At 37.1% G+C, this 72,089-nt stretch overlaps 2 protein-coding genes and 1 long non-coding RNA gene across 4 annotated transcripts; 1 reads left to right on the top strand and 2 right to left on the bottom strand.

Moving 5' to 3' along the window:
- Nucleotides 1–4,502: 4,502 nt before the first annotated feature.
- Nucleotides 4,503–7,930, top strand: LOC107808355 (uncharacterized). Its single transcript, XR_012697438.1, has 3 exons — nucleotides 4,503–4,893; nucleotides 6,853–6,965; nucleotides 7,262–7,930. It is a non-coding gene; the product is annotated as an uncharacterized LOC107808355 (long non-coding RNA).
- Nucleotides 7,931–19,745: 11,815 nt separating this feature from the next.
- LOC107795674 (putative late blight resistance protein homolog R1A-10) lies at nucleotides 19,746–29,428 on the bottom strand. Of its 2 annotated transcripts, XM_016618349.2 has the most exons (4): nucleotides 28,857–28,997; nucleotides 28,709–28,748; nucleotides 20,612–22,788; nucleotides 19,746–20,035 (listed from the first exon to the last, which is right to left on the bottom strand). In XM_016618349.2, exons 2-3 carry the CDS (start codon nucleotides 28,712–28,714, stop codon nucleotides 20,713–20,715), a joined length of 2,082 nt encoding a protein of 693 aa, XP_016473835.1. In that variant the 5' UTR covers nucleotides 28,715–28,748; nucleotides 28,857–28,997; the 3' UTR covers nucleotides 19,746–20,035; nucleotides 20,612–20,712. The 2 variants fall into 2 exon arrangements, with proteins under 2 accessions (XP_016473835.1, XP_016473834.1); XM_016618348.2 differs by lacking the exon at nucleotides 28,709–28,748 and having other exon boundaries at nucleotides 28,857–29,428.
- Nucleotides 29,429–33,813: 4,385 nt separating this feature from the next.
- On the bottom strand, nucleotides 33,814–34,537 carry LOC142167315 (uncharacterized). The gene is made up of 2 exons (XM_075227480.1): nucleotides 34,279–34,537; nucleotides 33,814–34,208 (listed from the first exon to the last, which is right to left on the bottom strand). The coding sequence occupies exons 1-2, from the start codon at nucleotides 34,535–34,537 to the stop codon at nucleotides 33,814–33,816; spliced, it is 654 nt and encodes a 217-aa protein (XP_075083581.1).
- Between the last annotated feature and the right edge of the window lie 37,552 nt (nucleotides 34,538–72,089).

The following is a 72,089-nucleotide window of genomic DNA, read 5'->3' as shown; positions in this document are numbered from 1 at the left end:
CAAGAGCATATTATCCAAGACTGTCAATGCAAACTGGACTGATTGGTCAAGGAAACTTGACGATGCTTTATGGGCCTATCGTACATCTTACAAGACTCCAATTGTTATGTCTCCGTATCGGTTGGCATTTGAGAAAGCATGCCATCTTCCAGTTTAATTAGAGCACAAGGCCATGTGGGCGTTGAAGAAGTTAAACCTTGAATGGGATGTATCTACCAATCTCCGGGTAGAGCAACTAAATGAACTTGATGAGTTTCGGTTCCATGCTTATTCTAGCTCGTCCTTGTATAAGGACAAGATGAAGTACTTACATGACAAATATATCCGGAATAAAGAATTCAAGAAGGGTGACTTGGTTCTTCTATTCATCTCTCGGTTACGGATGTTTCCGGGAAAACTCAAGTCAAAGTGGAGTGGCCCTTTTGAAGTGGTGCATGTAACTCCGTTTGGTGCTCTCGATTTGAAAAACAAAAATGGTGAAATCTTTAGAGTCAATGGGCACCGAGTGAAGCATTACCTTGGCAAGATTTATGATAGCCACGTAATGTCCTTGATCTATTTCAAATGATGATGGTAACATGCGTCATGCCACGATGTTAAATCAGGCATTTCTTGGGAGGCAACCCATGTATTTTTTTTTCTTTTGATTTTATTGTTAGTTTGTTTTGGATTAACTGGTTGTGAAGTGTATGTAGGAACTGGTTGTGCAGTGCAGGATTTTGACAGGAAAAATTTAGCTGTGTTGGAAGTTCGCGGACCGCTCCCAAAATTTCGCGGTCCGCGTGAGCATTTCAAGGCAGTACATTTTTGTCCGCGGACGCGTACTTGAAAAAGGCAAAATGCCAACTCTCTGAAGTTGGACTATCAAAAATCCTTCAGAGATCGCGGCCGCGTTCCAATTTTTGCGGACCGCATTGAATTTCACGGGCGCAGCCAATATTCCGCGGACCGCGCCCATGTGCTTGAAGCTGTTCTACATAAGGTAACATAGCGCGGACCGCGATAGAATTTTGAGGCCGCGCTCGGGTAAGGCGGTGGGTTCCACAATTGATTAGTATAAATAAGGTTTCTTTAAACATTTTACAATTTTTGAACCCTAACGTTTCACCGCACAAAAAGCATTGTTCATCTCATCATGCTCTCAATTTTCATCTCATTCACATTAAGAGTTCATTTCCTACTACAATTTTACAACTAGTATGTTCAATTCCATGATGTGATTTTATCTTTTTCTTTTCTTTTCTCTTTGTTTTAATTTTTCTTTGTTAGTTAGGGTTAGATGCATGCCATTGATCTCAAATTAATGCTTAATTGATACTTAAATATATGTGGGTAGTGTTTATATGCCAAATGAGGGCTGGGGTTAGTAACTTTGCATGGTTAATTGAACTAATTTTTGCACACTTAGTGAAAAACCTAGTTATCAGTGTTCTTAGTACCGATCGTTTTTGAATTTCGCGGCCGCGATCCATTTTATGCAGCCCGCGATAGGGTAGGCGGCCGCATTAATTTTTTCGCGGTCCGCGCTACCCCAACTTTTAGTTACTGAGTGATTGCTAAGAGTTCATGGATGTGGTTACTTTTACGCAGTCCGCGATTGGTTCTTCGCGGCTACGTTCAAGTTTTCGCGGTCCGCGCTTGTGAACTTCAAAAAGTCTGTTAATTGCTTTCGTGGCCGCGTTCATTTTTTTGCGGTCCGCGATTGGTCATTCGTGGCCGCATCTAATTTTTTGCGGTCCGCGTGTGTCCAAGATCAGAGAGTCAGTAGTCTGAACCTTACCTCTTCGAAGCCGCATTCACTTTTTTGCGGTCTGCGATGGGAATTCCATGACCGCGAATACTTTTTCGTGGTCTGTGATGCCCTGTTTTGAGAAGCATTGTTGTTCATTTCATCTGTACTACTTTAAGGCATGATTGAACCCTAATTCTAATTATCTTTCACTAATTGTGTGTTGTAGAAAATTATGCGATATTGTGGAGGAGCAGACAAATCAAAAGGGAGGGCAGAATCCTCTCAAGGCCTGGGCAAAGGAAAGCAGGCTTTGCCCTTAGTAACTCAAAGAATCATAAGCAAAAAGAAAACCCTCACTAGACCTCCTGCCGAATCATCAGACCCAAATGAATATCTCCCATCCCGAAAGATTTCTTAGGGGGAATCTACACAACTTCGATAAGAGGACCAATCACAACCCTTTCGCCTAATCAATGAAGCTACCTCCTCTTCTGGGTCGTTTGATGGATCAGAGGGAGGTAGTGAGGCATCAGAGACATCTCCCCACTTGCTGCAACTCTGGCCTCAACAGCTGCTCCTATCAATGTAGATGAGGATGATGAGGTCCCGGATGATGAGAGAGGGGGTGATACCAATGTGAGTGGTCTTGCTAGATCAAGGAAGCCCGAGGTATGGGCGGATAGATTCGTGAGCGAGAAAGCATACCTCAAATTTCGGGAATGGTGGCCCCAAAGGTTGCTCACCCTTGAGCGACAGTTTATAGACAGAGATCTCCTTCCCCACAACCCAAATGTCAATAGACAATTTGAGGAGAGAAAAGGGTGGAAGTACTTCACCAGCAAGGTTCCGGATGCAAATGAGTACCCTATCAAGGAGTTCTACGCAAATGTTGCCCACATAAAAAAGGGCACCACTTTGACAAAGGTACGGAACTTGAAGATACGGTTTGATGGCGATACCTTGAACAAATATGCCAGTTTTGAGGATGTGGAAGCTGTACAGTATTTGGAGAAGATGGCCCTAGATGAAGCAGCCTGGCCTTGGCTAGCGGAAGTAATAGCCATCGCAGGAAAAACACCGGCCTGGCTCGCATCTGGAGTCCCAATCGCCAGAAATATCCTCAGCTTTGAAGCCAAAGGGTGATGCACATTTGTATGCAGCCGGCTTGCTCCCACTCTCCCGAGCGATTCTAATAGCTTCCATCATGGCGGGATATCCAAGCAATATGGGGAACCTCATGTCCCACCACATCTCCAAAGTAACCCGAAAAGGAGAAAGTTCCTACCCCTACCCCAACTTCATCACTATGTATCTCGAGGACCAAAGGGTAGAGGGGAGGCACTATGACACGAAGGTGAAACCGAAGAAACCTTTCTCCTGGTATAGCCTCAAAGGACCATAAAACCCTAAAGCAAAGGGTAAAACCACTACCTCCACTGGCCAATCTGAAGAGCCAAGGGTAGTGGCCACCGGGTCAGAGCCTTCCACAGCAGAGGGACCTTCAGCTGCCTTGCCTTCTCCTTCATCCGGCCTACTCCTTCATCCGGGCCATCCATCACCGTGCCACTATCTGTGCCCTCATCTTCTACTTACCCCAGACTGCACTACAGATTTCTCATACCTTATCCAGCATCAACAACTGGATGCAGGCAGCTACATCAAAGATGTCTGTCTTATCCAGTGCATTAGCAGCACAGTCAGCCCCAGCACAGCTTCAGGTACTTCCATCAGTGGAGGATTCATTGAAGGAGCTTCTGGACAACCAGAAGAAGCTCCTGGACAACCAAAAGAAAATCCTGGAGACTTTGAAAAACTTGAGTTGGGAGCTCGGATTTGGACGGGTTTTCGAGGGAGTTTCAAAGATATCAATTGGGTAATGATTCTACATTCTAATTTTTGTTATATTTCACTAATCTATCATTAATTTCCTCTTTAATTTTGGATTTTGGGGTTGAAATTGGAAAAAAATTGGAAGAACTTCTTTAACAAAGATTTCTAGTTTTGAAAGAGGATTTGTAGTCGGATTTGAGTAATTTTTATATGGTTGGACTTGTGAGTGAATGTGCGTTCATATTTCATAACTTTCGCCGGATTCCGAGATATTGGCCCCTCGGACGATTTTGAGTTAGTTTCAGATTTATTGAAAAATGTAATCACAGAACTTTTCAATTCCGAAACAAAAGTTATGACTGCATCCATCGAACCCTTGAGATTGTCAACTTCCTTACGCAGCTCTTGCATACGAGTATTGTGATCACCCATTTCCACAGATCCAAGGAGCAAAAAGCTCTGATACCAATGTTGCAACTTCAATCGATGTTAAGTAAAAAAAAGAAAGAAAAGTGAGCTCGGCTAAATAACAAATGAAAGAATTGTCCTTGAACAGCTTGCTCGATGTAGTTCTGGAAACAGAGATGGAGTGAGAGAGAATGAGAGATAAGAGAGAGATTCTTTTATTCTAAAATCTTCTAATGCCTTACAAAATGAGGAAAATGTCAACTATATAGAGGAAGGTGGGAAAGTTAGTTATAACTAACTTTTGAACTCCACTCCCCAGTTATTCACGCGCCTGTGCTAGTCAGGCGAGGCTAACTAACCTAACAAGCTATTACAACTAAATTGAAACCGGTTCTTTCAGAATTGGAAAGTGCACTTATTAGAATCGTATCAAAGAGAGGAAGAAGCACTATATGGCAACAGAGTAGTAAAAGAGTTCGGAACTTGGGGTTGGGAGGGTAATAAACAACAGTTGAGAGGATTTAAAAGAGAAAGAAAAAACTGATTTGGCTTCAAGGGAATCTTTCTATAAAAGAAGACACTCACCTCACACAATGGATTCGGACTGACTCACCTTCACACACGAAAGTTCATTCCCTGTCAAAAAAGCAAAGGCAAAAACAAATTTCTGAATTCAAATTTGAATTTCAGATCTGAAATACAAAAACCTCAAAAACAAAAACGAAAAAAAAAGAAAGATAGAAAGGAGATCTCTGGAATGGTTCAAGTTGCGGCTGTTTGCTATCAATTTCTGGGTTTCTAAACTTTGTTTTGATTAAAAGCACTGCTGATTCTGCTGCTGATTTTGTTGTTCCTGCTGCTGATCTTCATCTTACTGTTTTCTTAGCCTTTATTTGACATTTTAAATTGTCTCTGAACACAAGGTACACTTTCCATGCCTTGTATTTTCTCTTGAATACTGAAATTCTGAATCCTATATTGTGACTTTTGTTTGACTCAGTTTCTGATTTTAATTGTTGTTTAAATGTTTAACACGCTTGAATTGCTTGATATAATTGTTAAACGAGTAGTTAAAGCATGTTGTGCGCACAACAACAATAGAATAATTCTGAACTATAGTTTATGATTTGGAATCTGGTTTATTAAGTTTAAAAGTGTGATTGTTATGTTATTAATGTCAAGGTTAATTGCTAAATTTTAATTCTCATTTCTGCTCGCCTGATTAATGTGCGCGAGATCTGGGATGAAAATTCTTAGTCCGCATGAAGAAATGCAAGGCCACATGGATTGGAGATAGTTATTACAGGAAAGATAATATAGCTGAGTCATATAATTGGACCAAGATTAGCAGAATGTATAATTAAATTGTAGATTTCTTCAATTGTGTATTTAGTTGGATTAATGACGAGACAGTATAGTTTACATTGTTGGCAGCCCATATTTAATTCCAACGGGCCTGTCCCAGAAGCCCATATCTTTGAGGTTAATGAAGTTGGACTTAATTCGTAGTGAGTCCGTTTGGGCCTGGTGTGGTTACTTGTCGATCATGCCCATGCACATTGTTCTATGATCTACCTTAAAAGACTTATCATTGGGCTTTCTTCCCTTAGACCCTAAAAACCCGTTAGTGTGCACCTTTGGACCAGCCCCTTTAGTTTGAACTAAAGGCAAGATCAGTTCCCTAGCTAAATAAAAAATCAAAGTCGTTTCTCTTGAACAATATCAAATCCCATTGTGTTCTGTTGGTTCAATCACGTGGATTCGAGAGTGTTGATTCCTAATTCAAGAAAGCTGAAGCATTTCGTAAATTAATTTACTAAGTTACCTAGATACATGTTCTTCTTCAAATTAATCCATAAAACTTTGGATTTCCACACATAATCTCAAACGTAAAAAATAATTACACTTTTGAACATCGTAGCTGCTTTAGGCGCGATTAATGATAAATTATTGTGACTATGGGTACAGTTCCCGTGCCATAGTCATTATACGTAACTTCAAATTCAAGTGCGTCCATGTGCCTTGACCGATAACTTCAAATAATTAAAATAAACATGTTATGAATCACGGGTACGTTTTACGTGGTGTGATTCGCAATGTGTATGAAAACAACAAGTGTACGACATCGTGGCTTGTTCAAATAAGTTCCATAAATACTAAAAATGGTTTAGATATACAATTAAATGCGGTAAAGAGGTAAAATGCACGTAAGTTTAAAACACATAATAATCAGATTATTAAGCCGAGTTTAAAGTAGCGACCGTGCTAAAACTACGAAATCCGGGGGTGCCTCACACCTTATTCCGGGTTAACAGAGTTTCTTACCCGGTCTTCTGTGTTTCGCAGACTTAATCAGAGTCAATTTTTTTGATTTGGGATTCAAAATAAATTGTGACTTGGGACATCGTAATAAATAATCCAAGTGGCGTCTCTATAAAAATGAAATGATTAATCTCATTTCAATAATGTCACTTAAACTGGAAAAACTCCTTTCCCCCGAAAAAGGAGGTGTGACATGTGTAACGGCGAGATGATTTTTGAAGCAAAGTTTTAACGGAGGGTATGGATTTCGCAAAGTTCAGGTGCGCAAATTTGGACCTTTTCCCATTTAAGAATGTTCTTTGAGGATTTATGGAGCACTTTCACCTTAGGATATGCTGATATTTGAGGTACATGCAACAATTCCACCTTAAGCATTGGGTAAATTGATATATTATAGTGAAATTGTATGATTTGAACTTCCTTATGCCTGAATCATGAATTGAACTTTTAAGAAAGTTCCATTGGCGAAAATTAAAAAGAAGTGTGCTATTTAGAGCTGTATGGTTCTATTGATTCAGTGTTTTGATTTTCAATTAGTTTCTCTTTGCTAATGTTGACAGGTTCTGTTTGAAGATGCATTTCCAGCGTCTGATCCTGGTACCCTGGAGCAATTAAAAGAGTGGAGGCTATTGCCAAGGAAATGTCTGGGGGATTGACTTCTCGATGTGAACAGGTAGTCGTCTTGTTTCATGTGCTATCAAGAACCCATAATAAATGTTGTTTCAATAAGACCCTTTTCGTCCTAGTCATGGTAAAGTCTCGTATAATACATTGCTTCTAACATGATAAAGTCTATGTAATACCTGCTTACTAACGTAGTAAAACAGTGATAATAACATTCTGTGTCACTAGTTAACTGGACAAATGGGTTGGAAGGGCTTAAATATGCACCGGCAGATATTTAAGCTTGTAAAGAAATGAATAGCACATGAAAGTTTCTCATTTTCATTTTTGTTTCAAGCTATGCAGAATATACAGAAGGTGGAACAGTATTTGCCAATTTTGGGAAATCTGATACACCATATAAATCTAGTCGGTGACAACCCCAAGATTCGATGGATTTCTGACCTAAAGATTAGGTGGAGCAGTGCTCTCACTTCATCATCCTTTTTTCAACTTAACGGTCCAAAGTTTTATCCGATGGATAGTTTGCATTCTGAACTTGGATTGACACTTTTTGTTCTCGGTGCATTGCTTCAAGATCGAGCTCTGGAAGTTCTGTCAACAGGTATGTGTGAAATATCTGTCCAGTTCCTTCATCTCATCGCCCATATATCACGGAAGCTGCCTCCTTTCTCAAAAAAGCTGCAGGAGTTTACCAACATGAAGAGAAAATTGTTTGATATAACTTTTAGAGGAGATTTAGGCATTTAGCTGTTTACACTTCACAGAAAGGCCACCAGAAGCCACAAGCAGTGTTGCTGCTACAGTCACCCTTATTTGCTTAGCTGAGGCACAGCTTGGTCTTAATCTTTATCATTTTTTCTTTTTTCTGCTCAAGCTTTTCGTACAATGATGACATCTATATTTCGTTAACTTAAAATTTGAGCATCCACACGATCTGTTTTCCGTTATGTCTCTTCTGTTTGACAAGTAATTATGGTTCTCTTACCTATCAAAAGAAAGTAATTGGGGTTCTCTTTTTTGCTTGCCTGATGTTGGACAATCCTAAAATGTGAGGTAGCCAGAGCAAAAAATGAATACTAGAGGATTACGATTATAATTTTCTTTTCGGCATTTTCCGTAGTTTTAATATTCAACTCAAACAGACGGAATTCTGATGCTCTCCAGCACTTTTTCCCTTCAAAAAGTATATACAGATGCTCACTTTTTCTTACTTTCTACAAAACCCATCCCAACTTGTGGTTTCGATCTTTTCGTAGGAGTAGCTGAGCACCCATAGGTTACATTAGGTTTAAAGGAACCTTTCTCTTCACTATTCGTACAACTTATGCACCTGACTTATTCAAACTGATAAAAACTTAATAAACAAATCCGCAAAATGAAATAAATCAGGAAACTGAATGTGGATTATGATAGGAGCAAATCTGTTGTCGACAAAACAAAAGAAAGAAAAGTCAAAGAGAGAAGAAAAATGATTGGCAGAAGAATTCATCTTGAAGTCTTTTCTTATGACGTAAGTGCTTACATCGTCATGCAGGTTGAATTTTCTTATGATGTAAGTGCTTACGTCGGCAGGGCATTCAAATGCATATAAAAAGGGTCTGCATTTTTATTTGCTGATCATTCATCAATTTCTTCTTTCTCTTCAATTAATAAAGAGCTATTCTTGATGTGTCGTGGAGTAGACAAAAAAAATTGACGAACCTCGTAAATCTTGTCTTGTCTTGTGCAATTTATTGCTCTTCTCTTTTAAATATTTTTTCCGTTTTATTAGTCTGACACGCTTCGCAACAACTGATATCAGAGCACAAACAATATAATTCTGGTAGAAAAGTACGATATTGGTGCAGGTACTATTCATAAGAATAGTGCGACACTATTGATCATCATTATTATTCACAGGCACTATTCACATAAAATTATTTTGTGAAAAATGGCATTGAAAAAAGGCAAGGTTAAGATTAACAAGTTCAATGGCAAATATTTTAGATTCTGAAAAATGCAAATAGAGGATTATTTGTACCAGAAAAAATTACACTTACCTCTGACCGAGGTAAAACCAGAGAATATGGTGAAAGCGGATTGTAATCTATTAGATCGCCAAGCTCTTGGTGTGATTCGTTTGACGCTAACACGAAATGTGACGTTTAACATCATTAACGAGAAGACCACTGCAGTCCTGATGAAGGCGTTATCAAATATGTACGAGAAGCCATCTGCTTCAAATAAAGTCTATTTGATACGTCGATTGGTCAACTTAAAGATGACAGAAGGTGGATCGGTCACGGATACATATTGATGAGTTTAATATAATATTAACTCAGTTGAGTTCTGTTAATATAACATATGATGACGAAGTCAGGGCATTGATTATACTATCATCTATACCGTAGAGTTGGTTTGCAATGGTAACTGCAGTTAGCAGTTCATCGGGAAGTACCAAACTCAAATTGAATGATATTAGAGACTTGGTTCTAAGCGAAGATATTCGCTGAAGAGAATCAAGTGATTCCCTAGGATCTGCTTTTAATACCGAAAGCAGGGGAGAAGCAACCAAAGAGGACAAAGTCATGGTCGTGGCAGATCAAAGTCAAAGAGAAGAGGGCAATCCAAAAATAGCAAGTACATTACTTGTTGGAATTATAGTAGTCAATGTAGAGAACCAAAGAAGAAGAAGGAAGAAAATCCAGCAAATGTAATTGCTGAACAAGTCGGTGATGCACTAATTTGTTGTGCAGACAGTCCAGCCGAATCTTGGATTCTGGACTCAGGCGCATCCTTTCACTCTACATCATGCAAAGAATTAATGCATAATTATATTGTTGGAAAATTCAGGAAAGTTTATTTAGCAGATGGCGAATCTCTGGACATTGTCAGGAAAGGTGAAGTTCATATAAAGACTTCACAAGGCATGCTATGGAAATTACAAAATGTCCGACATGTTCATGGCCTCAAGAAAAATCTGATGTCTATGGGTCAAATTGGCAGTAAAGAATATACAACAACATTCAGTAACAGATCGTGAAAGATAACCAAAGAAAATTTGGTTGTGGCATGAGGCTTCAAGAAGGGAACACTGTATGCAACTACAATACAGAGAAATATTATAGCAACAGTTGATCATGTTCGTGATACAACATTGTGGCACAGGAGGCTCGAGCTTATAACTGAGAAGGGAATGAAATTATTGGTATCCAAAGAAAAATTGTCAAACCTAAAACATGTTGAATTAGGTTTGTGTGAAGATTGCATTTACGGGAAACAAAAGAGAGTTAGTTTCTCAAAGGCGGGAAGGACGCTAAAGAAAGAGAAGCTGGAACTAGTGCATACAGATGTGTAGGGACCAACCCCTGTAACTTCTTTAGGAGGCTCACGCTATTATGTCACATTCATTAATGATTCCACAAGAAAGGTATGGGTTTATTTTCTGAAAAATAAATCTGACGTATTTATTACCTTTTCCAGAAGATGGAGGTAGCAGATATAGGGATGTTGAAATGGATGTGCGGGCACACCAGATTAGATAGAATTAAAAATAAGGTTATTCGCGACAAGGTGGGTGTGGCCCCTATTGAGGACAAGATGCGGGAAGCGCGGCTTAGGTGGTTTGGTCATGTGAGGAGGAGGAGCACAAACGCCCCAGTGAGGAAGTGTGAGAGGTTTACATTGGAGAGTCTACGAAGAGGTAGAGGTAGGCCTAAGAAGAGGTGGAGAGAGGTGATTAGGCAAGACATGGCGCAACTTCAGCTGACCGAGGACATGACCCTTGATAGGAAGGTATGGAGGTCGAGGATTAGGGTAGTAGAGTAGGTAGTTTAGAGTGGTCATAACAGTAGTTTTGACGCATTTATGACTAACCGTTATTTTCTTTCATTGTTGATCACCTTATTGTCTTGTTGTTTTTATTATGCTTTTATATGACTTTTTGGTACTGTCCCTTCTTGTCTGTATTTTCATTATTGTGGTGCTTATGCTTTCCTGAGTCGAGGGTCTATTGGAAACAACCTTTCTATCCTCACAAAGTAGGGGTAAGGTCTGCATACACACTACCCTCCCCAGACCTCACAGTATGGGATAATACTGGTATGTTGTTGTTGTTGTTGTTGTTGTTCTATTTGTTACCTTTAAAAGATGGAAAGCTGAAGTTGAAAATCAGGCAAGTCTAAATTTAAAATGTCTGAAGTCTGACAATGGAGGAGAGTATGATAATCAAGAGTCTAAAGCATTCTGCTCTAAAAATGGGATCAGAATGATCAAGAGAGTACCTGGAATACCGGAATAAAATGGCATTGCTGAGAGGAAGAACAGAACCCTGAATGAACGAGCCAGAAGTATGAGAATACATTCTGGATTGTCGAAGTATTTTTGGCCCGAGGTTGTTAACACGGCAGCTTACCTCATTAACAGGGGACCCTCTGTGCCACTGATTTTTGAAATTTCTAAGGAGGTATGGACAGGAAAGGAGGTAACTCTCTCACATCTGAAATTTTTTTGGTTGTGTTGTTTATGTGCATGTAAACTCTAATGATAGAGATAAGCTTGATCCTAAAGTCAAGAAATATTTCTTTATTGGCTATGGTGATGATAATTTTGGTTATCGATTTTGGGATGACCAGAATAGAAAGATCCTAAGACACAAGAATGTCACATTTAATGAAAATATGATGTACAAGGACAAGCTTGAAGTAGAACCAACTAGCACTAACAAATAAACATCTGAAATAGTTGAGTTAGAAGAAATCTTAGAAAATGAAGTGGCTAGAGGGATTACAACTGATTCTGAAATTGAAGATGAAGAAACAGAAGACGAATCTAGATCAGAACCAGAACCGGAACCAGAGATAGAACCAAACGCAGCACCAAATCTGGAGTTAGGACCTAAATCAAATTTGGGATCATTTACTGTTGAACCTACATTAAGGAGATCTAAAAGAGTCACGAATGCTCCAGATAGATTAACTCTCTCTTCACTATTTACTTCTGACTGGTGCTGGAGAACCAGAGCATTTTATTGAAGCAATGCAGATAATAGACTTTGATAAGTGGAAGCTAGCCATGAAAGAAGAGATGAATGCTCTTCAAAAGAATAAAACATGGATACATACAGAGTTACCAAAAGAAAAGAAGGCATTGCAGAACAAGTAGGTGTACAGAGTCAAAGAAGAGTATGATGGTAAGAAGAGATACAAAGCACGGTTAGTAGTAAAAGGCTTTCAACAGAAGGAAGGAATTGACTATACCGAGATCTTCTCTCCTATAGTCACTACTACCAAGTTGGTGCTAAGTATCGTAATTGCAGAAAATTTGCATTTGGGGCAGCTAGATATTAAAATTGCTTTCTTGCATGGTGACCTTGAAGAAGACATCTACATAAAGCAGCCTGAAGGTTTTCAAGTTTTTGGTAAAGAAAACTTTATGTGTAAGTTGAAGAAGAGTTTGTATGGTTTGAAACAAGCTCCCTGACAATGATACAAGAAATTTGATTGATTCATGCATAACAATGGTTTCACACAATATGAGATGGACTATTGCTGTTATATCAAAAATCATGATGAATCCTATATTATTTTACTGTTGTACATTGATGATATGCTAATTGCAGGATCTAGCATAAATGAGATCGGCATGGTTAAGCAACAACTGGCGGAGGAGTTTGAAATGAAAGACTTAGGACAAACTAAGCAAATGCTTGGGATGAGGATTAGCAGAAACAGGTCTGAAGGAACCTTAAAATTGTTTCAATAAAAGTACATACAAAATGTACTAAGCAAGTTCAGTCTTCATGATGCAAAGACCAGAAACACTCCACTCGGAAGCCATCTTAATCTGTCGAAGAACCAATCACCTAAGATAGATGAATAAAGGAAGTACATGTCCAAAGTTCCATATGCTTCAACAGTAGAAAATTTGTTGTATGTTATGGTTTGCACTAGACCTAACATAGCCCATGCAGTTGGAGTTGTCAGTAGATACATGTCAGATCCAGGAAAGGAGCATTGGGAAAGTGTACAATGGATATTGCGATATCTCAAAGGTACCTCAGGTATGACACTTTGTTTTAAAAAGAACACTATTATCTTACAAGGTTTTGCTGATGCAAATTTAGGCGGCGATATGGATAGTCGAAAAAGTACCACAGGCTACGTGTTCACCTTGGGTGGTACTGCTGTTAGCTGGATGTCCAGACTTCAGAAAAGTGTTGCTCTATCTACCACTGAAGCAAAGTACATGGCAATCTCATAAGTTGAAAAAAAGATGATTTGGCTCAAGAATTTTCTTAAAGAGATAGGTAAATAGCAGGGCAATTGTGAGCTTTTCAGCGATAGCCAGAGTGCAATTCATCTTGCCAAGAATCCAGTGTTTCATGCAAGATCGAAGCACATCCATTTGAGGTATCATTATATCCGAGAGTTGATAAGTGAAGGAACTCTTTCCCTACAGAAGATACCAGAATCAAAGAACCCATTAGATATGTTGACCAAAGTTGTCGGTGTTGACAAACTGAGGCTCTGCACTGCCTCAGTTAGCCTTCAAGACTGATAGCATGAAGGTGCAACCAGAGAATAGCAATTTTTTTTTAATTTCTTTCTTGATATAATATAGGCTTGAGGGGGAGATTGATAGGAACAAACTTGTTGTTGTATGTAAAAGAAAGAAAAGTAGACAAAACAAAAGAAAGAAAAGTCAAAGAGAGAAGAAAAATGATAGGCGGAAGAATTCATCTTGAATTCTTTTGACGTAAGCGCTTACGTCGGCAGGTTGATTCTTTTCTTATGACGTAAGTGCTTACATCGTCATGCAGGTTGAATTTTCTTATGATGTAAGTGCTTACGTCGGCAGGGCATTCAAATGCATATAAAAAGGGTCTGCATTTTCATTTGCTGATCATTCCTTAACTTTTTCTTTCTCTTCAATTAATAAAGAGCTATTCTTGATGTGTCGTGGAGTAGACAAAACAAATTGCTGAACCACGTAAATCTTGTCTTGTCTTGTGCAATTTATTGCTCTTCTCTTTTAAATATTTTTTCCGTTTTATTAGTCTGACACGCTTCGCAACAACTGATATCAGAGCACAAACAATATAATTCTGGTAGAAAAGTACGATATTGGTGCAAGTACTATTCATAAGAATAGTGCGACACTATTGATCATCATTATTATTCACAAGCACTATTCACATAAAATTATTTTGTGAAAAATGGCATTGAAAAAAGGGAAGGTTAAGATTAACAAGTTCAATGGCAAATATTTTAGATTCTAAAAAATGCAAATAGAGGATTATTTGTACCAGAAAAAATTACACTTACCTCTGACCGAGGTAAAACCAGAGAATATGGCGAAAGCGGATTGTAATCTATTAGATCGCCAAGCTCTTAGTGTGATTCATTTGACGCTAACACGAAATGTGACGTTTAACATCATTAACGAGAAGACCACTGCAGTCCTGATGAAGGCGTTATCAAATATGTACGAGAAGCCATTTGCTTCAAATAAAGTCTATTTGATACGTCGATTGGTCAACTTAAAGATGACAGAAGGTGGATCGGTCACGGATACATATTGATGAGTTTAATATAATATTAACTCAGTTGAGTTCTGTTAATATAACATATGACGACGAAGGTCAGGGCATTGATTATACTATCATCTATACCGTAGAGTTGGTTTGCAATGGTAACTGCAGTTAGCAGTTCATCGGGAAGTACCAAACTCAAATTGAATGATATTAGAGACTTGGTTCTAAGCGAAGATATTCGCTGAAGAGAATCAAGTGATTCCGCAGGATCTGCTTTTAATACCGAAAGCAGGGGGAGAAGCAACCAAAGAGGACAAAGTCATGGTCGTGGCAGATCAAAGTCAAAGAGAAGAGGGCAATCCAAAAATAGCAAGTACATTACTTGTTGGAATTATAGTAGTCAATGTAGAGAACCAAAGAAGAAGAAGGAAGAAAATCCAGCAAATGTAATTGCTGAACAAGTCGGTGATGCACTAATTTGTTGTGCAGACAGTCCAGCCGAATCTTGGATTCTGGACTCAAGCGCATCCTTTCACTCTACATCATGCAAAGAATTAATGCATAATTATATTGTTGGAAAATTCAGGAAAGTTTATTTAGCAGACGGCGAATCTCTGAACATTGTCAGGAAAGGTGAAGTTCATATAAAGACTTCACAAGGCATGCTATGGAAATTACAAAATGTCCGACATGTTCATGGCCTCAAGAAAAATCTGATGTCTATGGGTCAAATTGGCAGTAAAGAATATACAACAACATTCAGTAACAGATCGTGGAAGATAACCAAAGAAAATTTGGTTGTGGCATGAGGCTTCAAGAAGGGAACACTGTATGCAACTACAATACAGAGAAATATTATAGCAACAGTTGATCATGTTCGTGATACAACATTATGGCACAGGAGGCTCGAGCTTATAAGTGAGAAGGGAATGAAATTATTGGTATCCAAAGAAAAATTGTCAAACCTAAAATATGTTGAATTAGGTTTGTGCGAAGATTGCATTTACGGAAAACAAAAGAGAGTTAGTTTCTCAAAGGTGGGAAGGACGCTAAAGAAAGAGAAGATGGAACTAGTGCATACAGATGTGTAGGGACCAACCCCTGTAACTTCTCTAGGAGGCTCATGCTATTATGTCACATTCATTAATGATTCCACAAGAAAGGTATGAGTTTTATTTCTGAAAAATAAAGTCAAAATCGCTCATGTCCAGAAGATGAAGGTAGCAGAGATGAGGATGTTGAGATGGATGTGCGGGCACACCAGGTTAGATAGGATCAGAAATGAGGTTATTCGCGACAAGGTGGGTGTGGCCCCTATTGAGGACAAGATGCGGGAAGCGCGGCTTAGGTGGTTTGGTCATGTGAGGAGGAGGAGCATAAACTCCCCAGTGAGGAAGTGTGAGAGGTTTACATTGGAGAGTCTACGAAGAGGTAGAGGTAGGCCTAAGAAGAGGTGGAAAGAGGTGATTAGGCAAGACATGGCGCAACTTCAGCTGACCGAGGACATGACCCTTGATAGGAAGGTATGGAGGTCGAGGATTAGGGTAGTAGAGTAGATAGTCTAGAGTGGTCATAACAGTAGTTTTGACGCATTTATGACTAACCGTTATTTTCTTTCATTGTTGATCACCTTATTGTCTTGTTGTTTTTATTATGCTTTTATATGACTTTTTGGTACTGTCCCTTCTTGTCTGTATTTTCATTATTGTGGTGCTTATGCTTTCCTGAGTCGAGGGTCTATTGGAAACAACCTTTCTATCCTCACAAAGTAGGGGTAAGGTCTGCATACACACTACCCTCCCCAGACCTCACGGTATGGGATAATACTGGTATGTTGTTGTTGTTGTTGTTGTTGTTCTATTTGTTACCTTTAAAAGATGGAAAGCTGAAGTTGAAAATCAGGCAAGTCTAAAGTTAAAATGTCTGAAGTCTGACAATGGAGGAGAGTATGATAATCAAGAGTCTAAAGCATTCTGCTCTAAAAATGGGATCAGAATGATCAAGAGAGTACCTGGAATACCGGAATAAAATGGCATTGCTGAGAGGAAGAACAGAACCCTGAATGAACGAGCCAGAAGTATGAGAATACATTCTGGATTGTCGAAGTATTTTTGGCCCGAGGTTGTTAACACGGCAGCTAACCTCATTAACAGGGGACCCTCTGTGCCACCGAATTTTGAAATTTCTAAGGAGGTATGGACAGGAAAGGAGGTAACTCTCTCACATCTGAAATTTTTTTGGTTGTATTGTTTATGTGCATGTAAACTCTAATGATAGAGATAAGCTTGATCCTAAAGTCAAGAAATATTTCTTTATTGGCTATGGTGATGATAATTTTGGTTATCGATTTAGGGATGACCAGAATAGAAAGATCATAAGACACAGGAATGTCACATTTAATGAAAATGTGATATACAAGGACAAGCTTGAAGTTGAACCAACCAACACCAACAAACAAACATCTGAAATAGTTGAGTTAGAAGAAATCTCAGAAAATGAAGTGGCTAGAGGGATTACAACTGATTTTGAAATTGAAGATGAAGAAACAGAAGACGAATCTGGATCAGAACCAGAACCGGAACCAGAGATAGAACCAAACGCAGCACCAAATCTGGAGTTAGGACCTAAATCAAATTTGGGATCATTTACTGTTGAACCTACATTAAGGAGATCTAAAAGAGTCACGAATGCTCCAGATAGATTAACTCTCTCTTCACTATTTACTTCTGACTGGTGCTGGAGAACCAGAGCATTTTGTTGAAGCAATGCAGATGATAGACTCTGATATGTGGAAGCTAGCCATGAAATAAGAGATGAATTCTCTTCAAAAGAATAAAACATGGATACATACAGAGTTACCAAAAGAAAAGAAGGCATTGCAGAACAAGTAGGTGTATAGAGTCAAGGAAGAGTATGATGATAAGAAGAGATACAAAGCACGGTTAGTAGTAAAAGGCTTTCAACAGAAGGAAGGAATTGTCTACACCGAGATCTTCTCTCCTGTAGTCAAATTAACTACTACCAGGTTGGTGCTATATATCGTAATTGCAGAAAATTTGCATTTGGAGCAGCTAGATGTTAAAATTGCTTTCTTGCATGGTGACCTTGAAGAAGACATCTACATGAAGCAGCCTGAAGGTTTTCAAGATTCTGGTAAAGAAAACTTTATGTGTAAGTTGAAGAAGAGTTTGCATGGTTTGGAACAAGCTCCCTGACAATGATACAAGAAATTTGATGGATTCATGCATAACAATGGTTTCACACAATGTGAGATGGACTATTGCTGTTATATCAAAAATCTTGATGAATCCTATATCATTTTACTGTTGTACATTGATGATATGTTAATTGCAGGATCTAGCATAAATGAGATCGACATGGTTAAGCAACAACTGGCGGAGGAGTTTAAAATGAAAGACTTAGGACAAACTAAGCAAATGCTTGGGATGAGGATTAGCAGAAACAGGTCTGAAGGAACCTTAAAATTGTTTCAAGAAAAGCACATGCAGAAGGTACTAAGCAGGTTCAGTCTTCATGATGCAAAGACCAGAAGCACTCCACTCGGAAGCCATCTTAATCTATCGAAGAACCAATCACCTAAGATAGATGAATAAAGGAAGTACATGTCCAAAGTTCCATATGCTTCAATAGTAGAAAATTTGATGTATGCTATGGTTTGCACTAGACCTGACATAGCCCATGCAGTTAGAGTTGTCAGTAGATATATGTCAGATCCATGAAAGGAGCATTGGTAAAGTGTACAATGGATATTGCGATATCTCAAAGGCACCTCAGATATGACACTTTGTTTAAAAAGAACAATATTATCTTACAAGGTTTTACTGATATAAATTTAGGTAGCGATATGGATAGTCGAAAAAGTACCATAGGCTACGTGTTCACTTTGGGTGGTACTGCTATTAGCTGGATGTCCAGACTTCAGAAAAGTGTTGCTCTATCTACTACTGAAGTAGAGTACTGGCAATCTCAGAAGCTAGAAATAAGATGATTTGGCTCAAGAATTTTCTTAAAGAGCTAGGTAAAGAGCATGACAATTGTGAGCTTTTCAGCGATAGCCAGAGTGCAATTCATCTTGCCAAAAATTCAGTATTTCATACAAGATCAAAGCACATCCATTTGAGGTATCATCATATCCGAGAGTTGATAAGTGAAGGAACTCTTTCCCTACGGAAGATACCAGAATCAAAGAACCCATCAGACATGTTGACCAAAGTTGTCGGTGTTGACAAACTGAGGCTCTGCACTGCCTCAGTTAGTCTTCAAGATTGATAGCGTGAAGGCGCAACCAGAGAATAGCAATTTTTTTTAATTTCTTTCTTGATATAATATAGGCTTGAGGGGGAGATTGATAGGAGCAAACTTGTTGTTGTATGTAAAAGAAAGAAAAGTAGACAAAACAAAAGAAAGAAAAGTCAAAGAGAGAAGAAAAATGATAGGCGGAAGAATTCATCTTGAATTCTTTTGATGTAAGCGCTTACGTCGGCAGGTTGATTCTTTTCTTATGACGTAAGTGCTTACATCGTCATGCAGGTTGAATTTTCTTATGATGTAAGTGCTTACGTCGGCAGGGCATTCAAATGCATATAAAAGGGGTCTGCATTTTCATTTGCTGATCATCCCTCAACTTCTTCTTTCTCTTCAATTAATAAAGAGCTATTCTTGATGTGTCGTGGAGTAGACAAAAAAAATTGCCGAACCATGTAAATCTTGTCTTGTCTTGTGCAATTTATTACTCTTCTCTTTTAAATATTTTTTCCGTTTTATTAGTCTGACACACTTCCCAATAGATTAGTGCAATCACCCTATCAAAGTTAGAAACCTATCCATTTTAGGACATGGTAATCGGGCATTGGTTGACTATGTTACAACTCGTTGTGAGCGTCTAATGATCATCCATCTTCAACAGTTTAGGCCAATATTTAGGAAACATATGGAACATAACTTAGAACTTGTATCCATCCAATTAAAAATGTATTTAACTTATATACATTGACAACATAAATTTTATTTACAAGTATCAGTGTATAACAGATTGTCATAGCAGGTAACTTGTTTTATTTTTCAAGTTACTAAACCTACTTTTTTGGCAGTTACCTATAATTTTCTAATTTTAGCTGGTCTGATAATGTAAAATTCATTTACACTTTGTATATAAGTTAAACTCACCTGAATCATCTCAAAGACTACCCATGCTAAATATGATTCATAGCAGGTAATCTGGATAGAATAACGTGTCATAAAAAATATTAGTGTTACATGCTTAAGCAAAGAAGCAACAATGCAGCAACAACAGGCAAGAAAGATGTAAAAGCTTTATAACTCGGAAAGAAAGCACTTCACATGATCGGGAACTTGAAATGCAGCAGATACAGGAAGGGTGTTTCAATCCGATAGTGGTGAAACTTATTTCAAACTTCACAAAACTTGAATAAACAAAAGACAAATAGGTTTCTTTATTATAACAATCTTACAAGATGATTGGACTGCAGAAAAGATCATGAGATGCGGTGACAACATATGAAAGAGCATTCTATTTGTCCATGATCCCAGGCTCTCAGCACGGTCAATGTCCGGATTATATCCTGCAGAAAGGAGGAAAGTTAAGGGGTAAAAAAAAGTAGAAGTGTTGCAGATAATTCTTTGCCTAGAAGGAAATCTGTTAGTGGTTTGGAAGAAATTTATTTATACTCCAGCAGAAGATTACATCTTGTCTAATACCATAAAAATCAATATACGTTAGAATTTAGAGATATGTTGTTTCTTTTCTTAATCATGCCCCAACCATATGTTTAAGCAGAAAACACGGAAAGAACTGAATAATCACCATGACAATGCTCATAGAACAAGAGCTCGAATTCTATATTGTGTTATGACAAACAATACCACCTTATCCAATATTGTTTGAGAGAAGAACAACAATGTTCCAGAATATGTCAGGGGAAAAACAGTTAATTATGGAATTTCATGGATTACTCTCTGAAGAAATATATCATGCAGGACATTTAACTAAGTGAAAGACATATCATATAAAGTTAGATGCGGTCTTATTGGGATCTCTACCGAAAGTGAAACCAGCTGGACATGAATGTAAACACATAAGCACTTACTGAAGACTACAATGGAGATAATAATTTCAAGGCAAAAAGAACTGAACTGACCTTTTAACTACACTAAGTGGCCCTGGAATCAGTTGACAAATACAATGAGCTAGAGTTTGATGATCTTCCTATGACTGCTTTCGTTTTTTCAGCACCAATAATTAACTCGTCTGCTTAAACTCAGATAGCTCAGCTGGTTCACTCTCAAGATTAGGACACTTAAGAACAAGTTTCCTGACTTTTGGGAAGTGAACTCTTGTAGCCTCCCAACGTTGGAGGTCATCGTTTTGAATCCACAAGACCTGCAGTTCTCGAAAATCACCTATCACCGGATTCCACAATCTCCCCGTGAATGCATCTTTTTTCAACTTTAGGACCTTAAGGCATTCCAACTGCCCCAGTTTAGTCGCATCGTTCCAATCAAACATTGTGTTTGACAAAGTTAACTTCTTAAGCTTGAGTAGAAATCTGAATAATGCTCTTGGAAGCTGAAGAGCATCACTAGTGCAAGGATCAACACTTATCAGTTTCAAATTCTCTAGACAGTTAAACCCTTCAAAAGTGCTGAATCCATCCTTGTTAGTTTGAAGAAAATCTTCTATTCGGCCTCGCATACTCAGTTTTTTGAGATTCCTAGCATTCCTAAGCACAACTTTGTTGCAACTTTCTGGTGCAACAATAGAAAGAGTTTGTAGGCTGGAACGACCTTCACCCTTTTGGGTAGAAGGGAGCGGCAATTTTGCAGGTTTGTTGGTTTGGAAATGCCTCAACTGTGAAAGGTTCCATATATTTGCTTTTATGTTAAGAGTGGGCTCGGGTGTACTTGTATTAATTATAATCGACTGTAAATTCCAGAACTTACCAAAGAATGCAGGAAGTTCCTTGAAATCACCTGAGATTGAAATATACCTCAGATGAAACAGTTGGTTAAGATACTTGGAGGATGGAATTTTGACGGGTTCAATTTTCAAGACCCTGATCAGTGGAAATGCTTTGAGGATGAGTTGAAAATTGTCAGGAGCAGAAAACTGGGATTGTTCTTCCGAGGAAAAACATAAGAAAGATCTAACATGTTCTGCAATAGGTTTTGTGGAGATAAAATCAGACAGAGCAGAGAATTCAATATGCAATCGACGAGAAATATCTGGATCTCGTATGGATGGAAGACCCTGATCGGGTGTTAGACGTAGTTCTTGAAAAACCCTTTCGTTATTTACTTCCATCTTGTAGAACTCATAGAACATGTCATTACATTTGACCTTTTTTATTGGACCAGTAATTTCTCTCGATAATGTCACTAGATCCCTCTCCTCGAGCTTCCCCAAATAACTCTCTGCTATCTCCTCGAGGGTATTCCGGGGGCTGGACCTTATTAATCCCTCTGCGATCCACAAGCGAATCAATTTCTGAGCAGGGATATCATAGCCTTTAGGAAAAGCCAGGCAATACAAGAAGCACGCCTTCATTTCTGTGGACAAACTTTTGTAATTGGTTTCCACAATTTTCCAGCAGCTGGTTGGGTCATTCTCTTTCACAAGGTGCTGCCACACATTGTCCTCGATTTTTCCCCAATCATATTCGGTCGGATGAACCTTTAGTAAAGCTTCAGCAATTACCACTAATGCAAGTGGTAATCCGCTACATTTCCTTGCAATACTTTTTCCAAGTTTTACTAAGTCATCGCTACACCTTCCACTGCCGAAAACTCTCTTTTTAAGCAACTGAAAACTTTCATCCGAAGTCAAAAATTTCAGATCATAAGGATATTCACTGGCATAGCTAGCTACATCTCTGAGGCGAGTGGTCATCATGATCCTATGACCTTTCTTGTTTTCTGGGAGTACGTTTTTGACAAAATCCACAAGGTCTCTTGCCCACACATTGTCCAAGACAATGAGACATTTGTCTTTTTCAGTCACAAATTCACGTATTACTTTAGCCAATTCTTTCCCATCATCACAGCGAAATTCTTCAACGCCTCCCATGAATTTGAGAATCACAAAAAAGATTTGCTTTAGTTCGTTTGACTGGCCGACAGAAACCCAAATGTTCTTGGAAAATTCAGTTGTAACCTGAGAATCACTCCATACTTTTCTTGCCAGTGTGGTTTTGCCAAGTCCGGCCATACCTACAATAGGGACAAACTCCAGATCCTCTGATCCTTCAATAAGTCGTCTAATCACATATTTCGCTTTGTCATCAAAGCCAACCACTTGTTTAACCTCCAAGAAAGTATCCTATTAAGATGATCAAATAGATTGGATATCAATCAGAATTGAAAATCCTTTAATTTTTGCAATTAGAACTCGAACAACCATTTCAAGTTATTTACTAGCTACGAAAAAGAGTCTTAAATTTCGTGTTATGCTACTATAAGATGAAACTACCATGTTTACATTGTGGCTAATTGCAAATTGAGCAGTTTACTTGTCTTCCCAAATCAATTTCCAGAGTTAATCTTTCCAAAGAGTGATGATTAAGGGTAAATTTTATAAAAGGTCAAAATAACTACGTATGTCTTTCTTTTTCACTAAAGTCTCACTACAATTTTGTTTTATAACATAAAAATCACAAGGATTTCACCATAGTAACAAAAGAGTCGCAATGCCGGAAACACAATCCTTCCAATTCACTAAAAAAAGATTTTACTGGTTTAAATTGCAATATCAGTGTGGAACATTTTTCTTAGTGGGCGTTTGGACATAAGAATTGTAAAATTCCAAAATAGGGGGAAAAGTTTTTTCAATTGAAAATGGTATTCGAAATTTAGAGTTGTGTTTGGACATGAATATATTTTGGGTTGTTTTTGAAGTTTTGTGAGTGATTTGAGTGAATTTTGAAAAATAATTTTTTGGAGTTTTTAAAATTTTCGAAAATTTTCAAAATGCATTTTCAAGTAAAAAATAAAAATTTTATGAATAAACGATGATTTCCCAAAAAATTAATTTTTTTTGAAAAAAAAGAGAAAAATTTCTTATGTCCAAACGGGCTCTTAAAATAAAAAAAAAATACAAAAGGTTGATTGCGTGGAGCTTTTAACATAAAGAAAAATAATCGGAATAATAGATTTATCTGAAACGCGATGGAAGGGACGTTCGTCATTAGCTTCCCAATATTGAGTAACAATTGTAACTAAAACTAAATATGAATAGCATAGACGAAAAGAAAGGTTAAGCATATGGAGATGTATATCGAAGAACGGATAACTGTTCTTCATATATGGGATATGTGCTGAATATTTTCCTTTTATATAGGAGTATAAAGGTGAATGGAGTTTTTATGATAAAATTCCAATGAAATTATAGCATGTTTGGCAAGTTTCAAAAATGTCCAAATACATAGACAATCCTTAAAATTGACTCTAATATTCATTTAGACGCTTTAACTAGGACCTGTACTTATGAGAGCACTCCAACCGTGACAAAATTGTGCCAATTGAACACAATAGTCTGACATGGCAAAAAGAGTGCATTTCACATCTCTTGCGCGCGTGAATTGATCCAAAAACATATCATTCTTTATTTTCCTAAAGATCACATTTTAAAACCATATCACCACCTTAGCTTTTTTTATCTGAAAATCTCCAAGCCACCTCAACCATCGCCGGAAAAATCACACATCACCTCATCAGAGCCATTGCAGACAACTACTGTCAGCTAGCAAATTAAAGTAACATTCATCTTGATCTCAACTTGTATGGCTTAGCTCTAACAACCTTTACACAAATTGAAGACCACTCATTTCATCTTCAGCGATGCACCTTTATCCATTCACCACCATCTTTAACCAGCTTTTTACACCGGCAGACTACTCAACCCCAAAATGACACTTTTAATCAGCTTTTTACACCAGCGTCCAAGTCAACTATATCAAGTGGAACCACACCAGTTATTTCCCATCCTATGAAATATTTATTCTTTACATTAATTTCAAGTATTCACAATAGTTTTAGAGGCCTTACAGTGAATTCGTAATTCCTCGTCATGGTATTTACAGATATTATTTAGTATAACTATCATCATCTCACCACCAATAAAATTTCTCTTTTAAATACTGAAGATTAAAAAAACACCATCCATCAATGGCGCCCACTTCATTCTCCATTCTTGGCTATCCAAACACTCCACAATAGTGGCCCTTATACTCTCTATATTGTGACATCAGATTATTGAATTAAATACAACAAGAATTTAAAGATTCCATTGCCTCAGATGACCTTAATTTTGTACCAGATGGAGATCGAAATAAGTACCGGGTGATGAATGAAGGTGATTAGGTGAAGAAAAGGGGTAACAAGTGTTCTGTGATGTGAAATAAATTTTAGACAAAAGAAAGTAGGTAATGCAGTAAGTTTTGGACAGAGATTTAGAAGAAGAGAGGGGAAATATGAAATGAAGAAGAGGAAGAAAGAAGAAAAAGAAAAAGCAGAAGAGTGAAAGGAAAGCAACGAAGAAGATAGATGAATGGCGGGGAAGGGTATCCAATGTGGAGAAAGAGCTTCTTTTTTTTTTTTACTTCCACGTGGCTATCATTTATTTGTCTGATTTGCCACATCGAAAGCAATTGTTGTCACGCGCCTAACTTATTTATACATATTGTCTGTGGTGCTCAATAGGCACAATTTTGTTAAAGTTGAAGTGTTCAATAGGTACGTGTGCTAGTTAGAGTGTCTAAATGGAAATTAGAGCCAATTTTAAGGATTGCATATGTATTTGGCTTTCAAAAATTAGCTTATTTTAGAAGTATTTTTTTTCAAAAGTACTTTTTTCAAAATTATTTTTGGTAAGAAGCATTTTATGTTTGGCTAATTAATTTGAAAAGTACTTCTGAACAACAATTAGTGTTTGACCAAGATTTTAAAAAGTATTTCTAAGTATATTTTTCTCAAAAGTACTTTTCAAAAATATGCTTTTGGGAAAAACTATTTTTTTTTGTTTTCCTAAACTTCTTCTGTTTCTACTCAAAAGCACTTTTTCCTTATAAAAGCTTGGTCAAACACTTCAACTTTGAAAAAATACTCTTTTTTGGGAAAAAAAAAAATCACTTTTGTTTTGGAAAAACTTGGGCAAACATGTTATTAATCTGTTTGGCTAAACTTTGAATATTTGCTTATTTTAAAAATTATTTTTATGTCAAATAGAAATATAAAAAAGAAGGGGGCATTTGAAATTCCATAAAAAAACTTGGGCATTTTCTTATTTTAGAAATTCGAATCTTAAGTAGTTCATTCTCTTTAATGCAACTTCAGAAATCAAATCTTATATTCTTCTGTCTATTTCAGAATATTCAAATTTTAAGTAATTCAATCTCTTCAATGCAATTTTAGAATTCGAATCTTAAGTTCTGAAACATAAACTTGTTATTTGAATTTCAATAATCCAAACACGATTCAACATCCAAATCTATTCCAATGAGCTTAAATTTGAAATATAAGTTTCAAATATCGTAAAGAACAAACCCCAAACATCAAATTATCAAAACATCAACAAATCTAACAAACTCATTTTTCAACTAAGAAGAAGAAGAAAAAGAAGAAAAAGAAGAAGAAGCTCTAAGCACAACCTACAATAGTGTTTTGCAACTAAGAAGAAAAAAAGAAGAAGAAACCAAACGACTCCTGGATACATGAGACATGAATACAAAAAAAGAAGAAAGCAGCATCAAAGCTCTTTGATACATGTGACATGAATACAAACAAGGAAAAAGTAGCAGTGAGGAAGAAGTGAAAAGTTTATGTATCTGAAGTTATCGAAAAATTAGGTACTAGTTATACTTGTCTTAAAAACTAGGTACAAGTTAAATAGGGTGACCAAATAGGGCGTCCCGTAATTTTTTTTATTTTTAAAAAAGTACTTTTAAATACTTACACGTTCTGTTTGGCCAAATATTTGAAGAAGCTATTTTTTGTTATTATAAATAAATGAATAAATTTCATCTAACTCCGCTAATATCTTGAGGGAAGGAATAATATCTCATTAATTAAATGAAAAAACCATTTGAATTAACATTTTCATGTAGTATTGAAATATCATATCAACTATAAGCTATATTTGAATTTGAGATTGTAAGTTTTTATTTTTAAACTAATTACTAATGAAATGTTAAAATAATTAGACCTTTGAACATGCAAAAATGACTTGAAAAATATATAACAAAAATGAGTTACGCCAAATTGAGTAGTTCTAGTAAAATTTCAATACAAACAATAATATAAGTAATTACAAAAGTAAAAGAAAGAAGTAAAGGGGATAAAAGACGGTATGAAAACATATGTTTTAATTCTTACTCATTGTGGGACATTTCTGATATTTTATTTTTTTGAAAATCTTGTAATAACCTAACTCATTTTTTTTTCTTGATTTGAGTCAAAAGAGTTCACTGTCCCATTCGAAAGGTGCAAGAGATGTTGTTTTTGAAATCCAAAAGGTTCATTTGTTTACGCTTAATAAAAATTTGTGTTTTGATCATTCAGATTTCACTTATTTGTACTAATTGGTATAAATTTTAATTATTCAGATGTAGATAATCATTGAGTGCATTTATTTTTTACTTTTACAATCACTTAATGAGTCTAAATAGATATGAATAATTAAAACCTATAATAAAGTTGTAATATCATTTATATGAGATCCATTCACTTTCACTGAAAAATGTCGCCACCTGGCATTATCAACTATCACCATCTGGCATTATCAACTATCACCACTGCTACCATATTTGTCCCCCATTATCAACTAGCGACATCCACCATCTAAAACCGCTATATATCCTCATTCACAACCACCATTGTTGATAATCACCACAGTCAGTCATCACCACCACTGACCACTATTTACAATCATCACTATTAACCATCATTTTCACAATAACCATCAATCACTATCAATAATCACCACCATCAGCCAACACACATTATTAATATCAGTATCACCACCATAAGCTATCACTAGCATCCACCACATATAATTATCACCCGCCATCACCAACTATCACTATCAACTACCACCTTTAACTACTATTTCTCACAACTACCATCGTCAGTCAATACCACCACTAACTGCCATCCCGGTCAATACTCATAACAATCACTGTTTCACACCACCACCAACCATCATATAATTTTAATAAATATCTTGTTGATATAGTATTAAGTTAATTAGTACTATATATTTATTAAAGATAAGTTCTATACATTTAGATGTTGAAAAAATAAATAGTCTTGATAATTTAATATTCAGATCTTAATGCATCTTAATATTCATATGTACCTTCAGATTCAGATGTACCTTCAGATTCAGATATTTTAGTCTTAATACATGTCTTAACATTCAGATGTGTATTTTGATTCAAATATTTAATCTTAATATTCAAATATATTAGATCTTAACATTTTAATCTTAGCTAGTGCTTGAACTTTGGACATAGATTTGGTTGACACTTCAAAAAAGAGTTTTTGAAGTTGTGTTGAAAAATAATTTTTTGAAGTTGAAGTTGTGTTTGGACGTGCATTTTATTTGAAAAAAATGTAAGTTTTATGAGTGGAAGAAAACTGTTCACAAAAACCGCCCTAAATCATTTTTTTGGAACTTGAATTTTATTTTTTTTCAAAATTGATCATATTCCATGATTTAATAATGTTTCCAATTTTTTTTTTCTTGAAAAAAAGTAGCCAAAATTTATGATCAAACGGGAGCTTAATAAAAACAAATAAGTCTCAAGTAAAATTTACTCTAAATATATAAGATATTTGGGGAAGTATTTTTATAGGGATTAGGGAGTACTGTAAAAGGCGTCTATGGACTGATGAAATTCGAATGAGTCTATGATTTTGAGTAAAGGAGAATAACATAAGATTTCCGTGTCAAAACAAATACATTACTAAGAGAAACACAGAATTCTAGCTGTTCATCTTCTTCTCTTTTTGAATTTGAGCTTATTCTTCTATTATCGTGATCGGCCAACATACGGTCAATTGTGCTGCTAAATATTTCTTACATCAGCTCATCTAATCAATAAATTGGATTATTATTATTATTATTATTATTATTAATAATATTATTATGACATTAGTTGACATTATTTTTGTTATTAGTCCGTTTCAAACAAATTGGTATATTTCTCAGTTTGAAAACAAATAATTTTAATATTCTTATTTACCTGCATGAGAAGATCTATAGCAGCATAAGTATTACTCCGGCTATATATCAAACAAATTAGAAAAAATGAAATATTATTATTATGAATAAGAAGATAATGAAGAAAAGAGAAACATATGTTTTCAAGATCGTTGGGTTTCAGGCGTCACCTGAGGCTCCCGTGCAACTGTTCTTTGTTGATCAAGCATTCGTTTGGGCTGGAGAGCTTCTGGATTATCTCTGCGAATTTCCTTCACCTTCTCGCGGATGTCGTTGATATCCTTTGCAAGATTCCTAACTCTTTTGGTATGTCCGAAAATATAAAAAACTTTCTCCGCTGCATTTTTCTCTTCATGTAGCTTCGCCTGAACCAGGAATTTTTCAACGACGTCCTCAGCTTTATGCACTTGAATTCGGATCTTCCTGACAAAATCTTTCCACAAGCTGCTGTTGCTTTCCTCTACTGCGGCATCACTTAGGAAGGCATTTAAACTTCGAACATCTTCAAGCAGATTATCGAGCTCTCCTTTTGCACCAGCAATCAGCTTCACATTTTCAGTTACTAGCTGCAACAGGTTCTCCACCAGAAAATTCACCAACGTATCTGCCATGTTTTGTCTTTCTTATGTAAGCAAAAAAATATAAATGGAGCAGTGGGGATGGTTAATTTCTTCAGCTCTTAGCGCGCGAGGAGATCTTCTTACATTAGCTGTATATAAAGAAGGTTGAATATTATGAAATGTGAACATCTAATTTTGAATGAGGATGTAATTGTTAATTTATTAATTTATCTATAATTGACTTCTCTTCCCAATTATTAAACCGAGTCTTTTTTTTAAAATATAAATTCTAGCTCACCCCAACTATTTAATAAACCAAGTCTTTGTCTGTACTTATATTTTAAGCACCACCAACAATTTAGCGACTCTAATGACAGCTGGTAGCCCATAAAAGTTCTTTTCAAGCGATGCCTTCTGTCTCTGGTCTTCCCACATTAATTTAGTTTTCTTTACAATTCCAATTCTCTTTTCTGCTGCACTCTATTTTGTTTGAGAGATAATGGAGAAGTTCTTTGTGTTTTTCTCCCCATCAGAAGAGCAATCTTAAACACAAAACAAATCCCGGTGCCAGGCAACATCACATGAACGGACTAAATAGAGCGTAGGTGTTAATTTTAAGCTGTCTTAGGGAATAACCAAATATGCTCGGGTTTCAGTGATATGATGATGTATGTCTATCACTAAGCAGAGGTGATGGATCGAGAACTTTATTGGATCGAATTTGAAATTTTATCATACAATTATTTGATTTATTGATTAATTCGTTGTACTTATTTAGTAAATTATTAATGCATATATTACTTAATAGAAAACATGAATAGTGGAAGCGCACAGGATCGTCTTCCATAAAATATAGATAATGTATTCATGGATTTTAGCCAAAAATAAAATCGATACCGTACATGGTAAAATCGATTTATATTAAATGATCGAATAGTAGCATGACACATGGAACCAAAGACAGATAGAAAGTAAATCAAGTAGCAACCCGTACCGGGAAACAACATCTGCAATTGGCATCAGATAGACCCCGAAGGAAGCATGATCAACGTAAGCAGATTGAATGTTTGCCATTGATATTCGGCATAAAGTATGCATATTTATATGCATATCGCCTCGCATTTTACTTATATTTCATGAGTTTTGTATGTGTAATGTAATGATTTGTTCTAATTCATGGTATTTTTATGTGTAGGAGTCAAATGGAAGTGATTTGGAAAATTGGCGTGCGAATTAAAGTGAAAACGGAAGAATTTGGAGGAAGTACGAGTTTGGTGTCCAGGTTCGCGCTAGGCACCAGCCAAAACGCCAAGGGCAGCAGAGCACTAAAGTGAAAAATGTTTGGTGTCCAGGTTCGCGCCAGGCACTAACCAAAACGTCGTTGACAGCAGGCTAAAAAGTTCACTGTCCAGGTTGGCGCCAGGAGCCAAGTGAGACGATGGAGGGCGGATTTTGTCCTAATTCGGCTGGGACTTGGTGATTTCAACCCTACACGCCCTCAACATGTATAAAAGGGGTTCTAAAACTATTTTGGAGGGGGGGGGGAGGGTGGACATTATTTGGAGGCGAGAACAATACACGAAATACTCGGGAGCAAGGATTCTTAGGTTTTCTTCATCTTTCTTAGTAGTTTCAATTATTCAAACACTTGTGAATTTGTTTTGATATTATCACGAGTGGCTAAAACCCATAATTCTGGGGTTGCGATTTAGCCATGAATATTGTTGTTTAAAATTGACTTAACCTTGATTATAATTCACTAATATATGGTTATTTATTCAATTCTGCGATTAATTGCTTAATTGTCTGGCCAACAGTAGGTTCTATTCACTATCTATGCTATGCTTGGGAAAGCCACGTTTAGATTAGAGAAGGATTGAAGAGAGCATGATCTTAACTCTGAGTGGAGGCGGCTTTGTGGTTAGGATAGGAATATACCTAGTCACCGTGGTTAATTAAATATCATAATCTTAATATGTTCTAAATAGATTGATTCCATAGGAATATAGGCATTAATATATTTTGAATATGAGAGTAGGAATTCATGAGAATGATACGAGAGAAATTGTTTGCAAACCATGAGTGAATTGTATGATGGGGAGAGTTAATTAGAACATAATAATATTGGTTAATCGATCACAACCTTAGAATATTCGTCTCTACTGAATACACAATAATCATTTTTCTGCTTGATAAAGTAGTGACTTGTTAGAATTATTACGTAGTATAATCACACTCTTGAATTCTGATTGACTTGATTGGATAATAATCTTGGTAAAACTAGTGGGTAGTTAACACAAGTCTTCTGTGGGTTCGACACTCGACTTATCACTCTATTACTTGTACGACCACGTATGCTTGCGTGTGCGTTTGGGAGCAACAAGTTTTTGGCGCCGTTTCCGGGGACTTGAATATTGACTACTTTCTAGTTTTTACTTTAGTTGTTTATTTCGTCAAGTCTAACATTTCTTATTGGTTGCTCTACTCTCAGAAACTTTGATTGAATGTGAAGGGTCAGAAGCCAGGATAGACTTCAAGGCTTTGACCCCGAACCTGAGAGAACATTTCACAGGAGGTTTAGGGAAGCAAGGGACACATATAATCTTCAGGAACTTGTTCAAATTCATGTGGACATGGAAGAGGAGCAACATATGGCTGTCCAGGAGGTGGCGATGCCCAATCAATGCTAATGTCACCTCCAGCATTGTGAAGCCCAGAATCACTAGGCAGTTTGAGGTAAAACAGAGCATGATCCAGCAACTACATGTGAATGGGCAGTTTATGGGTCTTCCACATGAGGATCCACAACAGCACATCCTGAACTTCCAGGAGATTAGTGAGACTTATATCACTAAGGAGTCACTCCAGACTATGTGAGGCTCACACTATTCCCGTTTTCTCTGTCAGGCGAAGCAAAGCGGTGGTTGAAGGCGGAACCAGCTAATTCTATAACATTATGGAATGATCTGGCGAGGAAATTTTTGGAAAGGTTCTTTCCTTCAGGCAAAACTGCAAAGATCAGAAGTAAGATAGTCGCCTTCAAATAGAAATCGGGGGAGTCTTTATACTCAGCTTGGGAAAGGTTAAAGGGGCTTCTTAGAGACTGTCCTCATCACAATCAGACAAATAAAGTGTTAGCCCACACTTTCATTGAAGGGCTACATCCTGAGACAAAGATTGTGGTGGATACTGCAGCGGGAGGTCAAGTGTTGGAGAAAAGCTTCAATGAGATATATGCATTATTGAACAAATTTTTCAAAAGCAATCTTGATTGGCAAGGAGAGATGGTCAGACACATAGTGCAAAAATCTGCAGGGGTTCTCGAGTTAGATGTCGTCTCTGCATTATCAGCGCAGGTTTCCATATTGGCTAACCAAGTCAATAAGATGACCTTGGTTATTAACAAGCAACAAGCTCAGCAAGTGCAACATGTTCAAATAATTTGTGAAGTATGTGGAGAGGGTCAGACGAGCGACTTATGCTTAGTTAATCTAGAGTCTGTCTATTTTGTGGGTAATGCAAATAAGGGCCAGACAAATCTATATGGGAACACTTACAATCCTAACTGGAGGAACCACCTAAACTTTTCTTGGGGTGGAAATCAAGGTGCTCATAATCAATATAGGCCACTAGCTCCTCAACATCAATATAGACCACCACAGGTTGAATAACCCACGAACTCAACGAGTCATATTGAGGAGATGCTAAAGAAATTGAGGGCTGACCAGCAGACCCAAGCAGCAGCCCACTTAGTAGCTATTCGTAATTTGGAGCGACAAATGGGACAACTTGACAGTGCTCAAAATAATTGGCCAGCTGGGGCTCTTCCTAGTGATATTTAGCCTAATTCTAAAGCTCAAGTCAATGCAGTTACCTTGAGAGATGGAAGAGTATTAGAAGAAGTTCCAAAGAAAAAGAAATATATGGCTAGTCCTGAAGGAGAATTAGTTCCCAATCCAGTTGAGGAGAATGAGAAAGAGAGCAAAGGATCAGAACCAGTAATTTTGACAAGGCCACTACATCAGTTTCCACAAAGACTGCAGAAGCAAAAAGATGATGCGAAGTACAAGAAATTCTTTAGATATTTTGAGCCAAGTACATGTGAATTTGCCTTTGGTGGATATTTTACAGGAAGTGCCTAAGTATGCAAGGTATCTCAGAGATATTGTGAAAAACAAGCGAAGATATACAGAGTTTGAAACAGTTGTACTTACTGAAGAGTGCACTGCTAGAGTTTAGAGTAAACTTCCTCCTAAGTTAAAAGATCTTGGGAGTTTCACAATTCCTCTGTCTCTTGGAAAACAAGGTAGAAATATTCTGAGAAGAAGAGAAGTCAAAGTCTACAACCACATTTGTAGTTGTCTTTCTGCCCTTAGTGAACTTGAAGCTGGGAGAAAATCCATTGAGTTTGTAGCACTTATCAATCAAGTGCCCTGACTTCTTATAGTATTTACAGATGAGACTAGACCTAAGTTGATCAAAAACCAACCTTTGATTACACTACCTCTGCTGTGGCTGAGGTTGAGTCAATTTGAAATTATTAGAATTGACATTGAAAGAAGCAGATTCAGGGTGAAACTGAGGATATGTACTGATTTGCCTTTTTTTCATCTTGCAAAACGATGTTATCAAAACAATCAAGAGAGGGTAAATGATGCATCATCAACAAATTGCTTTTAACACCTACATAGACCTCATTCAAACCCTTGAGGAACTGATGGACTTTGTCCTTTTCTTTCTCCTTTTGCAAACCTTCTTTAGCAGCACAACTACAAGAGTTTGCATGACTACTACACATAACACCCAACTCATCCCATATTTTCTTAAGTTTGTTAAAATATGAAGCAATGTCGAGAGATCCCTGGTAAGTGGATGCAAGTTCTCTTTTTAGTTCAAAAACTTTAGTCCTATTTACTGTCCCATATCTATTATTAAGCTGTCTCCATATACTTTCAGCAGTATCTGAATATTGCACACTCTCAGCTATATCTGGGGAGATCACTGGTCATCCATGATATGACCATATTATTACAATAATCCCATTGCCTAAACTGAGGAGAATTTTCTGGAGGCTTAACACAGGTCCCATCAATAAATCTGATCTTATTTCTGGTAGATAATGAAACAATCATACTACGCTTCCAAGCTCCAAACCCATTCCCCGACAACGGTACCACAACAAGAGAGACTCCAGGTACATCAGAAGAAAGGAGAATTAATAGGGAAGAGGGATCAAGTGTGTATGTGGATGATGAGGATGAGGAAGACACGGGAGGATCAAGACTACCCATATAAACAAAATAACACTAATAACCATAAGCTCAAAATCATTAATTAAAGATTGCTAATCATTTTTTATTAACAACTCCCATTTCATTTCCATTAGTAGCTTAATTCATAATTTTCAAATTATTACAAGTTTATAGATATAATAAAAAGCATGTTTGCCAAAATACCAACACATCTAGTTCAATTCCCAACATCAAACACCACCCACAACCTGTCTACGGAGCCTCTAAGTATGACAGAAGAATAGTATGGAAGTGCCGGCAACAAGGCCCTGGCTATGCCTCAAGACACAAAGTGTAACATCAAGTGACATCGGGCCCGGAATAGAGTAGGGCTAACGAGGACCAAAGTTTCCCGTTGCTGAATCACCTGCATCCATTGAAGATGTAGCGCCCCCTACAAAAGAAACGTTAGTACATATGGAATAGTACTAGTATATAAAGCTAATTGTCCTTCTTCAAAATAGAATGCCAATGTAAGAAAGGGAAAACCACGGAACAACAATCAACAATCAATGATATCCAAATGTCCAAGTTAAAACATAAAAATTTCCAAAAAACGAAGATAATATTATATATTTTTGGTTGGGAGATCTTTAATACCTACATACCACTGTTCACAATACCACCGTTCACAATACCAATACCACTACATTTTTAGCACGGAGTCCGATCACGACCCGATCGGTTAGGCCGTCTCATCCGAGACATTAACCACAATCACAATTTCAATTATAATTTCCAGCACAATCACCACCATGTATGCGGCATGGTGTCCGATCAGGACCCGATCAGCTAGGACATCTCACTACAATGCCGTGTGGATTGACATCATCCTTTTCTATCAATCATCTCATCCCAGTTAAGGGGAATAATTTTATCACATCAATCTCATACCAAATAAGGGGAATAATTTTATCACATCAATTTCATCCCAAATAAGGGGAATAATTACAATCCACTCCTATACCAATACGTGTAGTTTCGGGATTAGGTTATTTCAACCTACCTTTCCTTGGTGACTATCGATATTCCCAAAAATATTTTTGATTTGCTTGTAAAGGAAACAACAATACAAATTCATTTACCTCATAACCTTTCATACCGTATATAGCCTCATTGGCACTTTCAACATCATTATTTCATTAGCTCTCTTGGCCATACATATGATTCTTCATTCATGGCACAATGACCGTATTTCATATTTCACACTTCATTTCTTCCTTTTCATGGATCATCATCACAAATATCAAAGAATAAAATATTCCGAAAATCACAACTTTAGGTTCATTAGTAATAAAGGCTTTAAACACAATGGATTTCTTTCCAAGAAATGGAGTAAAATAATTGGCAATCAAAGCACAAGTTAAAATCATAAACAAGTAACGCATCATTTATTCTTGAAATACTTTTTCCCAAAAAGGGTAATACACCATTTCAACTCACGAATATGTAAGAACGCAAAACACATCGAAACTACTTACAAAGCATAGCATTGGTTAAAACAGCCACATATGGGCATCACTTGAGTTCATAAGCTTTTAAGCAATTCTATTTTCTTGAATTCAATTTTGGAACAGTTGAATCAAAGCTCATTTCATAATATTTCTCACATCATCTTATTTCATTGGCACCATTGGCCACAAGTATAACTTTCACTCATGGCACGTTGGCCACACTTTATATCCCCAATCCACTTATTTCACTTCCAACCATCTTTATAGATTATCAATAATAAGACATCTCCAATCAAGACTTTAGGTACATATATGAGCAATTAAGAGTCCTAAGCATATTGGGATTTTCTCACACAATTTGGCATCATAACCTTCATTTGAAATACGACTCAAAGACATAGCATTTTAATACACATATCATTCTTGAACAAATTCCCAAAGGATAACATAATGTGATAGGAACATTCAGAACACGTTTTGAATACATAATTTTCAACACTTTGCTTATTCGGGAGAATTGAATTTATTGGGAACAACTCGGAACATAGAATAAGGAACCTGAGACAACCATACTTGAAACTTACGGGAACATCATGGAATTCAATTCTAAGAGAGTAATTTAGCCAACATACCTCGCTTTGAGCTTTTCTTGAATTACTACAATGTCCCGGAAATTCTAGCAAACCCAATCTATTTTGAGACATAACAAAATTGAACACAAATTAAGAAGGTATTCATGATTTCAGCACATTTGAGCATTTTATCAAACACTAGGTGTGCAAATTTGGCTACAAGGTTCTTCTACAAGATTTTCTTCATTCCACAACCCAATCCTTACTTATTTGAGCTCAACAATCTTCTCACAAACCTTATTAGTACAAGCACGTATAAATAATACTATGTTAATTACCCAACATCATCAAGTCACTATTCATTACCTTCTCCAACAAAACTCTAGGTTCAAGAACATCCATTTCAAAAACTAGTGTTGTATCTTATCCAAGTGGTGATTCCCAATTAAATTCGTTCATCAATTAAGTTATCAAGTCTATTGAAATCATTAGAAACTCAAGACATATGTATTTATATCAATTCATCACTATTCATCATCTTCTTTATCCAAACATAGAATTCTCAAGACCCACCCTTAGAGTTCACACAATATCCCATTATAACTTCAAATAAAACTCATAAACATGCTAACCATACTATATATATATATATATATATATATATATATATATATATATATATATATATATATATATATATATATATATATATATATATATATATATATATATATATATATATATATATATATATATATATATATATATATATATATATATATATATATATATATATATATATATATATATATATATATATATATATATATATATATATATATATATATATATATATACACATGCGTCGTGATGGCACCTAGTCTCTAAGACTACGTAAGCCGATTTCAATTACATTTTGAAGCCATTTTTGTTTTGAATTAAATAGGTAATCAAACCTGACAACGTAAACAAGTATGAATACAACTACCACCCAAGACTGGTAGTACTGAGTCACGAACTCTAACTGAATACATGGAATGATCACGAGGACCGAATATACAATATTTTTTGATTACAAATTAACAGTACAATGAAATAAAAAGACTCCAAGGGACTGCGATGACTAAGCAGCTGTACCTTGAATCCTTACGATCTCGCTTTAACTCTGCTCAAGTCCGATATCTCCAATACCTGGCTCTGCCCAAAAATGTGCAGAAGTGTAGTATGAGTACACCACGATCGGTACCCAGTAAGTATCAAGACAAACCTCAATGGAGTAGAAACGAGGTACAGTCAAGACACTCACTAGTCTAATAACCTGTGCAATATAATATACAAAATAATAGGAAACAAATAACATCAAGGCAACATCAAACAACCAATGATATGCACAGTAAGAAAATAAAATCACTATTTAATATCGCTAACAATTAATAAATACAATTATACCCAGTTAAATCAAGTTCTTTAATTAAATATCTTTCACATATAATTCTTACGAATAAAACTCTTTTTCAAATATAATTTCGTCGAATATATATCTTTCAAATACAATTCTTTTTGAATAAAAATCCTTCCAAATCAATATTTTGCATATAATTCTTTCAATTAAAGAGTCACCATGTGACACCTCATTTCAAAATCATAAAAATATGGGTTTCAGCCCATTTTCATATTTTTCGTAAACACGGGTCTCAATCTATTTTTCATATTTTCACGGCACCTCGTGCCCATAATTAAATCATCATATTTCCCCGGTACCTCGTGCCCTCATTTCATATCAGAACTGCACGGATAACTCACGTGCCAAATATCATTATCACTTCATCATAGCACCTCGTTCCCACATTTCATATCTCAACTGCACGGACAATTCACGTGCCAAATATACTCATTATTTATTCACGGCACCTCGTGCCCACATTTCAATTTATAATTTGCCTGGCAATAGCCACATGCTCTCATTTTCAACATAAATCGGATTGTTATCAATTTACCAACAACAAGACAAATTGCACAAGGTATAAAATTAAACATAAATCACAACATCACATGAAAATCATCAACACCACAACCCGACATCATTACATGTCGTCCCTGACAATAGTCACCCTTATCGCTCCTATTGCAACCCTTATCACTCCTATAGCCACCCTTATCGCTCCGCCCAGACAATATCAATAGACGCCCTTGTCGCTCTTATTGCCACTCTTATCGCTTCTATAGACACCCTTATCGCTCCGCCCAGACAATATTCCAACAAACACAACAACAGTGAAATGCCACCCTTATACCCACATAATATCAACGGTGAAATGCCACCTTTATCTCCCCAAAATAATAACTAACACAACACAACAATTTACACAGAAAATTAATACGACAACATAATAAAATCAATTCATACCACAATTTGCCCAATGGCCACAACCAAATTCCAAAGATATAACAAAATCAATTAATTTCACAACAAATAGCCCAAAAGCTCCACATAATGTGTACAATACCCAAAGACAATCAATAGAGATCAAAATTACTCAACATAAAGTAAAGTCTTCATTAAATTCAAATTTTCAATAATTATATAAACACCTCTTCTTAAGCTCATTTAATTAATTATTTACAGAGAAAAAATCCATAATAAAATTCAATTCCAATAATTATCAAACCAACAAATTCACGGAATTACATAAATAATCAAGTAACAATCACATCAAATTGTCATATAACAACAGATTCAACAACAACAAGGATTTAGGCACGATATATAGATGATTAAATATATACCAACAATTACCCAATTTACCACACAATATGCTCAAGACTTTAACTCAATAAAATTTACACATATAAGCCGAGTGCGTACTCGTCACCTCGCATACACGGCTTTTCACATTTCAAAAATGGCACATAAGACTCGATGCCTAAGGGATAATTCTCCCACTCGATGTTAAGCAAGATACTTACCTTTTTGAAGCCGATATTCCAAAATAGCCTTCTTGCTTGAATTGACCTCCGGATAGCTCAAATCTATCCAAATTATTTGTATAACTTCATTAAAATTGATCGGAAACAATTCCGGATAATAATGAGTCGACTTAAAAATTTATTCCAAAAATTCAACAAAAGTCAACGCGGGGCCCGCCTCTCGGAACCCGACATAATTTTCATGAAACCCGAACACCCATTCCGATACAAGTTTAACCATATCAATTTTATCAAATTCCGATACTATTTCGTCCCTCAAATCGTGAATTTTCGTTTTGAAACTTTTCTTCAAAACCCACCCTTTTCCTCAACTCAAAACACAATTTAAATGATAAAAATAAAGATAGGATCATGGAAATAAATAGATTCTAGGTGAAGAACACTTACTCAATCGATTTGCTTGAAAAACCCACAAGGAATCGCTCAAAACCGAGCTCTACAAGTCAAAATGTGATAAAAATAGCCTAACTCTCGATTTGGAAAACTTATAATCTGCCCAGGTCTGAAAGCATCGCGAACGCGGAGAGAGACTCGCGTTCGCGAAGAAGGAAAGTAAGGCTTTCCAGAAAAAACTCTTCGCGAACGTGAGGGAAGGAGTGCGAACACGAAGCACAAGGGACAGAAACTTCGCGAACGCGATATGCTCTTCGCGAACACGAAGAAGAAACATGAGGCTGCCATGAATAGCTTCGCGAACGCGAGTGTCTAATCGCGAATGTGGTGGAGGAAAATACAAACCTTCGAGAATGTGATGGGATGAACGCGAACACGAACGCGAAGAAGAAATATAAGGTGGTCAGCAGTAACACTTCGTGAACGCGAGGTGATCTTCGCGAAGAAGAACACCAGAAAACAGAAACAACAGTTCAAAACTAGAAGGAAATGGTCTGTAGCCCATCCGAAACACACCCGAGACTCCCGGGACCCCATCTAAACATACCAACAAGTTCCACAACCTAACAAGGACTCGCTCGAGGTCTCAAATAACATCAAATAACGCCGAAAATACAAATCGCACCACGAATCGAACTTATAAACTTCCAAAACTTCCAACTTCTAAAACTCATGCCGAAACCTATCAAAGCAACCTAGAATGATGTCAAATTTTGCAAGCACATCTAAAATAATATAACGGAGCTGTTCCGACTATCGGAATCGTATTCTGATCCCGATATCAAAAAGTCAACCTCGATCAAACTTTCAAAAAATTTGAGTTTCGCCATTTCAAGCTTAATTCTACTACGGACCTCCAAATAATTTTTCGGACACGCTCCTAAGTCCAAAATCATCATACGAAGCTAACGGAACCGACGGAACTCCATTCCGGAGTCGTCTTCACACAGTTCCGACTATGGTCAAAATTCTAGGACTTAAGCTTCCTTTTAGGGACTAAGTGTCCCAAATCACTTTGAATCATCCGGTAACTGAATTCAACCACGCACACAAGTCTATACGCATAATACGAAGCTGCTTCGGGCCTTATGCCGCCGAACGGGACTTAAATTTTTGAAACGACAAGTCGGGTCGTTACATTCTCCACCTCTTAAACAAACGTTCGTCCTCGAACGTGCTAAGAATCTTTCTGAGGACTTTAAATTACTGAGTATATTCTTGTAAACATACTTGTGGGCGATTCTACATTCCTGCAATTTAACACGGGTTCGACAACACCATCTCGATTAAGATTATTTCTTTTCTCCATTCTTATAAGCTTTAGAGCAAAAATCTCTAACTCTCCAATCATTTCCAAAATGCCTGATTTTTACTTCGACGCACGGTATTAGTCTTAACTGGCTATAGCAACTCGTGCCTATGCACCCATCAACTTTCTTGATAGTGTTGAAGTACTTCAAAAATATTTCGGGGTATTTCATTCTTCCCCGCTTAGGATCATTCGCCCTCAAACACATAACATATTTTGTCTCTTCTTTTGCACGTCTCAATCTCCCAATTTTTTACTAACTCCCAAATTTTTCAGAAATTTTGGCAGAGTCTCCCCTGTAATTAGGCCTAACCACCTACCAGAGTAACACCAAAATAACTCCTACAACACATCCGCAACCCAACAAAATATCACAAGGTATATATCAATAACATTAATCTCAGTATTGCATTATCATAATGATATTAGGACATGAAGCACATTATATGTATGCTCATCACCACATCTCTGGTCTTAAAAGTTGTTCATAATTAATTATAGCATCATCAATTAATCTCATATTAACCATCACCTCGTTTCGAATTTTCACAACACTGACAATAGAATGTGAGGCATGAAGACCTCATGATTACTTACTCGGATTAATGAGTCACATTTAACGCCACCTGGGCACTCACCTCATAGGCTAAAATTCAATATTTATAGCACGAAAATGGCTGAATATAAACAGAAAATATAAAAGCATTATCAAATAAGCCTAACACGCATGACTCCCTATTAATATTATTGCACAAATTAAATTTTACAAGGGAGAATTTTAAACTCATAAACATTTCACCACAAGGACCTCGTCCTTATATAACTTCCATCGCATCTTGCATGTCAGTTTAAATATTTCACACCATATAAAAATATGAGGATCTCGTCCTCAACTCCGAATCACAAGTATTTTGCACATTGTACCAACTGAAATTTCAATTTCCTTTCTTTCTTCTTTTCAATAAATTTCATAAACAGTTTTCACAACACATAATGAACCCTCATATCGGTAGGTCATATAATTCATAAAAACTGGAATCAATTATTCCGAAACACATTAAACCCACAGTAATGAATAATAAAAATTACTTTTGGACTTATATCCCTCACTGGTGTACAAAAATAAAATGACAGACACGGGTTCACATCTTTAAATCTCCCAACAGGGATAAACATATAAGTGGGTCACAAATTTACGAAGCTCACCTATAAATGGAGCATAATAGGAGGACTTACCTCAATATTCGGAACCAAATCAAATTAAGGGAAAATATCCTTTTATAATAAAAATCAGGATCGTACCTGTAACGACACCATCTGGTGTATTGACCATAGCCAAATCATAGTGATTATATAAACGGGTTGGGCCTCCACCTCTTAGGCGCCCACTACCCGCCTGTCCTTCACCTCTAGATGATTGTGCACGCGGAGTATTAACTGGAATAAAGTTTGTAGCTGGAGTGCTCTGATGAAATTCACCCCTCCCAAGTCTGGGACAATCTCTCATGATATGCGTAGTATCACCACACTCATAACAACCCCTCTGAGGTCGCGACTGCTCGTACTGAGTCTATGCCGGATAACTGGAATAATCACTATAAGAGTCTCGTGTCGGTGGTGCACTATAAACTGGAGCACCCCGAGTAATCTGATGTGCGAACTGAGATGACCGACTACTCGAGCCTTCGCTATAATGGGTTCCAGCTGAAGAGTAAAATCCATTGAATCCTCCAGATCTTCGAGACCTTTTGGCCTCCTTAGACTCCCTTGCCTCGCCTAAAACACCCTCAATTTTCCTTGCAATCTCCACTACTTGTTGAAATGGAGCATCAATTTGCAACTCTCTAGCTATGCATATTTTAATATCATAATCTAGCCCCTCAATGAATCTGCGGACCCATTCTCTGATCGTAGGAACTAAGATAGGTGCATGACGGGCTAACTCACTGAACCGGATAGCATATTCTGACACTGTCATAGTGCCCTGACGCAACCGTTCAAACTCCGTGCGCGATGCATCTCGGAGAGTCTGGGGAACAAACTCTTTCAAGAACATTTCCGAAAATTGAGTCCAAGTTGGTGGTGTTGCATCGGCTGGTCTACCTTCTTCATAGATTTGCCACCACCGATACGCTGCGCCTGACAGTTGAAATGTAGTAAAGGCAACTCCGCTCACTTCCACAATACCCATGGTGCGGAGAATACGGTGACAATTTTCCAGAAATCCTTGGGCATCCTCTATAGCTGTGCCACTGAAAGTTGGTGGATCATATTTCTTAAATCTTTCAAGTATCTTTTGTTCTTCTTCTGATGCCTCGAGCCTAACCTCAGGCCAAACTGGAATAACAAGTTGTACCAGTACTACACCCGGAACCTGACCAACGTGAACCTGCTGCTCTAGAGTTGTAGTAGGAGTCTGAGCTACTCCCCTAATCTGCGAAATATTTGGTGCAACAGAGATCAATCCCGCTTGAGTTAATGTACCAAACATACTCAGGAACTGTGCTAAGGTCTCTTGAAGTCCGGGGGTAACAACATGTGCTTCTGGTACCTGTCCCCCAGCTGGAGCTACTAGTGGCTCCTTAACTGTTGTTTTGACCGGTGCTCTAGTCGCAGCACGTGCCCTTCCTCGACATCTACCTCGGCCCCGGCCTCTTGCAGCCCTAACAGTATGTGTGGATGCCTGCTCAGCTAACCCAGTAGCACGTGTCCTCACCATCTATGAGAGAATGGAGATACAAAGGTTCAAATTCCAAATTCAACAAATTCCGCACGACATGAATAAAAGAATTGGAAATTTTCTAACAGTTCTCTAGCCTCTCGAAGATAAGTGCAGACGTCTCCGTACCGATCCACAAGACTTTACTAGACTCGTTCGTGACTCGTAGAACCTATGAATCTAGAGCTCTGATACCAACTTGTCACGACCTAAAATCCCGCCACATGCGTCGTGATGGCACCTAGTCTCTAAGACTACGTAAGCCGATTTCAATTACATTTTGAAGCCATTTTTGTTTTGAATTAAATAGGTAATCAAACCTGACAACGTAAACAAGTATGAATACAACTACCACCCAAGACTGGTAGTACTGAGTCACGAACTCTAACTGAATACATGGAATGATCACGAGGACCGAATATACAATATTTTTTGATTACAAATTAACAGTACAATGAAATAAAAAGACTCCAAGGGACTGCGACGACTAAGCAGCTTTACCTTGAATCCTTACGATCTGGCTTTAACTCTGCTCAAGTCTGATATCTCCAATACCTGGTTCTGCCCAAAAATGTGCAGAAGTGTAGTATGAGTACACCACGGTCGGTACCCAATAAGTATCAAGACAAACCTCAATGGAGTAGAAACGAGGTACAGTCAAGACACTCACTAGTCTAATAACCTGTGCAATATAATATACAAAATAATAGGAAACAAATAACATCAAGGCAACATCAAACAACCAATGATATTCACAGTAAGAAAATAAAATCACTATTTAATATCGCTAACAATTAATAAATACAATTATACCCAGTTAAATCAAGTTCTTCAATTAAATATCTTTCACATATAATTCTTACGATTAAAACTATTTTTCAAATATAATTTCGTCAAATACATATCTTTCAAATACAATCCGTTTTGAATAAAAATTCTTCCAAATAAATATTTTGAATATAATTCTTTCAATTAAAGAGTCACCATGTGACACCTCATTTCAAAATCATAAAAATACAGGTCTCAGCCCATTTTCATATTTTTCGTAAACACGGGTCTCAGTCCATTTTTCATGTTTTCACGGCATCTCGTGCCCATAATTAAATCATCATATTTCCCCGGCACCTCGTTCCCTCATTTCATATCACAATTGCACGGACAACTCACATGCCAAATATCATTATCACTTCATTACAGCACCTCGTGCCCATATTTCATATCTCAACTGCACGGACAATTCACGTGCCAAATATCCTCATTATTTACTCACGGCACCTCGTGTCCACATTTTAATTTATAATTCGCATGGCAATAGCCACAGGCTCTCAATTTCAACATAAATCAGATTGTTATCAATTTACCAACAACTAGACAAATTGCACAAGGTATAAAAATAAACATAAGAAAATCACAACATCACATGAAAATCATCAACACCACAACCCGACATCATTACATGTCGTCCCTGACAATAGTCACCCTTATCACTCCTATTGCCACCCTTATCACTCCTATAGCAACCCTTATCGCTCCGCCCAGACAATATCAATAGCCGCCCTTGTCGCTCCTATTGCCACCCTTATCGCTCCTATAGCCACCCTTATCGCTCCGCCCAGACAATATTCCAACAAACTCAACAACAGTGAAATGCCACCCTTATACCCACATAATATCAACGGTGAAATGTCACCCTTATCTCCCCAAAATAATAACTCACACAACACATCAATTTACACAGAAAATTAATACGACAACATAATAAAATCAATTCATACCACAATTTGTCCAATGGCCACAACCAAATTCCAAAGATATAAAAAAATCAATTAATTTCACAACAAATAGTCCAAAAGCTCCACACAATGTGTACAATACCCAAAAATAATCAATAGAGATCGAAATTACTCAACATAAAGTAAAGTCTTCATTAAATTCAAATTTTCAATAATTATATAAACACCTCTTCTTAAGCTCATTTAATTAATTATTTACAGAGAAAAAATCCATAATAAAATTCAATTCCAATAATTATCAAACCAACAAATTCACGGAATTACATAAATAATCAAGTAACAATCACATCAAATTGTCATATAACAACAGATTCAACAACAACAAGGATTTAGGCACGATATATAGATGATTAAATATATACCAATAATTACCCAGTTTGCCACACAATATGCTCAAGACTTTAACTCAATAAAATTTACACATATAAGCCGAGTGCGTACTGGTCACCTCGCATATACGGATTTTCACATTTCACAAATGGCACATAAGACTCGATGTCTAAGGGATAATTTCCCCACTCGATGTTAAGCAAAACACTTACCTTTTTGAAGCCGATATTCCAAAATAGCCTTCTTGCTTTAATTGACCTTCGCACAGCTAAAATCTATCCAAATTAATTGTATAACTTCATTAAAATTAATCGGAAACAATTCCGGATAATAATGCGTCGACTAAATTTTTTTTTTTCCAAAAGGTCAACAAAAGTTAATGCGGAGCCTGCTTCTCGGAACCCGACATTATTTTCATGAAACCCGAACACACATTCCGATATAAGTTCAACCATACCAATTTTATCAAATTCCGATACTATTTCGTCCCTCAAATCGTGATTTTTCGTTTTGAAACTTTTCTTTAAAAATCACCCTTTTTCTCAACTTAAAACACAATTTAAAAGATAAAAATAAATATAGGATCATGGAAATAAATAGATTCTAGGTGAAGAACACTTACCCAATCGATTTGCTTGAAAAAACTACAAGGAATCGCTCAAAACCGAACTCTACAAGTCAAAATGTGATAAAAAAAAAGGCCTAACCTTCGATTTGGAAAACTTATAATATGCCCAAGTCTAAAAGCATCGCGAACGCGGAGAGAGACTCGCGTTCGCGAAGAAGGAAAGTAAGGCTTTCTAGAAAAAACCCTTCACGAACGCGAGGGAAGGAGTGCGAATGCGAAATGCTCTTCGCGAACGCGAAGAAGAAACATGAGGCTGCCATGAAGAGCTTCGCGAACGCGAGTGTCTAATCGTGAAGGCGGTGGAGGAAAAGACAAACCTTCGCGAACGCGAAAAAGAAATATAAGGTGGTTAGCAGTAACACTTCGCGAACGCGAGGTGATCTTCGCGAAGAAGAACACCAGAAAACAGAAACAACAGTTCAAAAATAGAAGGAAATGGTATGTAGCCCATCCGAAACACACCCGAGGCTCCCGGTACCCCGTCTAAACATACCAACAAGTTACACAACCTAACATGGACTCGTTCGAGGTCTCAAATCACATCAAATAACGCCGAAAATACAAATCGCACCACGAATCGAACTTATGAACTTCCAAAACTTCCAACTTCTAAAACACATGCCGAAACCTATCAAAACAACCTGGAATGACGTCAAATTTTGCAGGCATGTCTCAAATAACATAACAGAGCTGGTCCAACTCTCGGAATCGCATTCCGAATCCGATATCAAAAAGTCAACCACCGGTCAAACTTTCCAAAATTTTGAGTTTCATCATTTCAAGCTTAATTCCACTACGGACCTCCAAATAATTTTTCGGATACGCTCCTAAGTCCAAAATCAACATACGGAGATAACAAAACTGACGGAACTCCATTCCGGAGTCGTCTTCACACAGTTCCGACTACGGTCAAAATCCTAAGACTTAAGCTTCCTTTTTAGAGACCAAGTGTCCCAAATCACTTTGAATCATCCGGTAACTGAATTCAACCACACACGCAAGTCAATACGCATAATACGAAGTTGCTTCGGACCTTATGTCACTGAACGAGACTTAAATTCTTGAAACGACAAGTCGAGTCGTTATATTTCCTATGGATTTGATCCATAATAGTGTTAGTGTTATCACTAATTGATGTTATATAATCATCCTTGTGCTTGAAGTGTATCCATGGTGGAAGAGATTCTCCTTCTCTCTAGAAATCAATTCCAAGTTAAAGAACTAATGATTTCTCTCTCTAAACCCCTTGTTTTAGCCCCTTTAAAATGGCCCCTAAAGCTGCATAGCCTCCATGCGTAGGCTATGCACAAAGGCTACGCAGGGTGGACTTCTATCCCCCTTTAGTTGGAAGCTGCTGGATTTGCCTATGCAATGGTATGTAGGCTACGCTGCTATGCTGCGTAGGCTACGCTACTATGCTGCGTAGGCTACGCAAGACTCGCGTAGCTGTTCTGCCACCATTTAGTAAAAAGATCATAGAGTCTTGTAGGAATCTCCAAATGACAAACGGTTTGAAACATTAGAAACTAGGAACATATAACTTTCCTTTTATAGGTTATACACCATATAACCCTTCCTATATTTAGAGTTATTTGCGTTTGAAGTTAGGTCTTGTGCGAACTCACTTGAAACTTTATCCCATCATATAATTTTCAACTTGACTTAACCTTAGGGCTCTTCTTAGACCATAAACCATTATTAATGCACCTCATACATATATTATCATGATCAATTGATATCATTCAAATTATCAGTCTTGTTCATACCCGAATTAATATAATTAGTTCCTGCCAATCTTCTTAATGGTCTTAAAACACTTCAAAAGTTTTATGGGTGTTACAGTAAGGTTGAGGAAGAGGTTCCAAGAAGCTGTTTCATCTGTGCAGGAACCCCTCGAAGACCTATTGAAAATGATGTCTGACAGTTACAATCCAAAAAGGAAGAATAATTCATTAGTTAAAATTTCTGGCACTGCTAGGGTAAACAAGAAAAGAAAGACTGCCTCTTCTATATTTGTAGTGACTCCTCCTACAAGAGGGAGAGCTACAAGGAGTCAGAAGAAACAGAGTGAGGCTGAACTGGAAAAAGCCCTAGAAGAGAGTAAAAGAAAAGCTGCTACAAAGGGAAAGAAGAAAATGGTTGAGCATGTTGAGGAAGTTGAAATTGAGGAGATGGACCTGGTCCTTTATGATGAAGAGGAGATAGAGGAGGTGGAGGCTGTGACTCCAAAGGCAAAGAAAATCAAGTCTTACAAAAAAAAGTCTCATTTGAAGACAAAGTCTGCAGAGCCTTCTACCTTGGCTAAAAGAACCAAGTCTACCATGAAATCTAGGAAAATGAAAGTAGTGGAGGAAGAAGAAAGTGAATATGAAGAAGAAACTGATCAAGAACATGACAAGATGGCTAAGTTTGGGAAAAGAACCATCTTGAAGGGTAGACTCCTCAGGGACTTGGAGGAGGAAGGGATAGTGATGCTACTAGAAAAACTACAACTGCAAGGTTAGAAAGACATGGTCCTTCAGATGGATGGAAAGCTTTCCAGAATTGTGATTGTGGAGTTCATGGAAAATTGTTAGATCAAAATAACAGAGTCACTGGTGTGGTGAAGGGGGTGTTAGTAATCTTCGATGACAAAGAATTAGGAGAGATTCTAGGTATACTTGCTGAAGGGTACAATGATTACAAGAAACTCAAATTGCCAAGTCTATGATAAGGAATTGAGAGAGATTCTAGGTGTACCTGCTGAAGGGTACAATGATTACAAAAAACTGAAATTGCCAAGTCTAGAGAACATTACTACCTCCCTTGCCATTACAAGAAAGTTTGCTGACAATGAGTTAGAGCTAGAGGCCAAGACTTTATACAACAATAAGATGAAGCCACCCCCACAAAGTGTTGTTTGAATTTGTTAACAAAGTCGTGTTGCCCAGGCAGGAAAGAAGGCACATTGCCACCTACATGGACCTGGTCTTTATGGAATGTCTGGATAGTGGGAGGCAAATCAATTGGCCTGAGTTTATCATCCAGCTTCTTGATAGGGTACTAATTGGCACCAAAACTCATGCCATACCCTATGATTTCATTCTCACAGCTGTACTTTCTCACTTCAAGGTACCCCTCAAGAAATGGAATATTGGTACAAGCAAGGATCACTTTGGGGCAAACACTTTGACTGCATGTGACTATGAAGTCTGCACCACTCCCAAAGAACCTTGTTCATCCAAAAAGGTACATGTGAACAGCAAAGTGCGAGCCTTGGTGCAAGAGAGTGGGGCTAAGGATGCTGGAATTGAAAGGCTGAAGAGGAGGTTAGCAGAAGTAGAAACTGAGAGAGATGCTCTTAGAGTTGAGCTTGCAAATGAGAAGAAGAACAATGAAAACATTCTTCATGATATGTTTAAACTGTTTCAAGCCAAGAACCAAGAACCTGGTCCTTCCCAGCCTTAAGACCTTTCTAGCCTAGTTAGACAAACCAGTGACCCGGATGGGATTTTTTTGTTCCTTTTGCTCATGATCCAGTATCTTTATTTTCTTTGTGCTTTGTGGATGACTAGTATCAATGATAATCAATTGTTTTTGTGCTCTAACTGTTTGTTGATGCTTCTTAGGTGGCTAATATCATTAGATTGATAAATGATGCTTGACTCCATGATTGTATTTGAAGTAGCCCCAGTGGCCATGAGTGATATTTATTAAAATCTAGTTATCTAACATAATTATGCAACTTTTTGATGATGCCAAAAGGGAGAAAAACAGGTTGCGCTTTTTACTTTGGACTGTGATGTTTATAACCTAATGAACCTAGTCCTTGATGATTTGTGACCTTAAAATTGAAAGTGTTCTAACATTGTGTTGATGTTGCACTTAGTTGAAACAGGTCCTATGCTTACAAAAAGAACATAGTTTGTCATCATAAAAAAAAAAGGGAATTTGTTGGCCCAAGTGAAGTTTTTTTTGATGATTGACAAAGGAACTCAAGCATGAACCAGGTCCATACACAGTGTACACAGACACAGACAGATTCGAGCATAAGCCATGCACGTGAAGGAGATAAGCTTAAGTGGTTATATCTGATATCTCCTGAACGGAAAGGTTGCATAATTGATAAGGAGAATGACTCCTTACTCGAAGAGAACTCTATCCTAGATAAGGGAAGAGTTAGAAGTTGAAGATAACTAGAACTCTTCCATCAAGGGAGAGTATAGCATTAGAACTCTAGTTTTTTCCTATTCTACTAACTCTATATATTTCAGGATGTTCTCATTTTACAGGTAAGCACAAACGCTGAAGTTAAACATGAGTTGAGAGCAAAATAGTAAGGCATTTTGCAATCAATTCGTGTGTGATTCAAGTGTGCAAACCTGAAACTACATGAACCAGATAGAAGAACCAATTCTAAGTGTCTGTCTTTTATTCTAGTTTCATTGTAGTAGGGCTTTCAAGTTGTACCTTTCAGCTTTATCTAGAAGCAATTGTACTATGTACTCTTAGTGTTGTATTCAAGTTTGAGTTAACATGAAGTTGTCGCAATAGCTAGAGGCTGGTTGCCACAAAGGGTTAGAGGTAATCATAGGTTTACAAAGAGTTTTATAAATACTATTTTTTGACTCAGTGATTTAGTGAAGTATTGAGAATACTGGGAAGTAGGTCGTGATTTTTCACCTTTTGATCTAGGTATTTTCCACGTAAAAATACTTGTATTTTTTACTTTCTGCATTTATTATTCCGCAATATTAGTATAAGGAACACATAGAAAAACCAAGTCCTTCTATAATCTGTGCATGTGAAAAATTGGACAGCACACAAATCACCCCCTGTTGTGTGGTATGGAGTATAAAACATCATCATATTAAATCATCTTCTAGAATGCCAAAATTCTTATTTTTTTCCAATAAATAATATTTGACTTTGTCCATATTTTTTTTCATTAAGAAATTGTAGAAGGAGAATTAAATGCATATAGTTGTAGAAATAAATTGAGAGAGGAACATAAAAAGAGAGAAAAAAACGTAACTTGCACTAACTAACGTTAGTATGTTCCTTCTGGGTTAACATACCTTATTTTGAATAGTAAAATTTTAATTGACTTTAAATTCCTAAATATTTGGATGTAAATCCCCATAGCTCAAATGCAGAAAAGAAATTTAATAATTAACATTTTAATCGACTTTGAAATCCTAAATATTTAGAAAATTATTAAATAATTATTTTGTCGAATGTGAAAGAAACTTTTTAAAGGGTAAAAAAACGAACAACATTTTGCTAAAGTCTTTCGTATTTCTAATATAGTATAAATATATATTTCGTATTTCTAACATAGTATAGATATATAGGAATAAAACAAATCACACCGTTTAGTTGTTTAAAAAGGGTGGAGATTGAACCCATTGAAGAATGACGAATTAACGGAAAGAAGGACTTATAGAATGTTCGTTGCCCCTCTGTTTGGCCTTTGATTGTGTAGCTGTAACAGCCCAACTATCGAGTAATTTAAAAAATTTGGTTACATTACATACCATTATATTACATTGAAAAAATTGATATTTTGATTGAAGAGATCAGAATGAGGTTGTAAGTTTTGACAAATATAGCAAGTTTCTGGTGATAGTAAAGATCTCCACCGAAGAATTAAAAATAAGTATAACTTGAGAAATTGAAATAAAAACTTAAAAAATATTTTACTACATTCCTATGTCATATAAGAAACTAATGAATTCTGTATGATTTTTAAAAATAAAAAAAATGGACAGGGTATTTTACCACTTTTCTAATGTGACCAATAAAGGAAATACTAAAACTATTTAGTGATTAAACTATATGTTTTGTTTAACATGTTTAAAACTTGAGAAATTTATATAAAACTCAAAAATTTCAACTTGAGATTTGCTGCATTCCTAATGTCACTATTCAAGGAAATGACAAAGTTTTGAAATGATAATTGTAACTCTTAGACAAAAGATGATAATTAAAAAGGTTAATTAACCAATACAAGAACATAATGAAGTTTCGATAAGTTAATTGTAACTCTTTGACAAAAGATAGTTTTCTGACAGTAAATAAAAAGGTCTATGCCAGCGAACTAATAGTTTATTATAATTCTAAAAATTGAAATAAAAACTCAAAAATTGAATTTACTGTATTTCTGATATCATCATATGGGGAAATAATAAAGCTTTCTATTAATTGTAAAAAAGGTTTAATTAATGAACACAAGAAAGTTATAAATTGTAAAGATTAATTATAATTACGATTTTAGTCAACATCAGACGCACTTACAGATCGATTTTTTTTTTTTTTTGCTAATATTATTGAGTGTAAATAAAGTTGATATACATTTCGTGTTTGGGTTTTTTACTTTTGTTACAGTATGAGTAAAATGACGTTTAAAGAAGAGAGAATAAGACAAGAAATCATGAGATCTCCAGCTGACAAGTGTGGTATTTGAAAATAAAACTAATTTTAAATGACAAATTTCCAAATTACCCACGAATAACTTCCTTAGGTAAGCCGAAAAGCAAATTTTGTAGGACAAATGTTTCCAAAGTAAGATATCATATTAGCATGATTATAAGTAGAATTTTCTATAATTTTTAACCCTCTCATCGCCCAAAATCAAATTCCACAAGGAGGACTTGCTACTATTTCTCCTTATATCTTTGACCAATTTGCGTGTTAAATCTACATTTTTTTCATACTTTGTCTTGGTATCTATAATAATATGATTGGATTAAAAGGATCTGAATAAGAACTGGAAAACAATAGAAGTATAATAAGTGGAGCATGTCGGTTTAAAGTTGGGAGAATACATAATTACCTTTCCCATTTTTTCAACTATACATTTTAAGTTTGCGGGTCCTATAACCCCTTTGAACTTGTTCAAAGTGAATTATTACCCCCACGTGACTAAGATCACATTTTAGTTTGGCAACGAAACTCACGCACTACTTATATACTGCCACGTCATTTTTTCTAAAATGTGATTTTTTCCTTTCTTTTTCACTTTTTCTCCCACCATCTTCTACTCATCATATTTTCACCATTTTTGAACCATCAAACTAAAACCACAAGTTGAATTATCACAAAGAAACCACCAAATCCAAACCAATATTAAGCCACCAATGTCTAACTGAGAAATCAACAAATCATACAAAGCTTATTCCCAAATAGTGAAGAAAAAACCTCGAGAACACTAGTCTCATTTCTCCTTTCCTTTCTTATGTATAATGGAAAATTTAAAACTCTATTAGCAATACTATTGTCCTCGTTTACAAATAAAAGTTCCAAAGCAAAAAAATTACTCAAAAGTGATGTAGTGAATATTTTGACAAGAATGCTAGACTCATAAAGAATAGATTTGTCATTAAAGTAAATAGAGAAAGCATAAAGGACAACCTATTGTTTTCTTTGGCTCAACTACTCAATTTTTATGATTTTATTTTCTATGGCTCAAAAAAATAATTTTAGTGAGATAAGAGAGTTGGGGTTGTGGTTAGTGAGATATAAATGATGGGTGTTTAAAAGAATGGAGAAAAAAATTATAGATGGAGTGAAAGAAAAGTGGATTAATGGAGCTTGGTCGGTAAAAAATGGAATTTTTCACCCAATGTTACTGATTTTCTGGTCAAGAGTGCTTTTCTACTTGCTTTTCACGCGTTTGATGGAGAGTGTAATCACTTTCGATGCCATGTCAGTAAAAAAATGTGAAATAATTTCACTTTAAAATAGTTTAAGAGGGTTATAGAATTCCCGTAAAGTTTAAGTGTGTAACTAGTAAACTGATACTAGCTGAGAGGGGGTAATTATGTATTCTCCCTTAAAAGTTTTAGCACTGTCGCAAGTAGGGGCAAGATTTATAATAGGCCAAATACATACGCGCCCCCTCAAACTTATGTGATATTAGACACTTGAACTAAGTCTTGTTCCTATTGAACACCTGAACTCGAGCTAAACTGTTCTTATTAGACATATTGGAACAATTTCTGATTCTGTTTGATTCGAGTTCAGGTATTCAATACGAACAAGGCTTGGCTCAAGTGTTTAGACGAAAATATCGGACAAGTTTAAAGCTGGGTCGCATATGTATTTTACCTTTATATTATCCCTTCGCAGTAAATACTTATTCACCTCCATTGTTTTTACATCAAATAATATTAACTTATCACATTTAATTGATTTCATATGGTAAGAATATATGTACATTAATCATGATTAAGTGATAGAATTCTATATGCAAACACATTTCGGTCATCTATTTCCTAGATATAATCATCCTAAGTTTTTACCACCCAGCGCGAACCCAAACTTCCGTAGATAAGGTGATATTTCTTGGTGTATCTCTTAAATTTCTAAACTGAGCGATTTCTCTTCCCAATTGAATTTAATTTTCCAAACACAAAAATATAATTTTCCAACCATTACACGTCACATAAATTAGTTATGGCTAAGAAAACGAATTTTAAGTTCGCCAGTGAATTGTTTTCCCTTTGTATAGCCTCTGAGACTCAAAGCCTATTTTTAAAAATTAAACAAATATAATATCCTGTGTTTTCACGTATAATCATAAAAATATAATATCCAATATATGTCCTCCAGGTTGAATTTTTTTTAAGTTTGCATATGTTATCGCCTGCAACCCCTCTCCATTAACGAAAATGACTTTTGATTACAAAATGACTTTGGCGTTAGAATTTAGCAGAGTCAAGGACTGATAAACTCAACCAACTGAGATCAACTGCAGCTGTAGGAACTGGGTTGCTTAATTCCACTTAATTAAGCAGCACCGTTTCGCAAGCATTACGTTTTACTTGCCGCTAGCACAGTAGCACTTGATTTGGTTGCTTAATTCCACTTAATCATACCTACCATGTGTTACAGTTTTAATGAATTTTTATACATCAATTTATATATTTCATCAAAAATATTGAGTTCAGATGAACCCAGCATACAAACGCTATTACTCTATATCCGCCCCTCAGGCTAACCGCTCTTAACGTTACCAGTTTTAGATTTAAAAACATTAAACAGTTGGTGGCAATTTTTTATTGAGTTCACTTTTTTTCGAAATCAGCGTTTATTCATAAAATTTTCAATTTTTACTTGAAGATGCATTTTGAAAATTTTCAAAAATTTAAAAAACTCCAAAAAGCGGTTTTTCAAAATTTTCACTCAAATCACTCACAAAACTTCAAAAACAAACTAAACTGAAATTTATATCCAAACACAATTTTAAATTTAAAATACCATTTTCACTTAAAAACTTTTTCGCCATTTTTTCGAATTTTATAATTCTTATGTCCAAACGCCTACTAAATCTAGATAAAGAAGACATGTGAAATGATGGAGAAGAAAGGAGACCTCCACATCCTAAGGATTATGACGTTAGGTCCGTGACGTTAGCATATAATAATATTGTACAGAAAGCAATTCTCAACGAGTCATGTTCATTGGTTATTATTGATCAATGATGAATATTTAAACGATGTCACCACCCAAAATCCATTTAGTCGTAATGACATCTAACGTAACTCGCTAGGTAAGTCAGCTAACAATTAACACAATTCTAATAAAAATAATAAGAAGACAATAAGTGAAATAACTGAATTCCTATATAATAACCGAAGGATTGGTAGTACAAATCGTGAGCCACTAAGACATAGATTTACAAAGTTGGTATGAAATAATTACAACATCAATTTGGAATGTACGTACACAGAATTTGAATCTAAAACTATCAAGGACAAGTGGTAGCTATCTCCGGAAGGCAGGCACATCTTCAATGTCAGCTCCCGTCATTCACAATATCTCAGCTCCAAGATCTGCACGCAAGGTGCAGAAGTGTATTATGAGTACAATCGACTACATGCACTCAACAAATATCATAACTAACATCGACGAGGTAATAGAAACAAGAATTATAATTGATACTCGCTAATCACCTGTAAAGTTTATAATTCCAACAAGTACAGAACAGTAGTATAATCAAATCATCTAAAATCACAGATAAAATCACCTTGGTGCACACAATTTTCTTAACGTACTCTGTTCATTCCAATCTAACATATAAGGAAGATATGCAAATAAATCAGGTAAACAACCAAGGAAATTGCAAATAAAGATGAAATACAACAACCAAATATCAAATAATCTGTTTTGACGTGCAACCCGATCTAAATAGAATCACATCATGGCTCTAAGGGCCACATCAAAATTTTAGTAACCGAACCAAACTAATGATCAGCTCTCCTAGAGCCCACATCAACTAAAAATCAGTCGGTTTCTCACAATCTGCCTGTACACCATCAAGAAGACACATGGGAGGGTGACCCTAGGAGGATGGATCTATATCTACACGCAGTACGGACAACTCACGTGCAATCATAATCTTCCTAGCGTGGTCAGAGGCTCAATATCATAATTCGTCCGGTGTGGTCACATGCTCAAAATCACAGATGCATGGTCACAAGCTCAATATCATGGATCTGCACAGCATGATCACAGGATCAATATCACAATCCGCCCGGCGTGATCACGCGCATAATATCACAATCCTCCCGGCATAGTCCCAGGCACAATATCACAATCCGCCCGACGTGGTCACATGCACACTATCATAATCCTCCCGGCATGGTCACATACACAATATCATAATCCGCCCCACTTGGTCACAAACACAGTATCACAATCCACCGGGCGTGGTCACAAACATAATATCACAATTCGCCTGGCGTGATCACGGGCTACCGGTCCAATCCATATCACACATAAAGTATATATGCAAGAATACATGTACATGATCAATGAACATCAAATTTTATACTTTTGGACTGGTATAAGTAACAAGCTAAGGTGTATGCATGTGCAAGTATGATACCAAAGCTCAAATCAGCTAAATACGTCACAAAATAGCAACTACTAGGTTTAATAAGGAGATTAACCTCTATGTAACCTCAAACATGGCTCAACTGGCTCATAACAGGGGTACAAATAAGAGAAACATTGCAACATGAAGCTTAAAAATCAATTCAAGGCATATCATAGCCTAAGCACTTCCACAAGCATGGATAATACCCCGGTGCACGCACATGGGCTTAGCCCCACACATGTGCACACAACTATTACAAATAACTCAAGCAACTAGTGCTTCAACCAAGTTTAGAAAAGATACTTACCTCAAGCAAAGCCAAATCAATACTCTAGAAATGCCACCCCGCTCGAATCTACCTCCGAACGGCTCGAAACTGGCCCAAAAACACTCAAAAATATCAAATAATGCCATATGAATCGAACCCAACAATAAAGGTCGAATATTTAATCAAATACTCAAACTCAACCAAAACGTCAACCTGATCCCGCACCCCGAAGTCCAACAAAGCTCATAAATTCCGACAACCCATTCTACGAGTCCGGCCATACTAATTTTATTCAAATCCGACTCCGAATCAATGTTCAAAATCCAATTATTTACTTTAGAAAAGTTTTGACAAAACCCCCTAATTTCTCTTCTAGATTCATCAATCAAATGCCAAAATCAAGTAAAATAATAAAATTCGAATAAAAAATACTTACCCCAATCCAAATCGTGAAAATCCCCTCCAGGCTAGATCAAATCCGAGTTCTACAACTCAAAATGTGATAAAATAACCGAAACCTTCGAATTATAGTACTTAAAACATATGTTCCAGGTAAACACCTCGCGATCGCAGGACCAACTTCACGATTGCGAAGCACAAAACTTCACTGCCTCAGAAGACTCTTCGCGTTTGCGTCCTTAGCCTCACGAACGTAATGCCCAAATATGCCCAACCTTGGCGAACACGACATCAACCTTGGTGAACGTGAAGGTTACTCTACCAGCCCCCAGTTTTTAAATGTGAACGCGACCTCGTAATGCAAAAGCGATACAACGAACACTCAAAGCTCCGCGAACGCGACCATATACTCGCGAATGTATTGGGGAAAAGTACCCAGCTCCGCCATACACATCGCGATCGCGGTCAAACCTTCATGATCGCGAAGAACACCTGAAACACCAGAAAAGTAGCAATGCTACACACCCAAAATGGTTCGAAGCCTATCCGAAACACGCCCGAGCCCCTCGAAACCCCGTTCGAACATTCCAACAAGTCCCAAAACATACACGGACCTACTCGAGGCCTCAAATCACACATAACAACATCAAAATCACAAATCGCACCTCAATTCAAGCTTAATGAACTATTTCAAACTTCTAAATTCCAAACTTACGCCGAACACATCTAAACAACTCGGAATCACCTCAATTTTTGCATACAAGTTTAAAATGACAAGGCGAACCTATTCCAACTCCCGAAACAACAATCCAAACCCGATAACATCTAAGTGAACTCCTGGTCAAACTTATTAACTTTTCAAACATTTAAATTGCCAATTTTTGCCAATTAGAGCCAAAATCTTCTAGAAACATCCAAATGAAAATCCGAGCTTACGCCTATGTTAAAAATAACTATCCTGACCTAACAGAACCATAAAAACTTCAATCCGAGGTCAAATGCACAAAAGTCAAACTTGGTCAACTCTTCCAACTTAAAGCTTCCAAATTGAGAATTATTCTTCCAAATCAATCCCGAATCGCTCAAAAATCAAAACAAATGATACACACAAGTCATAATACTCTATATAAAGATACTCATGACCGCAAACTACCAAAATAAATGCAAATGCTCAAAATGACTGGTCGGGTCGTTACATTCTCCCCCACTTAAACATATGTCCGTCCTCTAACGTGCCAAGAGTCGTTCCGGATCTATCAAATCATTGTATAAACTCACAATGCACATAACTATGGGTGATCCTTCATCACCCCAATTCGAATAAGCCCGAGAATACAACCCAACTGAAGATCCTTACTTCAACCTTAGCCCATAATCCTTAGAACCCAATCTTCAACTCATTATAAAACCCGATTCTCGCGTCTATACACTATGCAAGTCCGAACAAGCTGTATCAAGCCATAACCATAACTCAAGGTATAATCACATGATATACCGCATAACTCAGATACCCACAAAGATAATTTCCGACCATAATAACTACTCAATAACAAATCCGGTACCGGTAACAAACCTCATCTTAAATAAAATCTTATTTTAACCCTTCATACACCGCCAATGATGAAAGAAACATGCACAAACTCATAACCACCCATCAGATCAAGAAGTCGTGGAGCTCTCTCACCCGACAAGAACCATAGCACATTCTAAGCTGACTAGTGACATTATCCTTCCCAATATACCTTAATCAAATGCGATAGCACTTATTCCAGATCTAATAACCTCATCTTATCCCGTACAAGATGCTCAACTGACACACCACACAAGTACCACCTCGAACCACATTCCATGTAATCCGTGCACCAAACCAGCAATAACTCAAACGTACCCAATAATGGAAAAGGATTCAGATGAGAGAACCGTCCCGCAAGCTCAACAAATACCACCGCAAGGCAAAATGCTATGAACCCATCACACAGGAGAAATAAAATACACGAAATAAGTAGAAGGACCATATTCCAACATAATTCTGCTGCAATGTGTGACCCAATCCGAACATCGGTCCACATGGAGTACCTCAAGCCATGATGTTCAAAATAAATAACCATATGCATATAAACAACAAACACATGAAGCGCATGACCATAACCATGGATAAACGAATAACATAATATACCACAGACAGGAAAACTATAACCAAGGCGTAATCCATCATTCAACACCCCAAGAGCCATCTCGCTCGAATTCTACCACAAGGCCCAAACAGAACTGCATCATGTGTGCAAATAGTCAACAGTCTCTCAACCCATCGTAGCATAGAAGAGTAACACATGGAACATATTAGACAAGAATAAGATCAACTCTAACCGAATGATATACCCCTCAACAGTAGTTGTGTTGTGTAAACAAAATCGACCCGGTGTAGAACACACATTCCCATCAAGCATACCAATGGGCCCTCAAATCAACTACGGTCATCCACAAATAGATAAATAACACTCCAAAAGTCCATAATAACTTAACCGTAACATATACTACAAGTCATCAACCTCTTAACATACCTTCACCGTCTACCAACAAGGAACAATCTGCCTCCGAGAACCCTCATAGTATTTAATCCCTAGAATACAAGAATTTCCATGTTTGATCCGAACTCTACCATTCAAATGACTGATACATCCCTCATACACAATTATCTCATGAGAAATACTTCCATAATTCTTTCGTGCCACATAGAAAATCTGAATATCAATAGTCGATCAACCAGGCGATTACCGTAATACTAGTCAAGCATCCCCAAGTCAAAACACGATGCGCTTTTCTGAAATACACACTCATCTCAGGTTATACTAAATAATACCAGTATTTTTCTAAACATCTGAAACCATATGTGTTGTCTAAAACTCATGACCTCCCCTCCAAAACTAAACCACAGACTTATACATCCAAGCATCCATCCCACACGACGCATTGCCTCTATTATGCCATCATACGAAAACATGAGAACCCCATTATCAACCCCGAATCACAAGCAGGATACACATTTCATTAGCTAGAAACCTTCCACTTGATCCCATCCAAGTGAGAAATCACAACACGCACCCTACTCCTCATGCCAGTAGCAAACATCTGTCCCAAGCCGTGATTGACACTATCAAGAACTCTTCAAAACCCGTTCACACATAATCAAGCCATCAGAACTAAATCCCCTTAACTCAACCAAGCCACACAGATCGCCCAACCTAAGAGTATTTCCACAAAACACCTGTAGAGTTTTACCGCACCGAAAGAACTGATCACTTCTATTACTATGCTGATCCAAACCACTACCAAGCTGTCCTATTTCTTAGAGTTCCTCTTAACTTGCCTTAACAGTCCTCCTTGCTAGTATACTATGATCCTTAACCCAAAGCTCACCACGAGAGATCCTAGCATGAAACCACATCGTCTTAATACCTATAAGCCACTATATTCCCTCTGAAGCACCCAATAATGCCGCAACCGAGATACCCACTATGGATATACCTTCTATGAATCTAAAACTATTTCTTTAACCTTTCTAATACCGAAATGTAGAATCACTAATGATACAAAAATATCGCAAGTCTAGCCACTAAACAATTGCAAATCCTAGATCTTAGCCTTATACAAATATGGGAATTCCTCAAAATACCACATGTGAATCTTGCTCTCACTAGAACTCTTCTCGAGAGTCATACGTTATGCTCTAATTCCCCAATGCACTGCCTATACGAGCCGAACAACTTGTACTCCATTAGCAACAAATACCTCAAGAAGTAACCCCATCTCTAAAGCAACCGAATGAATCCCTACTCTATGCACACTATATCCACCATAAATAGCAAACCCAAATCACTCCAAGATTTCCATATATCCATAAAGTGTAATACATCATGCATTCAGAAATTTCCTTACTCGAGTTTTCCTCGAAATCAACCTCGTCAAGTCATAAGCAATCCAAAAGTATTCCTCAGACCAAAACTAACATAACACATGACCATGCAATATGATTGTCGATAATAGACTCCTCCACTTGGCTCAGAGCCATAGAACATAATGTCCGATGATCCCACAATATCTTGACTCCATAACTGCCATAATCCCGCACTATAAGTCAACTAAATCCTTCACGAACTCATGTAACCCTAATTATAAGATACCTCAAATAACCCGCTAAGCGCATATACACCCTCGTGACAATCGTGTGAACTCCTTCAAGCGATCCAACTCAAACTGTAGCACATATAACCCACTACTAGAAAGAAAACTCTCCACAGAAACATCTTAAAGATCACACATCCGCAGACCACCCTGCAGGAGATAACTCACCCGCTTAGCCTTAAACTGGCACATCTCTATGCCCTATCATGGTCATAACCACAATTCAATCGCTAAATCCTCCCGAGTCTGAACTCATCAACAAGACATAAGAATTTACTTCATCCCACAATGAGCAACTGAAAGATCCCTAACACACTCATAACTCAAGACTGGACAATATATCAAGTTAGAAATTGAGCATCCATATTCCTTTTACATCTGGAGCAAAAATCATTCTTGTCACATCCAAATCATCTAAGCATAGTCCTCAGTCACACAATACTCCTCATATAGCTACCCAACCACTCACTGGCCATCAATCCCACTCTTAAGGACACTACCAGACATATAAGTACAAAAGCATATACTCATAAAATCGAAACAACCTATCCCAAGCTAAAGACTAAACCTGGCCCCAAGTCCTCCAGACTAGCTTATAACCATAACACCGAGAACATATCTCACACATCATCCATGATATCATAAGCCGTTGATGCACAACTGATATCGAATGCCCAATATCATGTATGAGTAAGTGGAAGGAATTCAAAGATAGGTATGGATGTCATCATATCGATCCGCAAGACTCTACTAGACACTTTCTCATGACTCGTAGAACCTATAAACTTAGGGCTCTGATACCAAATTGTCACGATCCAAAATCCATTTAGTCGTAATGGCACCTAACCCAATCCGCTAGGTAAGCCAACTAACAATTAACACAATTGTAATGAAAATAATAATAAAACAATAAGTAAAGTAATTGAATTCCCATACAATAACCGAAGGATTGGTAGTACAAGTTATGAGCCACTATGACTTAGATTTACAAAGTTGGTATGAAATAATTACAACATCCGTTTTGAATGTACATCAATGGAATTCGAATATAAAACTACCAAGGACAAGTGGTAGCTATATCCGAAAGGCAGGTACATCTTCAATGCCAGCTCCCATCATCCACAATATCTCAGCTCCAAGATCTGCACGCAAGGTGAAAAAGTATAGTATGAGTACACCCCATGTACTCAACAAGTATCTATCACGACCCAATTTCCCTTCCGTGTGACGTCGTGACGACACCTAGTCTCTACAACTAGGTAAGCCTAACATTTTGCGGAATAATGAAATAAAAATATAAATTTAACCAACTATTCAAAAATACACAACAAATCCCAAAACCCGGAACATCGTGCATCACAAACTATAGAAGAAAAAAATCTAGTGTCTCTATACGTCAGAGTCTAACAAGAAAAAATACAGAAAATGATGGACATGAGAAAGAGTAGAATGGGACTCCGAGGTCTGCGGACGCGACAGATATACCTTGAAGTCTCCAAAGCTGTCCCGACTCACTGATAGTGCGGCTAATAAGGTGCATCTGGATCTGCACACGAAAAACATGTGTAGAGAGTAGCATGAGTACACCACAATCGGTAACCAATAAGTACCAAGCCTAACCTCGGTCGAGTAGTGACGAGGTCAGGTCAGGGCCCTACTGATAAATATATAATAAAATAATATAGAGTGTAATACCGCAATAAAATAAAGGCTGAAATTTAACAATAATGGAATCATAGAAGGTAACAACTCAGTACACAAAAACACAATAGGGGATCTCCCGAGATACCGTCTCGTAGTCCCAAACATAAATGAGCAGGGAAATCTCCCAGAATACCGTTCCATAGTCCCAAAGTAAATGTGCATGGGGATCTCCCGGAATACCGTTCCGTAGTCCCAAAGTAAATGTGCAAGGGAATCTCCCGGAATACCGTTCCGTAGTCCTAAAGTAAATATGCAGAGGGATCTCTCGGAATACCATTCCGTAGTCCCAAAGTAAATATACAAGACATGGGGATCTCCCGAAATATCGTTCCGTAGTCCTAAAGAAAATATGCAGCGCGAATGATAGAAATACAACTACATCATGAAATTCTTACAATTTAGACTAAGTACTGTGAGCACCTAATTTTTGACTATATTTGAATTTTTACCACCTTCTACTATGTAAATATTTTTAGAAATTTAATATATATATTTTTTAGCTTTGTTACAATTTTTAAATTTAGGGTAAGAATTAAAAATAATTTAAAAGGTCAAATTATTATTTTTAGTATTATTTTTATTTTTTATCTTTATTTAAAAATAAAATAAATAAAATAAACCGAAAAAATATAATTTTTTTAATTTTCGGATGGGAATACAATAATAGAAAAATTAAAAGTATGGAATAAAATATTAAAAGTAAAAGTAGGTGGAAATGGTTTTTTAAAAAAAGTAAAAGAAAGTGGAAAATTAAAAAAATAAAAGTAAAAGAATGTGGAAATTTAAAAAAATGAAAAGTAAAAGAAAGATGAAATTAAAAAATAAAAGTAAAGGTAGCTGAAATTTCTTTTTAAAAAATATAAAAGAAAGTGGAAATTTAAAAAAAGAAAAGTAAAATAAGTGGAAATTTAAAAAAGAAAAGTAAAATAAGGGAAAAATAAAAAAAGTAAAGAAAAAAAGTGGGATATTAAAAAATAAAAGTAAATAAAAGTGGGAAATTATTATTTTTTTTTAAAAAAGAAGAAAAATGGGAAGTGGGAATCCTTTTTAATTAAAAAATAAAAATAAAAAATAAAAAAATAAAAAAATAAATCTGAAACAATTCCCAATTTTTTTCCTAAAAATAGAAGAGAAGTGTGAGTAGAAAAGGGGAAAAGAATGAAAAAATAGAGGAGAGAATTGAGAGAGAGAAAATAATTCTTCTTCTGCGCTAAGGGAATTTCTACTCGTTTCATTCATTCTTTCGAAAATTCAAGTAATTCATCACCCTGTTTAAGACCCAAAAATGCCTCAAATTCAAGCCTAAAAACATCTTGTGAACCTTCATTGATAGTCACCTCTCTCACGCCAAAAACCAGCAGCCTCATGAGGTACAGTTGAGTTTCTGTCCGGGCCTCATGAGGTACGCCTCGGCTCATAATTGTTTTTGCATTAATCAAGTTCTGAAGGAAATATTTTGGTTAAAGGTTCATTGCTTATCCTCCCTTTGTTAATTATTTCATTGTTTTGTGTGATGTTCTTATAGAGGTTCATGTGATAATTTTTTGTGTTGTTTTATTTATACACATTATCATGTTGTAGTTTCTTTTTACATGTTTCAAGAGATTTGTCAACAGATTATTTGAATAGGATTTCATCTTAATGAGATTTGCTATTTATAATTAAGAATGAAGATCTTGCCATATTAATGGGCCATGCGTTGGAGTTCAAGTAAGTGACCAGAAATGAGTTAACACATTTAATAGGAAAGAAAGAATTAGACACGGGTTGGATTGAGTATAAATCTGTCAGGCCTAATAATTTTGTCACTAGACTAATAAATTAGCTCATTCTTCCATAATGGATAAATGTCTCCTAACTTCAAAGATATAGTAGTAAGTTGTAAATATTTCTAGGTGTGGATAACTTTTCAATACTTTAAATAACTAATATATTTCCTGACTTCGAAATAATTTCCTATTCATTAACTTTTGGTCTTACAATAATTTCAAATTAGTTTAGAAAAATAATACAAGTGCGCGTTCACGTGACTTGACCAATCAACTTCGAATAATAATAAATATGTTATTGATTGTGTACACGTACGCATGACATAATTTTTGACGCCAAACAAAAATGAATACACGTACGCGTGACTTAATTCAAGATAATTTTCATAAATCTAATCAAGCAATAAAAGTGGACATAGGTAAAACATGAGAACCAATAAAACATAGATTATCCAAAAATAATATAAGCTAAATGTAGTCAATAAAGCGACCGTGCTAGAACCACGGGACTCGGGGAATGCCTTACACCTTCTCCTCGGTCAACAGAATTCCTTACCCGGACTTTGTTTTTGCAGACCAATAATAATAGAGTCAAACTTTCCTTTGACTAGGGATTCAAATAAATTGTTACTTGGAACACCCAACAAATCAATTCCAAGTGGCAACTCTGTAAATAAAATAATCCCTACTCAAATTTGTCACATTAATTGAAAAAACTCTTTAACCCACAACAATCATAATACATATCTTTTGTGGGGGTAAAAAGGAGGTGTGACAGTTCTGACGACTTTGTTGGGGACGAGAACCCAGAACCTCTGGTTCAGGGTTCAGAATTCGAGCTTGTAATGTGATCTGTACTTGGCTTTCTTGATTGTTGATATTACTATGTTTGTGGGCCTAATGTGCTAATTGTCGATCATTTACCGCTTTGATATTATTTGAACTATATAAACTTCCTTCTTACGCCTCCCTTCTGAGTCTTCTGAATTTATGGTGCACACGTACGCGTGGCCCACTTTTCTGTTAGAAGTCATACCAAATAGAACGAGGCTGGATCGGTAACTAGGTCGGGTAAACTTTCGTGCTCCCGGTACGTTGCCCCCACCTCGGCTCGAGCTGTCCGCTTGGGTAAGCCAGGTCTAAAACACTCCGCCGAGGATTTTAAACCTACAATAACATATCCTCATGCTGGATCCCTAGTAGGAACGTTTGTTTGCATCATGTGCATTTGACTTTGGGGACTCAACATAGGGGTTGGATCCGTCTAGGACAGGTGTACCTGAAAATTACAAGGCTATCCTGATGCATCTTATGTGCTACATGTACATTATGTTTGATTCGGTTTGTTCATGTTGACCGGCTTCTAAAAAATAAAAATAAGAATTGAGAGAAAACCAGAAGGAAGAAAATAGGAGAGAAAATTTACTCTTTTTTTTTAAAAAAACAAAAATAATCTCGGTATTTGAAAATCCAAAAACCTTGTCAAAAGTTTACCCCAAAACGATTATTACAAAATAAGATTGAAATTTTCCCAAAAGAAAAAAAGAAGGTGTCATCCTATTCCTGAAATATTTACGAACTACGCGAGTCTGATTCTCACCGGATATGAGATACGTAGGCAACCTTCATAGGGGTCGGCCCCATTTTTGCAAAAATAACCAAAAGAAAGAAATGTGTCTAGTGTTTTCTTTTGTTTTGTCCAAATAAGCCGACCCAACTTCGGTTAATCCCGAGCCGTTTCTGTCAAAATAGCCTTAGAACATCTTCAAAATTGTCGAAGGGCTGTACTAGCAAGAACGGACGTGTCTGTCAATTGGCATCACTTTTTCCATAATGTCCTTCCCTTGGTCCTAAAGTTTTCCTTAGAAGTATGAAGGGGCATAGTTGCAAAAATAGCCACCCTCTCTTTGACTTTTTTTAAAAAAAAATTAGGTTATTTACAAAAGATTATTTTACAAAAAGAGTGCATTGGTTTTGTACTTTGAACTAGTGTTGACCCTTACCTTAACCACCCACGGGTACAAAATGAGTATTGTTCAGAACGCACATTTGAAGGTTGTAGACGAAGCTCCACTTCAGCTTCAGATGTGGTGGTATGACTTGGGGAAAGATGGTCAGAAATGGGTCACCAAGCACCTAGGAGCCCTCACACATATTGTGAAAGTTAAACCACAGAACGATTTGATTGAGGCACTAGCGACTTTTTGGGACCCCGTTCACAATGTCTTCCGCTTCTCCGATTTTGAGCTTACTCCCATTTTAGAAGAGATAGCTGGATATTACGGGTTTGGCAGGGATTTGAGAAACCAGAAGCTCATACTCCCGAGGGCTCTCTCTGTACACCGATTCTTCTATCTTCTGAACATCAGTAAGCAAATCAGAAAGACCAACGTAGTCGAAGGGTGTTGTTCTTTCTACTTCATGTACTCCAGGTTCGGGCAGCCAAATGGGTTTGAAATACATAAAAAGGGCCTTAACAATAAGCAGAACAAGGACACATGGCAGATTCACCTTCGCTTCGCCTTCATGGTGGCGTTTCTAGGAATTATGATCTTCCCAAATAAGGAGCGGACAATTGATATCCGCACAACCAGAGTTGTACAAGTCCTCACTACCAAAGAACATCACACTCTTGCCCCAATCATTCTATCAAAAATTTATCGGGCGTTGACTTTGTGTAAGTCTGGGGCAAAATTCTTCGAAGGGTGCAATATTTTGTTGCAAATGTGGTTGATTGAGCATCTCCGACATCACCCCAAGTTCATGAGTTATGGTCCGAGCACGAACAATTTTATTGAGAGCTACAAAGAAAGAGTAAAAGATTACAACTATCCAGAAGGGGTGGAAGCCTGGATATCCCACCTAAGATCTTTAAACGCAAGTCAAATTGAGTGGACTTTAGGATGGCTCCCGGTAAGAGAGGTGATACACATGTCGGCCTTAAGAAGTTATTTGCTGCTGTTGGGTTTGAGAAGTGTCCAGCCGTATGTGCCACAGAGAATTCTAAGACAACTAGGAGGTACCAGATAGTGCCTGAGGATGAAGATTTGAGCGTGCAAGTGATTGAGCTACACCCCGAAGCCCCACTCCCCGAGGTTTTAATCCAGCAAATTTGGAATGGTTGTCGCTACTTGAAAGATGATACCCAGGTACCAGATACTGCGTGAGGTGAGGTAGATCCGGGTTATTCTAGGTGGTTTGAAAAGAGGTCCTGAGTAAATGATGAACCAGATCCCGAGCCCAAAAGGCCCGCAAAAAGGCCGCATGTTCAAGCCTTTAATGATAAGATCCACGAACGGTTAGCTTGGGGTGAAATGAAAAAGGGATACCAAGCAACTATCCATACTTTGGAAGAAAATTTGAGGAACCTCCATTTTGAGAAAGACTTGCAAGCACAAGAATCTGTAGGGGAAAAGAAGAGTCTGATCCGAAAAAATGAAGCCATTCGTGTCCAACTTCAACAGATAAAGAAAGCCTCCAAGGTACCGGTCAGAAGTTGGAAAGACCAGAAAACCATTGCCAATTTGATGGGAAAGGTACAAGATTATGACGCCATCTTGGCAAAAACTGAAAAGGCGTTGGACAAAGCCAAGGAAAAAATTATACAGTTAAATGATGAGGCCAAATCTAGAAAGGATCGCCAAGCAACAGAATTTGAAGAAGAGAGGGCTCAGTTCAAGAGAGAGAGGGTCCATTGGGTACTTTTGGAAGCTCAACTTCAGGCAGAATTGAAAGAAATGATAAGGTACAATAGAGACTGCCAACATGCAAATTTTGATTGGGAGAGGGCTCAAGTGACACTCGAGCAGGCTAGACTTTGGGCTCTGTTGGAGTCAGCTTTAGATCGCGAGGGACACATAAGAGAGATAGCCACTACTCGCCAGCAACAGTTACAAGATCGAGACCAGAACTTTCAGTACTTCAGAGAGTAAGTCCATGATTTGGCTGTTTATACCGCTCAAAGCTATGTGAACTACCAAGGGATAAATTATGAGAAGTTTTTGGATCATGCACCTACCTTTGCCCGTCATCTTGAAGTAGAGTTAGAGAGGATGTACCGTACATTGGGGGGTCATCCAGGGCAAGCGTCACCATGAAAAGATGTTCTAGTGGTTGAAAGCAAAGATTGTGCAGTTTGAAATATCGTCGTAGTTGTTAAGACTTTTCAAACCCAACAATATTTTAGTTTGAGTCATCGTTGAGTTTTTTTTACTGATTGTATTTTATTCCTGTTAGAGTCTGTTAAGTCATTTTCGATGTAATTTCCTTTCTGTCATTGTATTTGGAATTGATTTGAATAAATAAATAAAATATGAAAAAATCAAGACTATTACTGTTTCCCCTGAACTACTAATGATGTGATTCATGTAGCGACATGATACATAGGCAACCCCCAAAAGGTTCGATCAAAATATTTTACAATGATTCTAAGATTAGGGATAAAAATGAGGCGCGAGTAAAAAAAAAGACGGAGAGAAGAAAATAAGAGCGTCAATAAAAAACACCATGGTAAGCCGGAATGAAACATGAAGCATTCCAAAAGCATGTTAGAAATGGTGATGATGTTAGGGGCATGGCATATTACGTGTGATTCATATCAATAAAATGTCTAATCCTAACACATTTGTTGTCTCATATACAGTAAGCTTAAGGTGGTTGGTTTGTGGTGAAACTACACATCATTACTTCACCAGATCAAAGGGAGTGGTAATAATGGATAACAATGATGAAATCGAGTTGGTCAGTGACAATCCCCAGGGTCAGTCAATTGAGCAAGAGTCGGAGGAAATAAGAAAATTGAGACAACAACTGTCTGATGTATATCAAGCTTGGGTTTTCGGTCAGCCTCCACCCTAGGGTCCCTCATAGGGAACTTCCATCGTACCCCGGTCTACTCAACCACCGCTCCATGCGGTGAGTGATCACATTCTACCACCAGGGTATGTGCCAAACTACAGCCTCCATGCTGCCCCTGGTACCTCTAATATGCGACCTCCAGTCGCACCGGTCAGGAACACTCCTTTCGTCGTATATGACGCATCGGTATATGCAATCCTGCCACCACCTCCTGTGATGAGGCCAAACAACGAGCCACCATCTCATTCTTATGATGGCCAATACCACTCTCCAAATATGGATTTCAAAGTCCCGGCACCACACAATATGACTCCTCAACACGAGTCACCAGTGGAAAATGAAATGCCTGCCAAGTTGGTTGAGCCAGATGAAATGGCCAGGAAAATGAAAAGTCTTGAACAGAACATAAAGAATATACAAGGACTAGGTGGTCACAAAAGTGTTTCGTTCAGCGATTTATGCATGTTCCCTCACATCCATTTGCCACCAGGGTTCAAGACCCCAAAATTTGAGAAGTGTGATGGACACGGTGACCCTATCGCCCACTTGAAAAGATACTGCAATCAGCTGAGGGGTGCAGGTGGAAAAGAAGAATTGTTGATGGCTTATTTTGGGGAAAGTCTTGTGGGGGTAGCCTCCGAATGGTTCATTGACCAAGATATCTCTCACTGGCATGTCTGGGATGACATGGCCCGAGCCTTCATCAAACAATTCCAATACAACATTGATATTGCACCAGATCGCAATTCCCTGTCCAATATGAAGAAAAAGCCGACTGAAAGCTTTAGGGAATATGCCATAAAATGGAGGGAGCAAGCGGCTAGGGTTAAGCCACCCATGGATAACCACGAGTTGATTACTGTTTTTCTGGAGGCTCAAGAGCCTGACTACTTTCAGAACATGATGTCTGTGATGGGTAGACCTTTTGCAGAAGCAATTAAGATAGGGGAGATCGTCAAAAATGGCCTCAAGACTGGCAGAATTGTAAGTCACGCTGCTCTCAAAGCCACCACCCAAGCTATCAAATATGGGTCGGGAAGTTTGGCAAATAGAAAGAAGAGAGATGAAGGGTCCATGATGACTTCAGGATCCAGGGTAGTTCAAAGAGGGGCATCGCACCCTTATGTGCAAGTTCAACATGGGCAATCCAGCTACCCTCAACATTACTATCCCCCGCCAATTCCTCAGTACTCTATGGGCCCGCCACAACATACAGTGTTTAATGCTCAATCCTATGCTCGGCCTCCTAATCAACAGGTACGAGCACCAGCTCCAAGATTTCCCCGACCTCAGCAGCAAAATTTTCAGTCACCCTATAATTCTCGT

This window comes from Nicotiana tabacum, chromosome 12 (genome assembly GCF_000715075.1).
Source record: "Nicotiana tabacum cultivar K326 chromosome 12, ASM71507v2, whole genome shotgun sequence".
NCBI lineage: Eukaryota > Viridiplantae > Streptophyta > Magnoliopsida > Solanales > Solanaceae > Nicotiana > Nicotiana tabacum.
This window is presented reverse-complemented; position numbering and strand designations above follow the sequence as displayed.

What these genes read in the sequence shown, in the direction of transcription:
- LOC142167315 (XM_075227480.1), bottom strand. Translation starts at nt 34,537, where the DNA reads ATGGGTAGTCTTGATCCTCCCGTGTCTTCCTCATCCTCATCATCCACA. An exon ending in GTTTAGGCAATGGGATTATT is followed by an intron (nt 34,209 to 34,278) that starts GTAATAATATGG and finishes TGCAATATTCAG; the next exon opens with ATACTGCTGAAAGTATATGG.
- LOC107795674 (XM_016618348.2), bottom strand. Translation starts at nt 29,297, where the DNA reads ATGGCAGATACGTTGGTGAATTTTCTGGTGGAGAACCTGTTGCAGCTA. An exon ending in CAGTTGCACGGGAGCCTCAG is followed by an intron (nt 22,789 to 28,856) that starts GTGACGCCTGAA and finishes TCATCTTAATAG; the next exon opens with GATACTTTCTTGGAGGTTAA.